This window comes from Galleria mellonella, unplaced genomic scaffold (assembly GCF_026898425.1).
Source record: "Galleria mellonella isolate WM207_F2 unplaced genomic scaffold, CSIRO_AGI_GalMel_v1 utg121, whole genome shotgun sequence".
NCBI lineage: Eukaryota > Metazoa > Arthropoda > Insecta > Lepidoptera > Pyralidae > Galleria > Galleria mellonella.
In genome coordinates, this window is record NW_026441983.1 from 3,000,219 (window position 1) to 3,061,166 (window position 60,948).

Below are 60,948 nucleotides of genomic sequence, written 5' to 3' on the forward strand. Positions count from 1 at the left end.
AAAGCCTCTATAGGGGATCGCGAAAACTATCTCAGTAAAAAAGTACAAAGTAATAAAAATAGATTTTTCCATGAATAATGATAATTAAAACATTTGTGTGTTAATACAAATTAACGGAAATATAAGCCGGAGGTCGCGTAATATTTTTTCCATACCAGGGGATCGTGGCAGTAATAAAGTTGAAAAACAAGAATAGGAGTCTTAGAATCGCTTTTAATGGACTGTTAGAAATAATCTAATAACAAGGAATTACATGAAAGGAGTGATAAAATTGTCAATTCATAGCAAGCTAGTGTATAGAAAATGTTATACGGCCATATAACCCTATCGAATTCAGATACAACCTGCTTGCATACTTTCTACATAAACTGTGTCGTATATATAATCTAGTAATGTAAAATTTGTCATTGACAAATAATTGATATATCAAACATTTTCTATACACCAGCCTGCTATGAATTGAGAAAAATAGCAACTGATGGTGTATCTTTCTTTCTCTTTTTACTAATTATATTTGCATAAGAAGAAAGGAGGCAACCATATGATTCACAGTTTTTATTTTATCATTCCTTCTATGTAGTTCCTTGTTCTTAGGAAATAATAGACAGAAAGTAATGGATTAAAAAATAAAAATAATTCTTTTTTCGAATTAATTTTTCTACGTTGTATCAGATAGATTCCGATAGAACATTAGGGTCGAAAAAAGAAATCCACGTTGTGGATACACGTATTGTGCCAGATAGACTGCGATCAAACATTAGGGTTGATAGAAAAAAGTAATAGATTTAAGAAAAAAAAAAATTTAACTATTATAAAGAAATATAAAAAAGTCCCCCTTTTAAATACTGGATGTGACAAATAGTGCTTCACATGGTCCTGAAAATTATACAATAAATACTATTGTAACAGCCGGTATCTGTCCACTGCCGAACATAGCCTCCCCCATAAGGGGGGTTGTTAGTAGTTGCTACGTTTGGCAAGCGATTTGGCAACCGCAGTTTGGATGTTTTAAGAGGGACACTGCTACCTATCCTTCCACCATAAGTTTCCTTAATTATACAATAATAAATATTGAGTTAAGCATAATGCCATTTTATCTTTTGCTATTTACCGGCCCCTGTTTGACGTCAACCCTGCATGGGAATGCATTTGATGGTGGTATTTTTTTTTATACAAGTTAGAATGGCAAACAAGCTGACGGTCCACCTGATGGAAAGTGGTAACCGTCGCCTATAGACATGAGCAGTACCGTGGACATAACAGAGTATACTGTTTCGCCCATGATACCCCCCATGCGTTGCCATTCCTGAGGACTCGGGTATTATTCCTCTGTACCCTGTAACTATCTAGTAGTATCTAGCACCTATGGTATGGAAGAAAGGATCGAGTGAGACTTTGGAAGTGAAATGAAGTAAATGAAAGTAAATGGTGCGGTTTAATTCTCGGTGAATTCGTCACGATGGGCCAACATTCATGGGACCTGCTTTCATCCTCACCTATCGCTGACTGGGGTCCTGCTTACCAACATATCGTCACAGTCGTAGAATACTGACGGATCTGACGAATATTACATATAAAGATCCGTCAGTATTCTACCACTATGACGATATTTCTGTTACCGTTATTCTTCCTTTAAAGAAGATTTACTTACTGCTTATTGGTAAACGTTAGGGGAAAGGGATTGTTAGTAATGGGGATCTAAAAGTTCCATAGCTAGCAATATACCCTATCAGGCCGACCTCCATGTAAGTCCCTTTCGAAAACATTTTGATTAATTCTTGTAGAATTCGTCACGATGGGCTACTAACTGGTCTGCTTTCATCCTCACTTATCATCCTTCACTGGTGCCTTGTCAGTGTAGACTGACAGCGCAGGCGGGGTTACCATTCCATTATCATCCATAAAAATCCCTGTTAATGATTAATTGATGATTTCTGTTAACAGACAGTCCGAGATCGGACTTGAGGCCGCAGGTGGGGCAACTGAAGCCTTCCAGGAGTCACTCGATGTCGTGTAGCAATAGGTAAGCGTTAGATGAAGCATGCGGCAGAGGGAGACTTTGTAGAATAGTTTGCTTGGCCACCTCTGTCCCATTCGTGTTTCTACCGTTAAGCAGTTGTGTTTGCATGGCTGTGTTTCGGTTTGAAGGGTGGGATATGGCAGTGAATTTACAGGGTATTGAGGAATAACACCAGAGTCCTCAGGAATGGCGACGCATGGGGGGTGTCATGGACGAAACAGTATACTCTGTTACGTCCATGGTACTGCTCATGTCTATAGGCGACGGTTACCACTTTCCATCAGGTGGGCCGTCAGCTTGTTTGCCATTCTAAGTTCTTTCTTGAAGGCTTCCTTCTTCGCTGTTGATTATGTTTTTTTTTTTTTTTATAATCTTAATAGTATACAACCTAAAGAACTCCTAAACTAGAGGGCGCCACTCTTACACAAGCGTTATTAAATTGAAATATCGTATTCCATATTGCTTCCAGTTCAGGTAGAAGTAAAAGAATACGTACCATCTTCACACCAGAACAGCTGGAGAGACTTGAGGCGGAGTTTGAAAGGCAGCAGTATATGGTGGGACCCGAGAGACTATACTTGGCGCATGCGTTGCAGCTAACGGAAGCACAAGTAAGTATACCATCATGTCAGTCTGTAATATCTCTATTGGGAGGTTTTGGAGTAGTAGCCCAGCGTTGGCAGTTTGGCAAGCGGGTTGGCAACCACTTAGGCTTTACTAATGTTTAAAGAGGGAGACTTTGTATAAAAGTCGATTGCTTGGGTACCTCTGTCCTATTCGTGTTTCAACCGTGAAGCAGTTGTGTTTGCATGGCTGTGTTTCGGTTTGAAGGGTGGGATATGGCGTGAATTTACTGGGTACAGAGGAATAACACCTGAGTCCTCAGGAATGGCAACGAATGGGGGGTATCATGGGCGAAACAGTATACTCTGTTATGTCCATGGTACTGCTCATGTGTATAGGCGACGGTTACCACTTTCCATCAGGTGGGCCGTCAGCTTGTTTGCCATTCTAAGTTGTATAAAAAAAAGACATTCTAATAGGACGCCATTTTATGCCGAGACAACATGACGTCATAATTCTTATACATTATTATATAAAATACTCTGTTATATAAAATATAGCAGACAATGGGATCGATTCTGTTGTACCATTCCTCAAAATTTATCACTTAACATTTTAATTTGATAATTTTGCGACATTACTGTTTTATCGTCGTCATAAATTAATAATATAACAATTTTTATTCAAATTTATTGGAAAATTAGTTGCTATTGGTTCATAAAACAAAAATGAGGCTGTTATTTCAACTTGAAATATTTAGAGGAAAATTTTAAAGTAGCGCTTCAGAATCGACCCTTATGATAATGGAATGGTAACCCTGCCCGCGCTATCGGTATACTCTGGCGGAGCACCAGTGAGGGGTGATAGATGAAGATGGAAGCAGGTCAGTTGGTCTATCGTGATGAATTCACCAGGAATTTGTAAGTTATATGGGGGTGTCTTATTAAAACCGCTATTCCCATATATTTTTCTTAAATATCTCCTATGTACAGACATTATTCAGTTACATTTTTATTAATTACACTAGCTGACATGATAACTTGGAGGGTAAGATATTGTTAGTAATGGGGTTTAATTGACCCATTGCTAGCAATACACTCTATCAGGTCGAACTTCACGCGGTTTCCCCTGGAAACCGTCGTGGTTAATTCCATTATCACCCATTAAAAAATACCATTCCATTATCACCTATTAAAAATACCATTCCATTATCATCCATCAAAAAAAGACATGGTAACTTTGTATTACTTATAACGCCATCTATTGATAGTCATACTAAGTAGCGATTTCCATACAAAATTTTTTTTTATTCAGCTGAACTTAAGGGTTTTTCTGATTTTCTTTTTTCTTAAAAATTATTCATCTAAACAGAGGTCATGCCGTTTTTGAGTTTTAGCGAGACTAAGATTTTATTTGTTTCCAGGTAAAAGTGTGGTTTCAGAACCGCCGAATCAAATGGCGTAAACACCACCTCGAGGTGACGCAGCAGAGGCTCGCGGTCCTCCAGCGGCACAGGCCAGAGCGGGACGACGACATGTGAACGTAGCTTTGTACTGTGACGACTCTAATGAGAACTCTTGTATTTATTTATCGGTGAAGTGTACGAGTGATGGGTACGATTTACAAAACAAGAATTGGTGTAATTGTTAAACGCATTGAAACGCAGAAATCAGGGCGTGTATTTTAAATTTTCAATAACTAGGACTTTATTGCTCGAATTTCAAAAAAAATATTTCAAATCACGCGTCAATTTCAAATAATATTTTTTTTTTATTATTATTTATTTATTTATTCATAGGAAAACCAGGGCTAGACTAGAGCAAAAAATACAGTTTAGGATCACAAAATAAGTCAGTAATAGGCTTTCACAAGTAGCAACAATATAGATACAAGGCGTTAAGTACACAATGAAACAAAAATAGAGGTTAACAAAAAAAAAATGAAGTTAAATAAAAGCTTGTAAAAAAAAATTAACAAACAAGAACGAAACCATTTAGATGACTTTTCTGAGATCATATTGCATACAGTTTGTTACTCTCGGTCACAATGTGCGGAAGATCGGTGATTATGTAGATTTAACGTCGTGAGACGATATAGATACAAGGCGCTGTATACAAAGCAACGAAAATAGGAGTTAACAAAAAATAAAATACGAACAAACAAGAACGAAAACAAAAAAAAAAATTATAAAATACAAAGTAAAAGTTAATTACAAGTATTTGATTAAAATATGGCCTTCTTGTTCTGTTAATAATTGAATGTATTTTTATAATTGCTTAAATTATCATAGTGTAGTTTTGACTGCGTGAATTTTACGAGAAGGTAATAGCGGAATTTTAGTATATCTAATATATAAAATTCTCGTGTCGCGGTGTTTGTTACCAAACTCCTCCGAAACCGCTTTACTGATTTTCATGAAATTTTGTGTGCACATCGGGTAGGTCTGAGAATCGGCGAACATCTACTTTTCATACCCCTCAATGATAAGGGTGACCCACCCCTAAAAATTTTTTTTATATTTTTTTGACAAAATTTTTAATTGTGTTTTAAATATGATTTAGTATTGAAAAATACATACAACTTTAAATTTTCATCGTTTTACGATCAACTCCCGTATTTTAATCGCGATTTTTATATTTCGCAATAAGTGGTAAAACAACGTTTACGGGGTCAGCTAGTTTTTTTATAACATAGAATGGTAAAAAATCCTTTGAGCATATGTTACTGCTCACCTGATAGTGTTTACCGCCGCCCATAGACACCCGCAATATCAAAGATATTGCAAGCGTTTTGCCGGCATTTTAGGAAAGATAATGAACTTTTCTTCATGATTTCAAAGTCTCTTTTCGGAAATACTGCTGCTGGTAATTGGTTCCGTACTTTAATTTGTATAGACAATGTTATACGATAAAAATATATACACCAGCCTGCTATGAATTGAGAAAAATAACAACTGACGGTGTATCTTTCGTCCTCTTTTTACTAATTATATTTGCATAAGAAAAAAGGAGGCAACCATATGATTTACAGTTTTTATTTTATCATTCTCTTTATATAATTCCTTGTTCTTAGAATGAAATTCAGCGGCTGATATCAATTAGCCGTGAAGCAGTTGTGTTTGCATGGCTGTGTTTCGGTTTGAAGGGTGGGATATGGCGTGAATTTACAGGGTACAGAGGAATAACACCCGAGTCCTCAGGAATGGCAATGCATGGGGGGTATCATGGACGAAACAGTATACTCTGTTATGTCCATGGTACTGCTCATGTCTATAGGCGACGGTTACCACTTTCCATCAGGTGGGCCGTCAGTTTGTTTGCCATTCTAAGTTGTATAAAAAAAAATCTGTTAATAAAACCGGCACTATATTTTATTTTATTTTGTTTTTTTTTTTTATAACACGAGCATGCGGCTCACCTGATGGTAAGTGACTACCGCCACCCTGAGCATCCGCAACACTAGAGATGTTTCTAATTAAGATGAAACTGTAAGATCCAATTTATATCATGTTTATTTTTGTATGTGACCCATTCATTTCTGCGTTCCACTGCAGCTGCTATGGATACCACAGTGACATGTGAACTGTTATATTACTTGTATGTACTGAGTAAAATAAAGTGTACGGAAAAACACGTTTTTAATATTCTTAATATATTAGTAAATTAGTTTTTTTTATATCCCCTCTCACCGTTCTGGTTACGCTTCAAACTCTTTTCTCCTACATTCATCACGACTCTGGAACGCGCTTCCTGATGCCATTAAGAGACTACCGACTAAACCGTCTTTCAAAAAAAACGTTCACGCTCACTTTTTATCTTTATCCGAGCAATAAGTGCTTTATATTATTCCTAAATTCGTGTATAATATAGTATATATCATATATGTGTAAGTATATTTGTTATTCATATATATTTATTCGTTTATATATGTAATTTTAGTATGTATGTATATCAATAATTACTAGTACCGCATTCGAGTATTCTGACACTTCCCTATGGTTGACTGGGAGAGAATGCTTTTAGCATTAAGTCCGCCATGTACACATATTTGTACTAATGAATAAATAAATAAAATAAATTATATTAGTAAGATGTATAGAAATCTGACATATGGTCCTGGCATAGAAAGGACCACCTTCCTGTCACGTGGGTGTCGTAAGAGGCGACTGAGGGAACTTAACGGTCAAGCAATGGACAGCAGCGTCCCCCTTAGAACGTCACCAAAAGCCAAACTGCGGTTCCTGTCGCAGTCGCAACTGTCGCCATCCAAGTATGGCGAATGTTTTCAGAATCCTCCAATGGTAAACTGACGTAAGGAATGGTCTCGTTCTTTATTGTTAAAACTATGGAGGAGGCCCAGCAGTGGCTGATAAAATGATGTTGGAAATCTGAGTTTCCAAATCTATCAGCTAGATGCGTTGTTGTGTTTTCCTTCAAAAAACCGAGTAGACTTGTACACAATGTAAATATTTTTTTAATTAGATCGAGGAAGTAATTAAATACGTTTAAACACTGGAATGTTTTTAATTAGTTTCATAAAGATATATTAGTAGTTACAAAGTTAAAATTTGACAAATATATATATATATATATATATATATATATATATATATATATATATATATATATATATATATATATATATATATCGGTGTTATTCCTCTGTACCCAGTAAATTCACACCATATCCCACCTTTCATATATTAGTAGTTACAAAGTTAAAATTTGACAAATATGTCTGTCTCATTCGTGTTTCTACCATGAAGCAGTTGCGTTTGCATGTCTGTGTTTCGGTTTGAAGGGTGGGATTTGGCAATGTGTTTATAGGGTACAGAGGAATAACACCGATATATATATATATATATATATATATATATATATATATATATATATATATATATATATATATATATATATTTATTTATTTATTTTCTAACGAAATATACCTAAGATGTGCTTTTACAATGGCTGTATAAGAAAATTTCATCGATGTACTAAGAGCGTACATGTACCTATTCTATAGGTTATAACATGATAGAGAATATACTAAAACTAAATTAAATTACTAAAACGTAACTTATGGACTCATCAATACATTTGATAGTGAGAAAAAACCCATCGAAAATATTAGATTGGCTTAAATTTAAAAAAAAAAAACCCATTTAATACAGTTTTTATTAAAAAAAAAAGAGCTGCTATAATATCTTTTGTTATATTACAAGCTATAATGTATAGCAGAGTATAGATAAAAAAAAAACAAAATAATGAGAAACAAATTAATTTATGTTCCCCTTTTAACAGATACCTAAGTCTAATACATAACAGCCATGATCACATTAATTTAGCTAATTCAATTATCTATTTAATTTAGTTACTTTAAATTAATTAAGTTAATTTATCTTAGTAATTACTAATTTTATTTTAATTAAACTATTTCATTTAATAAATAAAACTTTATACAGGCAGCAATGAGCACATTAATTTATTTATCAACTAAATTTAGTTGTTTTAATTTAAATTAATTAATTTTATTTAGTATAATTAAGTATTAATTTTAATTATATTAATTAAAATTAAATAATGTAGATAGATAAATAGATAGAATCTTTATTGATTCAATATAAAGGCCCACGGATCCAGAATCTCAACTCCAAATGCTGCAAAGTTTTCCATTTCCAAGGGATGAATATTTACGGTGCTTAATAGTCTTATGGTGTGTTGCGGCGACACCAGCCCTCTTCCTACATCCAGTACTTGCAAGATGAGACGGCGCCACCGTGTCTACGTAGCTGAAGTCCCATACAAGCGGACGCCCCATCCTCCAAGGTACCAAGGACATCCCGTCAGGTCTCTTGTCGACGAACCACGACGTTATACAATGGCAGGCATGCCCGCAGTGACAAGAGCCCGACGTAGACTGTCATTAATAGGTGAGTGGCGTAGCAAGTGCCCAGCTTTCTTAAGTCAAGAGAGGACATGGTGTCCCAAGGCACTAATGTTGCCCCACACCTGTAGCGGTAGAAGCATTCGTTTTGGCTCCCAATCTGAGAGAAATTGAGAGTCTAAACGTTGCGTTATCCAATAAATTTAATTTAATTTTTTAGTTAAATTAATTATTTGCTTAGTTTAATTAATTACTTATATAATTTAATTCTTTTTTTAAACTACAAACATTTTCACTATTTAATAGGAAATGTATTATGTGTGGGGCGATTCTCTCTGGGTAGTTCACGTGGACGTCGTGGTTTCCTAACACCCTCTTAACGTAATACTGTCTCTCACAGTCGTCTACAAACACGAAGTCAGCCATTTTGTAAGCGCCATTTTGTACAGAATCCTCAGCCAGTATGGACAGGGTGGGAGTGGCTATGGATGTGTACAATGCTTTGAGATATGCTGGGGGGAGTGGTGGTAGGGTGATCAGCTTCGCCCTTTGATCAAATGTGAATCTGAAATAAAAAGAAAAACAAAACAAACTTTTTTTTCTTCTTTACTAATATTTTAATATATAGGAATTTTTAGTGCTATGTTGTTTTTCCGCGACGAACTGTTAAAATACTGAACCGATTTTAATGTAATTTTGCACGCTGTGTGCAGTCTAGTTCAACTTGAGAGCGGAAATAAAAAAAATAATTATAATCAAGTAACCAGTAATATGGATTACCACAAAATAACATCCAGTACAATAAAGAGATAAATATATAGTTTACTTAGATTATATAAAAGATGGGTCTATCTTCGGACACACTGTGCAGACTGTGCGGGGAGAAATCGGAATCCATGGAACACTTGATGTGCAACTGCGATTCGTTGGCAAGTATGCGTATGAGTGTACTGGGAACGGCTTATCCGGAGCCAGGGGACTACAGATATCTTAAACCGCGGGATATCGTCAAGGTAACATAAAGGATCTATGAAATGATGGTATAAGGCAGGGGGAAGCACAAAAGATCCGTATGGGTCGACGTGCATTAGCTGACCCCATATGCGAAAAAAAAAAGATAAGATAGATTATATATAGAGCATCGAGCTTGAAAAACAGTTCAACTTTTTGTCAGCTAATTGTCAAATGAGCTGACTCGGTTTATTATCAGTATTCTATGTACTTACTTACGCATACAATATATCTTTAATATTTAATAAATAAAATGAGTGTTTGCGTATTAAAAAGACGCGGAAATTATAAGACAAAATAAATTTAGAAGTTATAAAGGAATCACTCATAACTATTTACCAGAGGGAGACTTTGTCCAAAAGTCGTTTTGCTTTTGCACCTCTGTCCCATTCGTGTTTCAACCGTGAAGCAGTTGTGTTTGCATGGCTGTGTTTCGGTTTGAAGGGTGGGATATGGCGTGAATTTACAGGGTACAGAGAAATAACACCTAAGTCCTCAGGAATGGCAACGCGTGGGGGGTATCATGTGCGAAACAGTATACTCTGTTATGTGCATGGTACTGTTTATGTCTATAGGCAACGGTTACCACTTTCCATCAGGTGGGCCGTCAGCTTGTTTGCCATTCTAAATTGTATAAAAAAATATTATCACGCAAAATTGTATGAAAAAATTGACCCGTTTTTCTAGAAGCATTTGTATGTAGACACTCTATGTATATAATTTAAGATAGTTTAATACCTCACTAGTCCCTTCCCAGCGGGCTCCAATATTCTCTCGAGAGCTGTTCTGGTTGCGTCGTCAGTTAGACCTCGGTTCTTCTTCATCATTTCAAACGCCTGTTGGATCAAACCAAGTCAAATATTTTTTTTATTTTTGTTCCATAGAATGATAAACAAGCTGATCGATTGATGGGTTAACTGACCTGCCTTTTTTATTCTCACCTATCATTCTTAACTGGTGCTCCGCCAACGTAAACAGTTAGTACAGGCGGGGTTACCATTATCATCATCAAAAACTGTGGTTGCCAACCCGCCTGCCAAGCGTGGCAATTTTTTTTTATAACACAGGGGGCAAACGAACATGCGGCTCACCTGATGGTAAGTGACTACCGCCACCCATGATCACCTACAACACCTACGGCATTGCAGGTGTGCTGCCGGCCTTTTAAAAAGGAATATACTCTTTTCTTGAAGGTTATGTTGTCGTATCGGTTCGGAAATACTGCTGCTGGAAGTTGATTCTAAAGAATGGTTGTGCGTGGAAGAAAGTGCCTTGAAAAACGCACGGTGGAGGACCGCCACTCGTCCAGATGGTTGGGATGAAATTTTAGTTTATGGTGGGTTGTACGGTGGTGAAAATCAGCAGCAGGTATCCGAACAATTCCTCAGAACACTCCCCATGGTAAATTCGATAGAAGATGCACAGAGATGCAACATCTCTGCGCAGTTTAATTGCTGGCAAACCCCCATTTATGGGGGAGTCCTGTATTCAGCAGTGGACAGTTGACAGCCGATATGGTGATAAGGAATAAAAAATATAATAATAATAATAACTTTCCAGCAGGTCGATCATCAGTTAGTTTGTCGTTTCATTTAAAATTTAAGCGATTTTTAAAAGAGAAAGAGATTTTGATCTTTTTAACACACAAAATAATCCAATAAAAGACCCAAATTTCTCCACCGTTCTTTCACTTTCCTCCAAAAGCGTCATCCTCCAAAATTTTATGAAATCTAAAATGGTGTTTTGAGTTGCAGGCGTCTATAGATTAAGTTTTTTTTTTTTTAAATCAGTGAAAATAGAATGGTAATCCCGCCTGCGCTATCGGTATACGCTGATGGGGCACCAGCGAGAGATGACAGACCTTTGTAAATTACATTTTTTATCTTTTTCATCCTCCTCTTATCCCAATTATTACTGGGGGTCGGCGTAATATGCTTTTTGTCCATATTACAAAAAGATTTGGCTTATAATTAGAATTCCGTAAGAGATTTATCGAGCAAGAATGAATGGAGATGTCGGTAGGGGCCGCCCTAGACGGACGTATGTCGACCAAATAGGCGACGTGCTGAAGAACGGGCCAAATTAAAAGTACCCGTAACCGGCGAGCGTGTATGAAAAGATTGATGAATGTGGAGAAAGCGAAAGAGGTTTGTTTGAATCGAAGCATTTGGCGTTCCATTGTTTCTGCCTACCCTAATGGGAGACAGGCGTGACAGATATGTATGTATGTATGTATGTATTTGGCTTATAGTTTTACGACCGGCCGTCTGCCTGACGTCAACCCTTTTTGTGAATTCTTTTTAGATAAATACCTTTTCGTATGTGTATTTAGGTGCATTCTCCTTCGGCGAGACGAATTTCTTGTATTTCTCGAAGTAGGAGACGAAGAACTGTCTGTACCAGGCGGGCAGCTGTTCCGGGGAGACGGTGTGGTAGGCGGCCGTCGGGTCCAAGTCGATGATGTGCGAGATACGACCGGGGAACGAGAGGCTGTACAGCTTACCTGTGAATTGACGGACATATGTTTTACTAGCGACCGACCCCGGATTTGCACATTCTTTTTTTATAAAATAAAGTTCTAACTGTCCACTGCTGAATATAAGCCTCCTCCTTGGGAGGTTTTGCCAGTAGTTGCCACGCTTGGCAAGCGAATTAGCAACCGCAGTTAAGCTTTGGCGATGTTATAAGAGGGACGCTGTTGTCTATCCCTTGCCTTCCCATATATATATATATATATATATATATATATATATATATATGTAATTGTTTATATTTATAATAAGTTTACTATTGTAATGTTTTGAAGGAAACAATAAAGTAGAAAAGAGTATCTATCCATCTATCTATATATAATATACACCTGTATCCTCAGGAATGGCTACGCATGGGGGTATCATGGGCGAAACAGTACACTTTATGTCCATAGTACTGCTCATGTCTATAGGCGACGGTTACCACTCTCCATCAGGTGAGCCGTCAGCTTGTTTACCATTCTAAGTAGCATGAAATATCAAAGTTTACCTAGTAAGGTTCCTAGGGAGTGCGCGATATAAATGAACGAGTCCCATCTGAAGTGGTCGACGACGGTCTTTATAGCGTACAGGATTTCATAGGCGGACATCATGAGCCCGGGCGGCACTGGGTCAGACTTGCCGTTCCCTGGTAGCTCCATTGCTGTAACAATTATATTTAATTAATTGTTGTTCGCGATATTCTAGTTTTATGTTATTAATATTTTATTATTTATTGTGTTTGTTAATTAAATTTTATAGTTGTTTGTACATTGTATGTTTTACCTATAGTTTATAAGTGAAATAAAACATTTGCTATGTGCGAGACTTTAGTTCCCATAATAGAAATAAGGAAAATTGTAAAGTAATAGTTATATTATAAGAAATTATGTTTATATCGAGAATAAATAGATGCCGAAAAGTACTGCTCACTATAGTCGCGCATCTCTCTCACACTCGCCCCGTCCCTCTCGCACCAACTCATCAACGTGAGTTAGTAATAGGTAGTTAACGTGCGACCGGGCGGGGTATACAGGCCGCCTACCGGAGTGCGGCATTTGAACCTCAATCCGATCAGAGGAACTCTCAGAACTAGGAGAAACTCTTCTGAGCAGGTACTAGGAGCTTCAAAAGAGAATATTGGTTGTTTAAATCTCTCCAGCCAGAAACACACACAATCAAGAACCCACGGCCTGCAAGCGGGTCAGTCGAAGGCGGCTCGCACAATTGTCTTTGCATATAAAAAAAAATTAATGCTAATTAAAGCCATAGTATTCACCATCACCGTCACCACCACCGCCATCATCATCATCGTATCAGTATAACGTAGTCCCCCCTGGAAACATCATGCTGAATTCCAGGTGTATTTATCACGATGGGCTAACTGCCCTATTTTTTTATTTTCACTTATCATCTCTCACTGGTGTTCCGCTGCGTATACCGACAGCGCAGGTGGGCTTATCATTCAATATCATCAATTAAAAAAAAAGTACCTCGTTTACCATCAGACCGGCCGTAAGCTCGTTTGCAACTATAGTTGTATAAAAAAAGTCTATGTAATCTAGTTCTGAATAAAGACACATACCGATATAATAGTAGTTTCGCGGCAACAACTTGACCAGCGGTCGGAAGCACGCCGCGGAGTCCACCTGGCCGTGGCACATCAGCACCGGTGGGTCGAAGCAGTCGCCCCACGCTATCACTGTACAATACATTCATTGGGGGGGGGGGGGGGGGGGGGGGGGGGGTAAGGGATTGTTAGTAATGGAGACTGAAAATCCTATTGCTAGCAATATACCCAACCAGGTCGACCTCCTCGCGGTACCCCTGGAAACTATCATAATTAATTCCTGATGAATTCATCGTGATGGGCTAACTGGCCTGTTTTCATTCTCATCTATCGCCCTTCATTGGTTCTCCGCCAGCGTATACCGTTAGCGCAGGCGGGGTTACCATACCATTTTCACCCATAAAAAATACATTCATTAATACTGTGACGTATTGAATAAAGCCGGTCACTGCCAACCGCCCGCACCCCCGACACTCGACTGGGTAGCGTGCGGGCGAGAGGTCGTGCAAGTTACTGTGACACTAGTGTTTTATTTACGATACTTCTCTGTCGAGGAAGACAGCACAATTTTGGCGACGAGGAGAAAACGTGAGTACAAAGATATTTCATTACCCCTTGTGACTACAAAATTCCCTGTTCTTATCAGTCAAAATGTAAATACTTAAAAAAAAAAAAAAAAAAAAAAAAATAAGTAAATAAATAAAGGAAAGATATTTCTATAATTTAAAGTAAAGAAAATAATTAAGAAATTTCATTATTTTATTATAGTTATGATAAAATGTTATATAGAAATTTCTATAGTATTATTTATTATGAGAGGAGACAAAAGCATTGCTGCGTAATATGGCGTAAAAATGTAAAATGCATACATATGTATATATAAACAGTTGTTGCGGCGCAGTGTGGATTGTGATTTTTGCCCCGTTTTGGCCGATATCAATGTGTTCGAGTCGGGCGAGCGTGGGTCTTGATTTTTGTCCCGTTTTGACTGATATTAATGGGTTCAAGTACCATAGTCGCAAAAAACAATCTTGCTAAATGTGCCTAAACAAAGTTTCAGTGTTGTAGTTGTGGTTAGAGTTTGTTGATATCCACGCATACCGTAACGCAAGCTCTTTGTTTATATTTACATTATGGTATAATAAATCAAAATAGTAGGACTATGGCGATACGAGTTGGGTATTATTAGCGGACGCTAACTATATATACAACAAAATGTACCTGCATATTTAGCCAAGTCAGAATGATTATTATGACAGATGAAGTACACCGTACGATACGAATGAGCAAGACTCATCAAACCACAATTTCACATAAACTAATATCTAGGTAGATACAAGTTTATGAAATTAATCGTTTTAATACTAGAGGTTGCTTCCATAATGAATAGAAAGTATAAATCTATGAATCTATGTCAATGTACTATAGGATAGTTAGACGTATTATTAGGATAATATTCATTAATTTTAAACTTACAATAATATTGATAGCAAAAAAAAAAAAAAAAAAAAAAAAAAAAAAAAAAAAAAAAAAAAAAAAAAAAAAAAAAAAAAAAAAAAAAAAAAAAAAAAAACTGTAAGTTTTTGTCCTTTCTTGCAGATCAAACATGACGTCTCAATTGTCATCTATAGAAAATTTTGATTGCGAAGGCGATCCTAGTTCACTAGGCCTTAGATGGGAACGGTGGAAACGGGCTCTAGATATTTATTTGTTAGCTACGGGAACTGAAGACTCGTTGAAAAAGAGGGCAATACTTCTACATACGGGTGGATTTGCTTTACAAGATGTATATTATAACTTACCGGGAGCACACGTAGATATTACCGATTCAAGTGATGTTTTTAAAATAGCTATAGAAAAATTAGATGAGTATTTCTCACCTAAACAGAGTTATGTTTATGAAAGGCATCTATTCAGACTAATGAAACAAGAATCTGAAGAAAAATTCGATAAATTCCTGATTAGGCTACGGAATCAAAGCTCGAAATGCAATTTTGCTCGTAAGGAAGATGATCTCATCGATCAAATTGTAGAAAAATGTAGTTCGTCAGAGCTCAGGAAAAAGATTCTGCTGCAAGGCGATTCGACTACAATAGAAAAAATCATTGTGGAAGCAAACTCGATAGAGACTGTCGAAAGGCAGTTAAAAGAATACCAAGGAAAACCCAACCTTGTAAACAAAATTAGAACAAAACCAACTGATAAAAGTATACGGTGTACTAGATGCGGGAGTACATATCATGATAGTGACGATATACAATGTGTTGCTAGAAATAGCTCCTGCCAAAAATGTGGATTTATAGGCCATTTTAAGAACCAATGTCGCACTAGGCGAAATAAGCGCTTAGGTGTGCAAATGCCAGTTAAACGGCAAAACATAAAAAAATATAAATCGATTAATCTATCAAATAAACAAATATTAAATGGAGAATCTAAGCAATCATCCAAATCTCCTGAAACTACAGTATCACCAAATATAAACTATATATTCCATATAGATGATGATGCAGAAATAACTTGTCAAATCGGTGGTGTTAGTGTAAACATGCTTATTGATTCAGGTAGCAAAAGTAACATAATAGACGACAAAACCTGGGCATACTTGAAATTAAATGCAGTTGAAATATTCAATCAAGAAAAAGGTTCAGACCAAACTTTTATGGCGTACGGCTCTAAAGATCCACTTGATGTATTAGGATCATTTGAAGCGTCAGTTACAGTTGGACCTGAGAAGGGAACAGCAAAATTTTATGTTATAAATAATGGTACTCGTAACTTGTTAGGCAAAGAGACGGCTATGAGTCTTAATATATTAAAATTAGGGATAAGTATTAATTTATTAAATTCAGATACTTTTCCAAAATTTAAAGACGTTCAATTAGATATCGCTATAGATAAATCAATAACCCCTATTTGTCAACCTTATAGAAGGGTACCTATTCCACTGGAAAATAAAATTAATAAGAAAATTGACGAATTGGTAAAAAAAGATATAATTGAACCTGTATACAAAGCCGCAAATTGGGTCTCTCCTCTCGTACCTATTCTGAAGAGCGATGGAGACGTACGGCTTTGTATTGACATGAGATGTGCAAATAAAGCCATCATGAGAGAGAACCATCCTTTACCTACTATGACACAGCTTTTGCCTAAATTAGGAAAAGCTCGCATCTTCTCTAAACTTGATATCAAGGACGCTTTTCATCAAGTTGAGATCAGTGGAAAATGTCGGGACATAACTACATTTATAACGAGTAAGGGGTTATTTCGTTATAAACGTTTAATGTTTGGGATTTCGTGCGCACCTGAACATTTTCAGAAAATCATGGAAAGAATGCTTCTTTCTTGTGCAGGCGTTATAAATTTTATTGACGATATCATCGTGTTTGGAAGCAACGAAAAAGAACACAATGCCAGACTAAAACATGTCTTACACATTTTGGAACACAATAATGTGTTACTCAATAAAGAGAAATGTATTTTTAAACAATCAAAGATAGAATTTCTAGGGCATGAGCTAACCCCAGGGGGTATTAAGCCTCTAGATAAATACGTTAAAACTATAGAATCATTTAGAGAGCCAAAATCTGTTGAAGAAGTTCAAAGTTTTTTAGGACTTGTAAACTATATCGGAAAATGGATTCCAAATTTAGCCACAATCACTGAACCAATACGCGAGATTTTAAGGTATAAGCTTTCTAAACATGCTGATATTACTGAGTTCTGGAAAGAAAAGCAAATTTATGCATTTGCAACTTTAAAACAAATATTAACTAATTTACACACATTAGGTTTTTATGATCCCCATGATAAAACACAAGTAATTGCAGATGCTAGTCCAGTAGGATTGGGAGCAGTTTTGATTCAGTATGATATACGTGGGCCACGCATAATCGCTTACGGCCATAAAAGTTTAACTAGTGTCGAGAAGCGATATTGCCAAACCGAAAAGGAGGCTTTAGCTTTGGTCTGGGCTATTGAGCATTTTTGCATGTACCTATATGGATTAAAAGAATTCGAATTAGTTACAGACCATAAGCCTCTTGAAATCATATTTGGACCACGATCTAAACCCTGCGCACGAATTGAGCGTTGGGTATTACGATTACAAGCGTACAATTTCAAAGTGGTCTATCGTTCTGGTAAGAATAATATCGCAGATTCCCTTTCTAGACTTTGTCGCACCCAGAATTTAAATCCTTTTGATGACGAATATCATGTCAACCAAATCGTACATCTAGCAAGACCACTAGCTATATCTATGGAAGACATAATAAAGGCATCGCAAAAAGACAATGATATACAATTAGTAAAGATGGGTCTCGCTGGGAAAAACTGGGACCCGGAAGTTAATCATTATAAACTGTTTGAGCATGAACTTTGGGTACATGACGACATTCTACTGCGAGGCAACAAAATTGTAATTCCATTTGAGTTACGTAAACCAGTGCTCGCATCAGCTCATGAGGGTCATCCTGGTATAGTCGCTATGAAAAATAGATTACGTACTAAGGTATGGTGGCCAAAGATTGACAAAGATGCTGAAAATACGGTTAAAAGTTGCAAGAGCTGCATCTTAGTCTCAGGACCTAGTTTTCCTGTGCCAATGAAAAGACGAGAATTACCATCACATCCTTGGACAGATATAGCTGTCGACTTTCTGGGTCCGCTACCAAGTGGGCATTACTTGTTCGTAGTGGTAGATTATTACAGCCGTTATAAGGAAATCAAAATCATGAAATCTGTGACGTCCCTAGAAACAATCGGCATCTTAAAAGAAATATTTTCAAGGCTTGGTATTCCAGTTAGTATAACATCAGACAATGGAAGACAGTTTACCAGCGAGGAGTTCAAGTCCTTTTGCTTAGAATTTGGTATTACTCTACATAATTCGATACCATATTGGCCGCAGCAGAATGGAGAAGTAGAAAGACAAAACCGTGACATCCTAAAACGGTTAAAGATAAGTCAGTCGCAGAAGTCTGATTGGAGAGACGAACTCCTACGCTACCTCATGATGTACAATAGTACACCACATAGCACAACTGGTAAAACGCCGTCAGAATTATTTCTTTGCAGATCGTTTAGAGACAAAATTCCTTCAGTTATAGATGTGGAAAATAGACATATCAATCTAGACGTATACGATAAAGACAAATCTATGAAAGAAATGGGGAAGATTATAGAAGATAGGAAAAGGAAAGCGAAACATAATGATATTACTGTAGGTGAAAAGGTGTACATGAAAAATATGATTAAAGAAAATAAATTAACACCAAATTTTAATCCCACTCCACACACTGTCATTGGCGTTAAAGCAGGAGATATCAGTATAAAAAATGATGAGACTGGTCAAGAATTAAGGCGTAATATAGTACATTTAAAAAAGGTGGAAGGACAGTGGGAAATTTACAATGAGAATGAAAAGGGAGGAAAAGAGGATAACCAAATAGAAATAGCCAAATAGTTATTTTTATTTTAAACTATTAATTGCAGTAGCAAGTCTCCTTTTAAGGTTATATATTCTTAAGGACTATAATTAAGTTTATTTTAAGGCTATACCTATATTTTTATATCGACATTTTGTAAGGCCATACCTAATAGTGAAACTTTACTTGCACTAATTAAGATTGTTGTGTTAATTTTAAAACTTGTATTGGAAAATGTTGAAATTTTACTTGCACTAACTATGATTGTTGTGTTAATTTTAAAAAACTTGTATTGGAAAATGTTGAAATTTTACTTGCACTAACTATGATTGTTGTGTTAATTTTAAAACTTGTATTGGAAAATGTTAAATTTTTTACTTGCACTAACTATGATTGTTGTGTTAATTTTAAAAACTTGTATTGGAAAATGTTGAAATTTTACTTGCACTAATTATGATTGTTGTGTTAATTTTAAAAAAACTTGTATTGGAAAATGTTGAAATTTTACTTGCACTAATTATGATTGTTGTGTTAATTTTAAAACTTGTATTGGAAAATGTTGAAATTTTACTTGCACTAATTATGATTGTTGTGTTAATTTTAAAAAAAACTTGTATTGAAAAAAAGGTTGAAATTTTACTTGCACTAATTATGATTGTTGTGTTAATAAAAAAAAAAAAAAAAAAAAAAAAAAAAAAAAAAAAAAAAACTTGTATTGGAAAAAGGTTGAAATTTTACTTGCACTAATTATGATTATTGTGTTAATTTTAAAACTTGTATTGGAAAATGTTGAAATTTTACTTGCACTAATTATGATTGTTGTGTTAATTTTAAAACTTGTATTGGAAAATGTTGAAATTTTATTTGCACTAATTATGATTGTTGTGTTAATTTTAAAACTTGTATTGGAAAATGTTGAAATTTTACTTGCACTAATTATGATTGTTGTGTTAATTTTAAAACTTGTATTGAAAAAAGGTTGAAATTTTACTTGCACTAATTATGACTGTTAAGTGTTAAATTAAAAAAAAAAATTGTTTTGGAAAAGGAGAGATGTGACGTATTGAATAAAGCCGGTCACTGCCAACCGCCCGCACCCCCGACACTCGACTGGGTAGCGTGCGGGCGAGAGGTCGTGCAAGTTACTGTGACACTAGTGTTTTATTTACGATACTTCTCTGTCGAGGAAGACAGCACAAATACTATCAAATTAAATCATTTATTTCACTACTCATTGACAAGACATCATCATCATCATCATCATCATACCAGATTTTAAATATTCACTGCTGAACATAAACCTCCCCCCCCCCTAGAGGGACGTTGCAGTCCATCTATAGATCATTAAGTTCCCTTAGTCACCTCTAGGTTATACGTTTGGCTGAATCAATTCAAAGTGAATGAATTAAAAATTGTTGCAGGTACTTTGAATTTAGAACGCGGGATCGTGTATTTTTTTACTTTTTACTGCCAGTAGGTATATAATATTTTTAATTCAAAATATAAAAAAAAGAATGTCGATTTCTTTTTTTTTTCTTTTTCAATCGCGTAGAAATATAAAGCCAGGATACTTAATCTATGTTCAGTTCTCCCTAAATTAATATACGTGTACCCTGTAGCTTAGATTATGAATTGCGTATGTATTATACTAAGTCTGTGCCTAGAAGTAACACAAGCTATACATATCGACGTAGTACATTATACTATGTTTAAAGGTTGCACGAATCAATTGCAAAAAAAATCTAATAATATAGACGAGAAAATTCCCGTGGGTGTCGTAAGAGGCGACTAAGGGAGGGCGAGGGATGGGCTGTAGCGTCCCTCTTAAAAAGCCTACCTGCGGTTGCCAATCCACTTGTCAAGCGTGGCAATTACTGGCAAAACTCCCCTTATGGGATGGCTTATGTCCAATAGTGGCCATAGGCGAGTGGAAGTAATAATAAATAGACGGGGAAAAACAGATGAAAGGAAAAATTTAAAATAATTTCTATGAGCTAGCGATGTATCTATTTATGCAGCCCATAACAACCCACAGCTGGGCATACACATGAGCTATCACATGCAAAAATAGTCTTTCAAATCCAATTAAAAATAATAACTCTACATTGCGATTTCCATGTATTATATTATCTTTCTTGTATTCTATACTGTTTTTTTTTTTTACACGACTTAGAATGGCAAACAAGCTGACGGCCCACCTGATGGAAAGTGGTAACCGTCGCCTATAGACATGAACAGTATCGTGGACTTAACAGAGTATACTGTTTCGCCCATGATACCCCCTATGCGTTGCCATTCCTGAGGACTCAGGTGTTATTCCTCTGTACTTAATTTACTCTTAATGCTCCTTTCCACTCAGGGTCTGATAGAAGAGAACTCTTACAGAGTTAAGCTCGCCTGTTGTACATCTTTATTCAAAACTAGCGACCCGTCTCGGCGTCGCACGGGTGGACATTTTAACATTTTAAAAAGTGGCCATTAAGGCTGCACACACGACGGAGCCTTAAAAATCGAGTAACTTCTCCCGTTTTCCCAACATTTCCCTTCACTGCTCTGCTCCTATTGATCGTAGCGTGATGAAAAGTATACTATAACCTGGCTAGGAGTATGAAGAATAATTGTACCAAGTTTGGTTAAAATCCGTCGAGTAGTTTTTGTTTCTATAACGAACACACAGACAGACAGATAAAAATTTTACTGATTGCATTTTTGGCATCAGTATCGATCACTAATCACCCGCTGATAGTGATTTTGGAAATATATTTCATGTACAGAATTGACCTCTCTACAGATTTATTATAAGTATAGATAAATTATAACAACGTAATTTTTGTGTACAATAAAGCATAAATAAATAAATAAATTCTCGAGACTTTAGGAAGTCGTGCAATAAAAATTGCTTATCGCACGGCCTTTGACCCCGCGTGATATTTTAGCGATCAGATGTTTTAGCGTCACGTGTACTGACCGATGGAGGACTTTGAGATTTTGAGAGAGAGAGAGAAAAGAAGGTTCATACTAAATTCTTAGGTCATAACACGTCTAGACAGAGTGTCATACTTTATAGTTTTTCCAGAAACAGTAATTTTTATATGTCGACTGACAATTCTTTTTGCAATCGGCATCACTCATATTAAAATCCTTACCGTTTCTCTAATATCTTGTCTAGATTCCTGGTTGTTAGTGACATAACGGGCAACACTAGTCCTTTGCCAAGATTTTTAAATAAAAAAAAAGATAAGAGGGTTTAGACCATATATTAATGATAAGTTTTCTTTTTATATATATTTTGACAAGGGGCTAGTACACCTTTTTTTTTTCTAGATTGAATTTCGAAGGAAGGCGTTTTTCTTTGTACGGCAATTTTTTTTTACTTTTTTTCCTCAAGTGCAATCGGGTTGTTGCTTGACACTTAATTCCGCGTTCTAAATTCAATTGTTTTCAACGTTGTGTGTTCCCTATTGAAATTGCTGTTTTTTTGCGAAGAAAAATGTAACTATTTGTTGATTTCGAATAAACAAATAAAAAATATTTTATATCTACTTTATTTACTTTATAATTGTAATATAATGTAGAGACTAAATACAGATTGACATTTGCATGCCTCTGCGGGATGCTGCATGTTATGTACCTACTTGTATATGTAACATCTTATTGTACCATGTAGCAAGCGAATAAATATGATTTGATCTACTATCTGTTGTCAATAGAGAAAAAAATAATATTTTTAACGAATTGTCATTTTCAGCTGTTTATTTTATTATTTACTTTAGACGTAACAAATAATATTTTGGGTGTCACAGTATATTCTGTGACTTGGCCGAAAGTTTGTCTGCCACGTTATGTTGTACAAAAACATATTAATTTTAACTACTTATTCAATTTATCAACATTTTTAAACATATATATATAATTAAAAGTTTGCAATAGTATTTTATTTGTTCTGTTTATTTATCCCCTTGTGAAAGAAAAGAGACGAAGTCCATAAAGTCGTTGTCTTGCTTTGTTATAGATTATGGATTTAACTTCTGAATAAACAAATATATTTTTTTTTTATTTTATCAGCCGTTAATTGTCCATTGCTGAACATAGGTTTCCCCATAAGGGGGATATTGCCAGTAGTTGCTATGCTTAGCGGACAGGTTGGCAACAGCAATTAGGCTTTGGTAATGTTTAAAAAAAGACGCTGCTGCCCATCCCTCGCCCATTAAATTCCTTTAGTCGTCTCTTATGACATCGACAGAAAAGAAAGGAGTGGCCTATTCTATGCCGGGACAACACGGAAAGAAAATGTTATATATTTATTATTCTACAAAAAAAAAAGTAACTACTTCTCGTCTATTGTTGTTGAAAAAAAAATAGTATCCCAGGTACTGTCCTTAATCTATGGTCAACATAATAAAAGAATATATATAAATAAATATGTACTTACATGCAATTCTGCCCCACGGTGATTCTATGTACCATTCCTTCTCCAATAAATCCGTTTGTTTCACATTAGTACTAGTTGCAACCGGCATTTTAAATTATTTTAGATTCTAGGCAATTAGTTTGTATTTTTATTTAAATAGCAAAATTTAGGAGTATTATATAATTCGATGCAATAAACACTGTTTAATAACACTACTTAAATAATAGTAATACTTTTTTTTTATTAGATATGTTTTATATTTTTTTTTAATAATTATTTTATAACGGACTAAGGTGTTATTTCGCTCGTATCAAATAGTACACTGGACTAACACTTCAGTCGCGGTCTGCACAATCTATCTAGATATTGGATAACTATGTTGACACAACCAAACGCTTATGCATAATGCTAATAATACATTATTTAATGATAATTTACACAAGATTATCCATAAGTCTAAAACGATAGGTAATTTAATTCTTGATAAACATTTGGATTTTAGATAATTTATCATACAATATTGTATATAAATAAATTGACAGAGTACACAACGATATAGATACATTTTTATAGATCACAGCTGTTTCCCGCTCTTTTCCTTCATTTGAAATTAAAAAATGAAAGCGTTGGGCATCTTGCTCTGTGCCCTAATAGTATTTTGGATATTAAGCAGTTTGGGTTGCAGGGCTTTGTTTTCATTCTGAAGAGTAACATGCTAATGAAGTTGCAGGGTATGAAGTCATAACATCTTATTCCTCAGGAATGGCTATGAAGTGTACGACGGTGGTTACCATGTAGGTACTCTGTGATGTCCGTAGTTTTACGTATGACTATAGCACAGTACTGTGGAGACTGAGAATCCCATTGCTAGCAATATACCCAACCAGGGCGACCTCCTCGCGGTTCCCCCTGGAAACTATCATGGTTAATTCCTGATGAATTCATCATGATGGGCCAACTGGCCTGTTTTCATTTTCATCTATCACCCTTCACTGGTGTTCCGCCAGCGTATCCCGTTAGCGCAGGCGGGGTTACCATTCCATTTTCACTCATAAAAAAAAAAGTACAGCACTGTAGATTACCATTGTTCCATCAGGTGGGTCATACATCTTCATGCTATATCTCATGATTCGTTAAACCGATTTGGATAAAATACGAATACACCAGTGTTTAATATGATTCTTAGTTTCGAATTTTCTTATTTTATTGGACTTTTCTCTCAAAGATAAAGAACGAAAATATTGTGCTTAGTTTTTCCCGCCAATTAGACGAGCACTATCTGAAACTCGTTTCGTCTGTAAAAAAAAATCAAACAGTTTAAAAAATGTATTTGTTAAATTATTAATCTATGCGTTATTTAATTCCGGCTCGCTTTAAGCAATAATAATTACATATCGACTGTGTTTATTTTGATAAACAATTGTTATCTATTCGAAAATTAAGCGCCTTACGTAGGTATATTGATTTATTATTCGATATTGGACACGGGTGGGCAATTTTTTTTCCTTACGAACTAGACAATGGAATGAAGTTGTACTGGGGGTCAAAGTTCTACATCTTATCATCCACTGTTGAACATAGGCCTTTTCCATAGACTTCCATAAGGAACGGTACCATTGCTTATGACGGTTTACCATTGGTGAAATTTTATCAGTAGTTACCTCACTTGGCAGGTGGATCGGCAACTTTCCCTTATGGGGAAGGCTTATGTCCAGCAGTGGAGTTAACAGTTAAAATAATATAACATAACAGATATCTTAAACCGCGGGATATCGTTAAAGTAACACATAGTATCTATGAAATGATGGTATAAGGCAGGGGGAAGCATAAAAGATCCCGATGGGTCGACATGCAACGGCTTTCGTCCATTGCTTACTCCATATGCGAAAATATGATAATATGTATGCTATTATTTTGTTTTTTTATTTATTCTTTATTGCACAATAAAACTTTGTACAAGTGGCGAGCTTAATGCCATATGGCATTCTCTACCAGCTGACACCATTAGGTAAAAACAGAAAGCGTATGAAGGGCAGATGTGGTGAAAAATATGTATTTCTACCGTGAAGCAGTTGTGTTTGTATGGCTGTGTTTCGGTTTGAAGGGTGGGATGTGGCAGTGAATTTACAGGGTACAGAGGAATAACACCTGAGTCGTCAGGAATGGCAACGCATGGGGCTATCATGGGCGAAACAGTATACTCTGTTTAGTCCATGGTACTGCTCATGTGTATAGGCGACGGTTACCACTTTCCATCAGGTGGGCCGTCAGCTTGTTTGCCATTCTAAGTTGTATAAAAAAAAAACAAAATGACTATCACATAGTCATTTTGTCCATTCATATTTTAATCTATTATAAATGTAATTTTTATTTGAAATAAAGCAACAGCTGTGTTTCTTGCCCGTTCTTCTCAGCTGAAATTGCATTCCGAACTGGGCAGTAGAGTTATAAAAAAATGGCGATACATAAATGCTTATTATTAAGTTTATTTGAATAAAAATTACAATTACTATAAAAAAAAAATTACTGACGCCAAAAAGTTTGTATGTATATCAATTTAGGTACTAATTATATTAATCAATATATACATATAATAAAATCGTAACTGGTCGCTGTCTGTACACGGAAGATATATAAGGAAAATTATTAATAGCGGGCTCTATGAACGTAGTAGAATCCAATGATTTTTAGAACTGGTCTGTTTGTCTGTACGTTTGTGCGCGGTAATCTTAGAAACGGCTTAATCGATTTGAATGCGATTTCACTGATGCCGTTTGCTCTGCTTAACATTTAGTGTTTGTTTCATTTCAATCGATTCATAAATAAAAAAGTTATATCAATCTAAAGAATCACATATAAAATGCTATAAAATAACCGATCAATTGAATTGGCAGATTTTTTTTTTGTATTATATGTATTGATTTTCGAATATTCTGTGCCAAGCCGGGTCGAATCGCTCGTATTTATTATTAGTGGAAATAAAAACAAATGTTTATTTTATAGTTTTTTATTTAAAACCAACCTTTAACAAATTAAAAATTAGACTCTGCCACCATTACAACATTGGGATATAAAATAAAAATAATAAATACAATATTTTGATAAATAAAAACATTATTAATAAATCACAATTTTCGTGTCCATTTTTATTATTATAAAATCTTAATTGAGGTAAAAATATTTATTTAAATAATAACAAATTTATTTAAGTCTCTTTACAGTACAATTACATTAGCGTTTACATCAAATAGTTTGTATTGGAAACTCAGCAACGCCTCTAGTGGACGATTTCAGAAACTCAGATTTCCATAGTAACTTATCCGTAGATATCATAAACGTAAACGCAATCGTATCGAATGCACTAGCATAATTGACATTAACATTTAGTGTTTGTTTCATTTCAATCGATTCATAAATAAAAAAGTTATATCAATCTAAAGAATCACATATAAAATGCTATAAAATAACCGATCAATTGAATTGGCAGATTTTTTTTTTGTATTATATGTATTGATTTTCGAATATTCTGTGCCAAGCCGGGTCGAATCGCTCGTATTTATTATTAGTGGAAATAAAAACAAATGTTTATTTTATAGTTTTTTATTTAAAACCAACCTTTAACAAATTAAAAATTAGACTCTGCCACCATTACAACATTGGGATATAAAATAAAAATAATAAATACAATATTTTGATAAATAAAAACATTATTAATAAATCACAATTTTCGTGTCCATTTTTATTATTATAAAATCTTAATTGAGGTAAAAATATTTATTTAAATAATAACAAATTTATTTAAGTCTCTTTACAGTACAATTACATTAGCGTTTACATCAAATAGTTTGTATTGGAAACTCAGCAACGCCTCTAGTGGACGATTTCAGAAACTCAGATTTCCATAGTAACTTATCCGTAGATATCATAAACGTAAACGCAATCGTATCGAATGCACTAGCATAATTGACATTAACATTTAGTGTTTGTTTCATTTCAATCGATTCATAAATAAAAAAGTTATATCAATCTAAAGAATCACATATAAAATGCTATAAAATAACCGATCAATTGAATTGGCAGATTTTTTTTTTTGTATTATATGTATTGATTTTCGAATATTCTGTGCCAAGCCGGGTCGAATCGCTCGTATTTATTATTAGTGGAAATAAAAACAAATGTTTATTTTATAGTTTTTTATTTAAAACCAACCTTTAACAAATTAAAAATTAGACTCTGCCACCATTACAACATTGGGATATAAAATAAAAATAATAAATACAATATTTTGATAAATAAAAACATTATTAATAAATCACAATTTTCGTGTCCATTTTTATTATTATAAAATCTTAATTGAGGTAAAAATATTTATTTAAATAATAACAAATTTATTTAAGTCTCTTTACAGTACAATTACATTAGCGTTTACATCAAATAGTTTGTATTGGAAACTCAGCAACGCCTCTAGTGGACGATTTCAGAAACTCAGATTTCCATAGTAACTTATCCGTAGATATCATAAACGTAAACGCAATCGTATCGAATGCACTAGCATAATTGACACTGGTATGTATGATACCATATATAGTTTGTCCAATAATGGACAATAGTCCAACTGGACTTACAAAATTATTACATTACATTTAAAAAATATATACAATTTTCTCGTTTGCAAACCTCAATCGATGGCCGATAGAAAGAGTTGACAACAAACCCATAGCGGTTTCAAAATGTTTCATAAATGTGCGGAGTCCTGGCCCTGTCAATGTACACTATTTTATAAAAAAAAAAGGTATTTTTAAACATATTCGAATTTTAAATGTCTTTTCTTATTTTTTTTTTTTTGTTTTTTGGCACAAAACTAACATTCACATGATATATTCAATCTCATTTTTCAACTGTCATGACAAACCACTAGCTGTAACAAATGTAAGTAAAACATTTTTGTACCAATAAAGTATTTTCAACGAATTTTATTCTATTTTTCTGTTAATCGTTATAGTTCCCCCCAATTTTTGGAATACTATACAATGATTGGGCCCAGTATAAATTATATCCTTTGATGGGAGAAATCCAAATCGACAAATTGCCATATTTAAAATAAAAATAAAAAAATTAAAATTGAGAGGAACGAAAGCAGGGATTGTTAGTTGTGGCGATATGTAACCCCATTGCTAGCAATATACCCTATCATGTCAACCTTCAAGCGGTTTGTACTGGAAACCATTGTGGTTAATTCTCGTCAAGTTCGCCACGATGGGCCAACTGACCTGCTTTCATTTACTTCATCATCCCTTACTGCCCCTGCTAGCGTATAACCTATAGCGCAGACAACCGATCCACTTTCATTAAAAAAAATATTGGCCTCAATTCTGTGTTCACATTGCAACATCCATTTGGTTTTGCTTGGTTTTCCAGTACAGCTGGCAACATCGAATCACTTGTCAAAGATTTTTTTTTTTAATTTTTAAATATTAAGTTGCATAATTAATAATAAAAGCAATAATCTTGTCTGTATCTATTATAAATTGTATTATTTTGATTTCCATTTATAATTACATATTGATAAAAATTTTAGCATCTTGATAAGGTTTTAAAATAGGCATTCGTGTAATCTCTAAATAGTGTAAAAAATTCAGTTTTTTTTCTGATTTTCACACCGTATCTTCTAATCTAATATTATTATTTATTTCCTTGTTTCCATGTACTTACTTACCAATTATATATGTATATATATATATATATATATATATATATATATATATATATATATATATATATATATATATATATATAAAAGGAAAATATATAAATTATATATTCCAAAAAGCCTGACTGCGGTTGCCAATCCGCCTGCTTAGCTTGACAACTACTGGCAACCCCCTTCCCCCTCAAGGTTTATATTCAGCAGTGGACAGTTTTTTTTTTTTATACAACTTAGAATGGCAAACAGGCTGACGGCCCACCTGATGGAAAGTGGTAACCGTCGCCTATAGACGTGAGCAGTGCCGTGGACATAACAGAGTATACTGTTTCGCCCATGATACCCCCCATGCGTTGCCATTGCTGAGGACTCAGGTGTTATTCCTCTGTACCCAGTAAATTCACGCCATAACCCACCCTTCAAACCGAAACACAGCCATGCGAACACAACTGCTTCACGGTTGAAACACGAATGGGACAGAGGTACCCAAGCAATCGACTTTTGTACAAAGTCTTCCTCTGGTTAAAGGCTGATATGAAACTACCAAGACGAAGAAAAACATCCGCAACAGTGTAAAGCCATGTTTCGGATCTATAAGTTATTACTGGCAACACGCATTGATTACAGACAGCGATTGCATGTTACAAAAATGTGCTCTTTCATTTAATGGGAGGGTCTTATCCATCTATATACGGGGAGGATCCTATCCCATGAATTTGCCACGAGCCCCAGACCACAGCTACGCCACTAGATGTATTTTATTAACAAAAAAAAAAAAACATACGAAAACTGGACGACTCGCTTGTTTATAATGAAAAATAAAGTTTAACATAATATGGCATTGTTGTTTTTTTTTTATCTGTCGATTTCATATTTTATTGAGTTAGTGACAAGTTTATAACGACCTTTGCTCTGTGGTAATTCGATAATAACGTTCTTGTATCTTGGACAAAATTCATCTACTGATAACGCTTATCAGGACGCCTCCCCGCTGCTTCATTTCCCCTATAATGTATTATATATGTGTACATAAAATATGTAATTATTGTATATATTATACCACTGAGTTGGCAAACAAGCATACGGCCCACCTGATGGAGAGTAGTTACCACAGCCTGCAATACCATGGCGCATTGCGCGCACGTTGCCGACCCTGAAGGAACCTCTTTATCCCCTTTTTTGAAGAACTTTTACATATAATAATATTAACAGGATTATTTTGTTAATACTTCAATTGAAAATTGTTCGTTTTTGCAAAATGACAGATAATTCGAATGTTGCCACATTCAACTCTCTTATTCATAAAAACGTTTAACCTTTCACAAACCTATTTTAGCAAGTGAACTGCTTTTGTCTCTTTTTTTTTTAATCAAATTACCATACTGAGAGAAAGTGACAAAAGAGTGTAATATTTAAAATTGATTTGTAGTCGATTTTAGTTTTTATGAATAGGGGCGTTGGGTTTTATTTACAAACATTACATACGGTAGAATCTCGATTATCCGGATATCGTTTATCCGAATATTCGATTATCCGGACAGGACAGAACTAATCGGATCCCATACAGTTGTTACAACAGAAGCGCATCAGGGACTCGACTGCAATGAGGAAATGTAATTCGATACGTCAAAGAATTATTACTACGTAATTATATTTAACCAAAATTTTAAACTACATAGCTGTAATACCTATAATCCATTGTCATTATAGATCGTAATTTTTTTTTAATATCATATTGTCTAAATGGCGTACGTAAAACCTGTTATATGGGGGGAAAGGGATTGTTAGCAATGGAGACTGAGAATCCCATTGCTAGCAATATACCCAACCAGGTCGATCTTCTCGCGGTTCTCCCCGGAAACTATCATGGTTAATTCCTGATGAATTCATCATGATGGGCTAACTGGCCTGTTTTCATTCTCATCGATCATCCTTCACTGGTGCTCCGCCAGCGTATACCGTTAGCGCAGGCGGGGTTACCATACCATTTATACCCATAAAAAAACCTGTTATATATATATATATATATATATATATATATTAAAATTTAATTATTGTTCGATTTGACTTTAAAATCGATTATACGGATTTTCGATTATACGGAATACCACTGATTTTATTTGATCCGGATAATCGAGATTATACTGTATAATAATGTATTTTGAAGGTCAAATTTATTGGCTTTTCAATATACAGTTAACATAACAATTTATGTTATCTATATTTTTTTTTTCTATAAGTACCCGCATATAGTACAAATAAAATAAGAATGGAACTCACATGTTACAATGTTCATAACTTTTGTTATGTGGCAACATCGCAACTATTTATTTATTTAAATAACTTTATTGAACAAAATAAAATATGGCATAAAGGCGGACTTAATGCTAGTAGCATTCTCTACCAGTCAGAAACAGCTATGCAAACACAACTTGTTCATGGTAGAAACACGAATGGGACAGAGGTGGCCAAGCAAGACTTTTTTTTTATACAACTTAGAATGGCAAACAGGCTGACGGCCCACCTGATGGAAAGTGGTAACCGTCGCCTGTAGACACGAGCAGTACCACGGACATAACAGAGTATACTGTTTCGCCCATGATACATCCCCCATGCCTTGCCATTCCTGAGGACTCAGGTGTTATTCCTCTGTACCCAGTAAATTCACCCCATATCTCACCCTTCAAACCGAAACACAGCAATACAAACACAACTGCTTCACGGTTGAAACACGAATGGGACAGAGGTGTCCAAGCAAACGATTTTTGTACAGTCTCTCTCTCGTAAATGTAGTTGAAAAACAAAGCAAAATATGAAGTAGGTGCAATTTTTTTTTTGGTAGATTCAAATGCAATATATTTTACAATAAATATTTTAATATGCAAGCAAAATATTTTTTTATAATCAATCAAAAACATTGAAAATTGTTGAATTGCTTTTGAAAATTGACAGATAATTGCGATGTTGCCAGGGATGAATAATATATAGTAGTACCTATATACTTTAGTTATACAATATCTATATATTGGTACAATAACGAATATGTTAAAAGTCTGTTATCCACAAAAATAATATTGGATAACAGACTTAAAAAATAGATATCCGACCGATATGGGCGATATCGGAATGGGCGATGACCTCTTTTCTATCATAAATAGATCCATAGGAACCCAATATATAGATATCGGATCGGTATCAACATTACCCATGTCTAGATGTTGCCACACTTCGGTGAACCAAATTTATGAACGCTATTAAAGGCAAAGATGGAACAGCTATATCTTGTATATAGCAACATATCCATGCTTGGCTCAACCCACTTGATCGTTTACGGACGTCTTATGACGATTCATGAATTCATTTGGACATTCAATGTGGACGTAAATAAAAGCGACTCTTTTTTTTTATTTATACAAACTATTATACACATATAAGTATGAATGTGCCGCCCTCTAGTGATAAGAGTTTCTAGGCCGCTTACATTGTACCCCGTTTTCTTTTTATTAATATATCACGTATAAAAACAGCATATTTTTAAAAATAACCATTTAAATTGTCACTGTGTATACTTCAATAAAATATTAATCACACAATTATCGCATTTCCGGCAAAATTTATTTTAGTATGTGGCAATACCAAATCTGAGGACTGAGTATTGCCATCATGTCAAGTATTACCACTTCACAATTAAATTTATCCCATCGTAAGTTCTATTCTTATTACTATTTCAACAATTGTAGACTAATCCGTAATATACGTTTTAATAGCTATATACAAAAAAAAAAAGTTATCACAGTTTGGCGTCCCTGTCGACACCTTCTAAACCATAGACTAAAAACTGACTCACGTACGGCGCGACGCGTTTCGGCTCATTGAAATGAGTGTCATGCCCGCCCTCTACTGTCCGTGCCCGGTAATTTTTCTCCGGGAAACTGCCCTCGTCGAATATAAACTCGCTGTACTCATAACCTTTGTGCTCGACTGAACCTTTGCAAAGCACAGCCAGGATTGGAATGCTTACTTTCGTAAGGGCAGCTTTAAACTCTTCAGGCGAGAACGGTCTGAGTGTTATCAGTTTGAATCTTTGATCGTAGGTGAAGCTGAAATAAATAATAATAATCAATTATTAAGTTTTTTTTTTTTTAATGGATGATAATAGAATGGTAACCCCGTTTGCGCTATGCTCTAACGGGGCGCCAGTTAGGGATGATAGGTGAAGATGGAAGTGGGTCAGTTAGCCCATCGTGACGAATTTAAAATGCAAGGGGAACCAAAGGGCCTACCATGACATGTTTTATCGAAATTTCGGAGGCAAACGAAACACAAATTTAATGTTAAAATTACATAATACATGCCGTTTGGAAATATTAAAAATGTTAAAATATCGTCCCTTTGGACTTTTATGATAGGATGTATGACGAACGAAATGTTAAACTCCATTTATTGGTCCGATTTTGGTATAAACAAAAAAACACGAAATTGAGTCCGAAAATTCGGAATTTCATTTCATGGTAGACCCATAAGGAATGTGGTAAGATGTTTATTATTTTACCTACGTTTATTATTAATATTAACTTTTATAATATAATTAAACTAAAAAAAAAAAAACAATATATATATACAAAAGGCGGTCTTATCGCTAGGGCGATCTCTTACAGACAATTTTTGGTTAAAGGAGAACAGATAGAGGTGGGCACGTGGCGCTAGAGTGAATTAATAATTTTTTCGTGTATAAAATACAAAAACCTACAACAACAATTTTTTTTTTATACAACTTAGAATGACAAACAATCTGACGGCCCACCTGATGGAAAGTGGTAACCGTCGCCTATAGACATGAGCAGTACCATGGACATAACAGAGTATACTGTTTCGCCCATGATACCCCCCATGCGTTGCCATTCCTGAGGACTCAGGTGTTATTCCTCTGTACGCTGTAAATTCACGTCATATCCCACCCTTCAAACCGAAACACAGCCATGCAAACACAGCTGCTTCACAATTTATTAAACTACTTATTATAACAACACTATAAGAATTAAAAATATATTATATATATATATATATATATAAAATGCATGTATACATCGTAATAAATACTAACCGCACACGGCCATCGGCCAGCCGTTCCGTGAGTCGCTCGAGGGTGGCGGCCGCCGCGGACTGCGTCAGCCCCCGGGTTTCCTTCAGCGCTCTCAACGCCTGTAAAGATCACATCTCTGTAAGTGTTATTTCCTCAAATTTCTCTACGTCTTTAAAAGATAATATCTTGGCGGGAAAACTGGTCTTTGCTCTTTTTGATATCGCCCATATTTTTTTTAATGTATGAGTAGTCCTGGTTTTCCTATGAATAAATAAATAAATAAATAAATAAACCTAATTATGTATTTATAATTGCTTAATTTTCTTATTTCTTGCCATGTTGCCTTGCTATTTACAATTGAGCGGGTAGTTTCTCCCTTCTGACCTTTGCCCATATCTACTTGGGGTCAGTGTAATACGTTTCCATATTCCATTCACCGGCTCGTGTGGTCCCGGCATAGAATAGGCCACCCCTTCCTTTCTTATGGGTGTCGCGAGAGGCGACTCAGGGAACTTATGGTTAACTACTAACTAAACCTTAACTGCAGTTGCTAATCCGCCTGCCAAGCGTGGCAACTATTGCCAAAACTTCTCAAAATAGGGAAGACTTCAGCAGTGGCCAATTAACGGCTAAAATGATCATTAAGGGTAATAAAAATTGATTATTTCCCAAAAAAAAAATAAATGTATTGGCATTCCGTCGCGGATGATGCTCGAGCATACAAGTTGTGAGAGGCTTACCTCGTCGACAGTATAGGTGGGCGCGGTCTCCTTGGGTGCATTGTATTTTTCGTAATTCTCGTAATACGATGTGAACATTTTTCTGTACCTGTGACAAAAGAATTTATTACATTTAATACAAATTTTATAATTATGTAGTTTGTAAAGTAGTTAATAAGCCTTGTTAACACCAGAGGGAGACTTTGTACAAAAGTCGTTTGCTTGGACACCTCTGTCCCATTCGTGTTTCAACCGTGACGCAGTTGTGTTCGCATGGCTGTGTTTCGGTTTGAAATGTTTTTTTTTTAATGGATGATAATGGAACGGTAGCCCCACCCGCGCTATCGGTATACACCGGCGGGGCACCAGTGAAGGATGATAGGTGAGGATGAAGCAGGCCAGTTAGCCCATCGTGACGAATTCAACAAGAATTATTCTCGATGGTTTCCAGGGGGAGCCACGTGGAGGTCGACCTAATAAGGCATATTGCTAGCAATGGGGCTGTCAAACTTCATTGCTAACAATCCCTTTCCCCCGGTTTGAAGGATTGGATATGGCAGTGAATTTACAGGGTACAAAGGAATAACACCCGAGTCCTCAGGAATGGCAACGCATGGGGGATATCATGGGCGAAACGGTGTACTCTGTTATGTCCATGGTACTGCTCATGTGTTTAGGCGACGGTTACCACTTTCCATCAGGTGAGCCGTCAGCTTGTTTGCCATTCTAAATTGCATAAAAAGAAAAGAAAACTAAAATTTACCAATGATATAATCAATCACTTACCATCGAGAGAATTCCGACGGCAGTACAATAGCGACTCGATACATTGGGTCCAATTCAATTAACTTTGAAATAACACCAGGGCGACACGCGTTGAATATCATACCTGAAAAATTGTAACATAATTTTTTTAACCTCCTATTCAGTAGCGTTACAGTAGAATGGTGGGTGAAAGGGATCGTTGGTAACGGGGATCTAACATGTCCATTGTGGAGGGAAAGGGATTGTTAGTAATGGAGATTGAGAATCCCAGTGCTAGCAATATACCCAACCAGGTCGACCACCTCGCGGTTCCCCCTGGAAACTATCATGGTTAATTCCTGATGAATTCATCATGATGGGCTAACTGGCCTGTTTTCATTCTCATCAATCACCCACCACTGGTCCCCTGCCAGCGTTTACCGTTAGCGCGGGCGGGGCTGCCATTCCATTTTCATCCATCAAAAAAAAATACTCTATCAGGAGGGAAGGGACTGTTAGAAATGGGGAGTTTAGTCCCCATTGCTATCAATATACCCTACCAGGTCGACCTCCACGCGGTTCCCCCTGGAAACTATCGTAACCAATTTATCATTGAATTCGTCACAATGGGCTAACTGACAAGCCTTTTCATCCTCACCTGTCACCGCTCACTGGCACCCCGCTAGTGTACACCGATAGCGCTGGCGGGGTAACCATTTTCACGCAAAAAAAAAGTATATATACTCTATCAGGTCGACCTCCATGCGGTTCCTACTGGAAACCATCTTGGTTAATTCTCATGGAATTCGTCACGGTGGGCTAACTGGCCTGCTTTCATCCTCACCTATCATCCCTCACTGGTGTCTCGTTAGTGAATACCGATAGCGCAGGCGGGGTTACCATACCATTATCATCCATTGAACAAAAGCCGGTCAAGTCGGACAAGTCGGTCAAGTCGGTCAAGTCGGTCGGTCGAGTCGGATTCACGCAATGCACGAGAACGTACAAAATCAAGTTTGATTTTTTTTTCTGAAATACCTATAAATTTACGGTTTCCGGATTTTTTCCTTTACTTGTGTGAAATATTTAAAATGTTAAAATATCGTTCCTTTGGACTTTTATGATAGGATGTATGACGAGCGAAATGTTAAACTCCATTTATTGGTCCGATTTTGGTATGAACAAAAACACGAAATTGAGTCCGAAATTTCGGAATTTCATTCCATGCCAGACCCGCTGATTCTAGTGGCCATAAACACAGAAACAATCCACAATTTATTGCACAAGTTTGCAAGAAAAATTGTATTTAATTAAATTAAGATTTGAAGTATTAAACTCAAGGTCATACATGAATTATACAAATAAATTATCATGATTACAACAAGGCATTTCCAAGTGAAACCAAATATAGACACATTAATTGCAAGTGTCGTTAAGTATGTGTGTTTACTCAGTGATATATCTACGCCAATATTATAAAGAGGAAAGATATGTATTTTTATGTGTATGTATGTTTGTAATGAATAAACTCAAAAACTGCTTTGCCGATTTCAAAAATTCTTTCACCATTAGAGAGCTACTTTCACCCTGAGTGACATAGGCTGTATTTATTGCTAGAAAACATTAGGGATCCTTACTAAAACTTTAGTAACGTAACTCGAGGTGTAAAAAAAATGCTATAAAATATCTTTGGTCGCGTGCGCTGCGGAAACTATTGGTGATAGAACAAAAGTGTGTTCTACAATATTGAAGAAAATATCAATGACTACAAAAAACATCGCGACACTATATGTCCAACTATTATCGTTATGTCACAATAACCACATTTTATAATGTTGTAAAACAGTCCACACGTGCGAAGCCGGGACGGGCCGCTAGTCTATATTATAAAGAGGGAAAATTTGTGAGTTCTGATGTTCGGGGTAATCTCCGGTACTACTTATCCGATTTTAAAAATTCTTTCACTGTTACAAAGGCATATTATCCCCTAGTATTATGGGCTACTTTTTGTTTTAGCAAATATATATTTTCAATAATTAATAACAATAAATGTAATTGAAGTCGACAAGAATTCTATAATATGGCGTACGTAGCCTGAACGGTTGGATGCAAAATATGAATTATGGTTTTTACGATAAGAGCAAACAAATATACACTTTAACACGGTGTAACAAAGTCTATCTTGCTTGCTCTAAACGAACCCGTATTTTTTTTAATGGATGATAATGAAACGGTAACCCCGCCTGCGCTATCGGTATACACAAGCGGGGCACCAGTGAGGAATGATTGGCGAGGATGAAAAGGTATGTCAGTTAGCTCAATTTAACGATAAATTAGTGGGGGGAAGGGATTGTTAACAATGGGGAGGTTAGTCCCCATTGCTCTCAATATACCCTATCAGATCGACCTCCACACGGTTCCCTCTGGAAACCATTGTGACTTATTTATCGTTAAATTAGTCACGATGGGCTAACTAACCTGCTTTTTCATCCTCGCCAATCATCCCTATCTGGTGCCCCGCCAACGTATACCGATAGCTCAGGCGGGGTTACCATACCATTATCACCCATTAAAAATACAATATAAGAACTTACCAATATGACATCCTAGGGAGTGTCCAATGTAAGTGACCTGCTCCCACCTGAAGTGTCTGATCACCAGCGCCACGCAGTAAACAAGATCGTACACGTTGATCATCATGCCGGGTGGTAAGCGGTCCGACTTACCGTTACCGGGCAGCTCGATTGCTGAAATAGAGAAAATAGTCTATTTAAAAATATGTATGTATGTATATGTATGCATATGTACTATACTGATTGCTGTATGGGTGATAATGGAATGGTAACCCCACCCGCGCTATCGGTTTACACCGGCGGGGCACCAGTGAAGGATGATAGGTGAGGATGAAGCAGGTCAGTTAGCCCATCGTGACGAATTCAACAAGAATTGTTCACGATGGTCTCCAGGAGGAACCACGTGGAGGTCGACTCAATAGGGCATATTGCTAGCAATGGGGCTGTCAAAATCCATTGCTAACAATTCCTTTCCCCCTTGATTTGCCGTATGGTCCCGGTATAGAATGGGCCACTCCTTCCTCTCCCGCGGGTGTCGTAAGAAGCGACTAATGGAATAGTCGAGGGAGGGGCAGCAGCGTCCCTCTTAAAACATCACTAAAAGCCTATCTGCTGTTGCTAAGGGGGGAGGGGGGATTGTTAATAATGGGGAATACCAGTCCCATTGTTAAAAATATACCTTGTCACGTCGACCTCTACATGCCCCCCTCCCCCTGGAAGTCATCGTGCTGAATCCCAGGTGTATTCATCACGATGGGCTAACTGACCTGCCTTTTCATTCCCACCTATCATCCTTCACTGGTGCTCCGCCAGCGTATTCGTTATATCGTTAAGACACAAGCTTGCGCGTTCACCGCTAAGAAAACCCCATTTGCTGTGGCCCCACAGTTCCAAGGCACGTCTCTTAACATCTCTAAAAGCATTGGGATACTTGGTGTCAACATCTCTAGTGACGTACAGCTCCGTAGCCATCTCGAAGATAAGGTGAAGCTGGCATCCAAAAAACTTGGTGTGCTTAATAGAGCGAAGCATTACTTCACGCCGGATCAGCGATTAATGCTTTACAAATCGCAAATCCGGCCCCATATGGAGTATTGCTGTCATTTATGGGTGGGAGCACCTAGATACCAGCTTGAACCCTTCGACTCAGTGCAACGACGAGCTATGAGAATTATCGATGATCCCAGGCTTGCAAGCGGTATCGTACCCTTAAGTCTTAGGAGAGATTTTGCCTCACTCTGCGTGTTCTACCGCTTATACAAAGGGTTGTGCTCAGAGGAATTATTCAATATGATGCCTACGGCCACTTTCTATCATTGTACGGCTCGCCATCGACAGGGAGTTCACCCTCATACCCTACAGCCTAAATGGTCGCGTACAACGCGGTTTCAGAGATGCTTTCTTCCACGAACACTCAGGTTATGGAATGAGCTCCCTGCCGAGGTTTTCCCAAAAGACTACAGCATGGGGTTCTTCAAAAGGGGTTTAAAGAGGTTTCTTCAGGGTCGGCAACGCGCGCGTAATACCTCTGGTATTGCAGGCGTTCATAGGCTATGGTAACCGCATACCATCAGGTGGGCCGTATGCTTGTTTGCAACCTCAGTGGTATAAAAAAAAAATCGTTAGCGCAGGCGGGGTTACCATTCCATTATCATCCATAAATAAATAATCTATATGAATTTTCAAATCAGTTTACAACTGACGGAGTTATGAGGTGACAAACATAAAAAAAAACTCGAATTGTGAACCTCTCTTCTGAAGTCGATTAAAAAAATTTGGTGTAGTCACATGTCAAGCTACAATAAAAAAAAATCCAAATACTAACCTACATAGTAAAATTTATCAGGTAGTAAGGACACAAGAGGTCGGAATGTTGCAGCCGAGTCCAACATACCGTGCACCAACAGCACCGGTGGCTGGGTGCAGTCTCCCCATGCGACCACTGAAAACAAAAATTGACAATTCATAACTTATTTTTACCATATACTTAAATATTTTTAGGTAAATACTTAACTTCATATCTATATATTGGGTTCTTCTGGTACTTAATAGTTTTAAGGGAAAGGATAAAAAGTTAATTTAATCATTTATTTTGTATGTTAGCATTTCATACAAAAATAAATACCAATTAGACAATGTCTGTACATACGACATATTTAAGAAAAAATTATGTGGAAAGTTTTGATAAGGGTAATAGGAGCAAAAACAATTTTATCCTCTATCTATTTATATGTTTGTTCTGGCAACACATAAGAACTACCTTACCTATAACCTTTCAACTGTGTCATGCAAAATGGTGGAAAATCCACATCTGTGGCGTCCCGTGAGCGGACTTTACACAGACTAGGTATTTTTAGCATATAGGTTTAAAAAAACCTGATTTTTCCGAATTCTAATTAGAATTATACAAAATTCAGATTAGATTTATATTCCAACTAGATTCGACTTGAATTGCATTGCAACTGTTCTAAGAGAAATAAAATGGGGTCACCTATAAATTACCTTTTATTTTTCAATTATTAAAAAACTAAGACCTTGCTGGATGTAAAATTATATATTTTTTGTACAATATTATACACTTGATAAAATAAAAATAAAATTACTTTATTATAATTTATTGGAACATATTCCAATAAATTTTATTTATACAGCAATTGTTTATAAACATGGATCAAAAAATTCCCTCTTTAATTGACACTTAAGTGGGTCTCCTATTTCATTCTTTTACATACATTCTTGGCATCAGGGACAAGAGGTGGTTTGTTTACAATAATTTAAGCTTATCGCCAAGCTAGTTTGGACAAACAATATATATGACATTATTATTTATATGTCCGCTACGCGGACGTGACACAGATGCAAATTTTTTCTCAACTGTGTCACATCCACTGAGCGGACGCTGAGTTGAGAGGATAACTGTTCGCGACATTATTTGTATATATGTAATCGTAATTTATAGTTGTTAAGTCCCTAGTTAATCGTTTCTGTATTCTGTTATTTTATATAGATTTTACATAGATTTAAGATAGTGTAAGTTAAATAAAGTATTTCTTTGTGTGTTGTCATTATTACCTACGAATAGAAATAGAAATTGTAACAATAAATAGAATTAAGAAATTGTAAATTGCAATAAATAAACGCTATAGAGTACCGATCTGAAGAGACACGCGTCTCGTTCTTTCTCGCCCCGTCCCGCTCGCGCAGATTCGCTAACGCGAGTTGGAAACGTTATCATGCGAGCGGGCGGGTATAAAGATAGGCCGCCTCTCGTCGAGCGGCATTCGCTTCCGGGCAGCGACACACTACACTCGAGAAGAAATAGGACAAGAAGAAAAAATACTCTCTTCAGACGGTACCGGAGGCTTCAGAATAGTAATCCCTGTGTTTCACTCCAGCCTGAACCAACGCCCCTACAGTCCACGCTCACCGTACGGCAGTCCACACCGTTCATCGTGGTCCTTCGAGCCGGATTGCTGGAGGAACACCGTTGGTACATCAAGAAGCCGGATCGCTGGAGGAAGACCATTCTGAAGCCGGATCGCTGAAATGCCGACTACGAGAAACATGAAGTCGTCGCAACAAAAAATCGCCGTCACCGAAGCCACAACGTCCGCCGCCACTACGTCGACTACGACCGCCGGAACGCTGTCCGTCGCTGCCACGCCGTCCGTTGCTGCCACCACGTCGTCTGCGGCTGTCAGAATGCCTTCTGTCGCTGCCACGTCGTCTACCGCCGCCACCACATCGACTACGAACACGTCCGGCGATACGACGACCACAGGAGCCACGGAGACTACCGAAGCCACAGGAACGACAGAGGAGACAGCAAGGAAGAAGGAACCGAAGCACGGCACGGCACGCACGGTTCGCACCACGGCCTCGCAGAAGAAGAAGGCTCTGGCCAAGGCACGGGAGGAGCTACTTCGAAAGGAGGTGGAATTGGCTGCTGCACGTGTCGCCGCCCTGGAAGCCGAATCAGAGGACGACGAGGAAATAGAAGACGACGACGCTACCGTCAGAAGAGAACGAACGTCGGATTGGGTTCTTCGAAGCACGCTAGCACTCACGATGGAGCCGCATGTACCAGAGATAGAAGAAGTCACCGGCAAGCGTCAGGGGTTCGTCCCATCGAGACCCGTTGAAGAGGATTCGAGAGCGCCGCCGCCACAGCCGAGCAGCGACGCACTTCACCGGGACCACGCACGCCACGTTGACCCACATGCCGCCATGCCTACGATAGCAGCAGCGATGCAGTCGATGAAGAAAGAAGAACCGGTGCTGAAGGTGGGCATCGATTGCAATGAGTTTGCGATCGCCATGCAGATGGCCGCTCGCAACATACTGCCCTCCACAGCGTCAAGAGTCACCGAGTTGCCAGTCTTCAATGGATCGTCGAGCGAGTGGTTACCATGGAAGATGGCCTATGAAGAGAGCGCAAGTCAACTCACAGAACAAGAGAACCTAGCAAGACTGCGCAGAAGTTTGAAGGGGGCCGCAAAGGACGCGGCACGCTCCCTATTCGTCGGGTCTACGACCGCAGAAGAAGTAATGAAGATGTTAGCCGCGAGGTTCGGCCGCCCTGGAGCACTCGTCACAGCCGAACTGAACAAACTCCGCGCGCTACCACGACTCTCGGACAACGCAAGAGACGTCTGCCTCTTTGCAAGCAAGGTGCAGAACGTCGTCGCCACGATACGAGCGCTGAACAAGAGTCACTACCTCTACAACGAAGAAATAGTGAGAAACGTCACAGAGAAGATGCCGTCGGTACTACGCTTCAAGTACTACGATTTCGCCAACGACCAACCGGAGGGACAACCGGACCTCATAACACTCTCTCAGTTCCTGCAAAGGACCGCCGCACGATGTGGAAACTTCGCCCCCGCCGAGGAGATACCGTCCGAAGACCGGCGGGAGTCCGCTCCTAGGAAGACGGCGAAGACATACACGACGCAGGAGAAACCCGCTACACCACCGTGCCCGATGTGTCGACGAGAGGGACACGCTCCATCGGACTGCAAGACGATGAAGGAAGCAGACACATCGGCGAGATGGGAGTTAGCGAAGACTCATAGGCTGTGTTTCCGTTGCCTCAAAGTGAGAAGATTTCGCCACGCCTGCAAGAGCAAGAGATGTGGAGTAGATGAGTGCACGCAGACTCATCACCCTCTGCTGCACACCACGCGACAACAGCCGGAGAATGAAGTAACGACACACGTCGTCGAGGACAAGTCCGCCGCAGTCACCGCATCGGCAAGGGAAAACGACAAGATCGCGTTCCTGAAGATCCTGCCGATACGAGTCACCGGTCCCACGGGAACGTGCGACACCTACGCGCTACTGGACGACGGGTCGACTTGCACCATCATCGAGACGACGGTGGCGGAGCGAATCGGTACTACGGGCCCCCCCGCACCATTCTACATGGAAGGTGTGGCCGGGGCACGGATCAACGCAGCTCAATCGACGCGTGTTCACTTCAAGATCCGCGGGCGGAATTCACAAGAATACACAGTGGGGGCACGGACGATGGACAGACTGCAGTTATCACCGCAGTCGGTACCGCGCAGCGTCATCAAGGGCTGTCCACATCTACGAGACATAGAGAGGGAATTGGTCTACGAAGAGGGCAAACCGACGGTACTGTTGGGGCAAGACAACTGGCACCTACTGCTGGCCCACGAAGTCAGAAGAGGATCCGACACGCAGCCGGTCGCATCGCTCACCGACCTGGGATGGGTACTGCACGGTACGAGTCGCGGCAGGACAAGACAGCAGGTGCACAGAGTCAGCCACATAGTGACGACACATGAAGAGGAACAATCGATGGAAGAAATGATGAAGCAACATTTCGCGCTCGAATCGCTGGGGATCGCACCGAAGAGGTCCTACAACGAAGAGGAACGTCGCGCCCTACGCATTTTAGAAGAGAAAACTCGTCCGTTACCGGCGGGAGGATAAGAGACGGGGTTATTATGGAAGAAGGACGACCCTGTGCCGCCGGACAACTACGAATCAGCGATGCGACGTCTCCGACCGGTCGAAAGGAATTTCGACAAAAATGAAGAACAGTGGCCGCGTGAAGATAGTACGAGCGACGATAGTCAAGCGGAAACGGGAGAAGAACGCGTACACAAGCTACAGAACGCGACGCAGTTGTCTATAGCATTACCCGATCCGTCACGTTTTTCTAATTGGTTGAAACTTGTTCGCAGTTCAGCACGGGTGTTGCAGTTCATCGACCTCCTGCGACCGACCAGTCAACGCTGTACCGCCATCCGAAAGAGGAACAAGAAGAAAGAGAGCACCGACCCCACTTGGACCCGCACGAAGAAAGTCGATAGAGAGAAGACGAAGATGAAAATCAAGAACAACAATAGTCCATCTGTGTGTTTCATCCCCATAGACACACACTACCTAGATCGCGCGCGACGGCTATGGATTCGCGCGATACAACAAGAGGCGTTCGGCGACGAAATCGCAGTATTGAAACAAGGGAAACAGCTGCCGTCATCCAGTCGACTCATACAGCTGTCGGTCATTCTGCGACTTCGATCGAGAATAGCAGCCGCCGCCGATCTGTCAGCCGAGCAACGAGAGCCCCCCATCGTCGACGGAAACCACGCCTGGGTGCGCCTATACATCGCATGGGTGCATCGGAAACTTCACCACGGCGGCTTCGAGATCACCACGAACGAGGTGCGACAACACTTGTGGGTGTTGCGCCTACGACACGCCGTCCGCAGTGAACTGAAGAGGTGTCAGCTGTGCCGCCTACGAAGAGCAAGACCGGCGTAGCCGTCAACGGGCAACCATCCACAGAGCAGGCTGGCGCATCATCAACGACCGTTCACGTTCACCGGCCTAGACTACTTCGGGCCTATGACCGTGACAGTGGGCCGCACTCACCAGAAACGGTACGGAGTGCTCTTCACCTGCCTAACGACGCGCGCAGTCCACCTAGAAATCGCCGGCAGCCTCAGCACGGACTCCGCCATAATGGCCCTGCGGCGCTTCATAAGCCGCAGAGGGTGTCCCACTGAGCTATGGTCCGACCAAGGCACCAACCTCAAAGGTGCTGACGTCGAACTGAAGAAAGCAGCCGAGGAAGCCATCCAAGAAGAGTCATCAGTCCATTTCATCCGGTGGCGCTACATTCCCCCGAGCGCACCCTTCATGGGAGGTGCGTGGGAACGGTTGGTGCGTAGCGTGAAGACCGCACTAGCCGCTACGTTGAACGAACGGGCGCCCAAGGAAGAGGTCCTCCACACTCTGCTGGTCGAGGTCGAGCACACCCTCAATAGTCGACAGCTAACCCACGTGTCAACATCGGCAGACGACGACAGCGCCCTAACCCCCAATCACTTCATATTGGGCGGTCCGTCGCGCGTCCCACTGCCAGGCAGCTTCACCGAGAGCGACGCGGCGGGACACAAGGAGTGGCGTGCCAGCCAGAGGCTAGCTGACTGCTTCTGGAACCGGTGGGTGAAGGAGTACCTACCCGAGTTGCAACACCGGCGGGAGCCCCGAGCTACACACGGAGCCATCAAAATGGACGACCTGGTCCTGATAGCTGATGGGACCTTGCCTCGCAACACGTGGCCGCGAGGCGTGGTGGTGGCGACCTACCCTGGACCAGACGGCGAGATCCGAGCAGTCGACGTGCGGACGAACAAGGGCATCCTACGGCGACCCACTAAGAAGCTGATCATACTGTCCACATCGACATCGAGCGACGCGAACACGAGTTAACTCCAGCTACGAGAGCTGCGGCGGGAGATTATGTTCGCGACATTATTTGTATATATGTAATCGTAATTTATAGTTGTTAAGTCCCTAGTTAATCGTTTCTGTATTCTGTTATTTTATATAGATTTTACATAGATTTAAGATAGTGTAAGTTAAATAAAGTATTTCTTTGTGTGTTGTCATTATTACCTACGAATAGAAATAGAAATTGTAACAATAAATAGAATTAAGAAATTGTAAATTGCAATAAATAAACGCTATAGAGTACCGATCTGAAGAGACACGCGTCTCGTTCTTTCTCGCCCCGTCCCGCTCGCGCAGATTCGCTAACGCGAGTTGGAAACGTTATCATGCGAGCGGGCGGGTATAAAGATAGGCCGCCTCTCGTCGAGCGGCATTCGCTTCCGGGCAGCGACACACTACACTCGAGAAGAAATAGGACAAGAAGAAAAAATACTCTCTTCAGACGGTACCGGAGGCTTCAGAATAGTAATCCCTGTGTTTCACTCCAGCCTGAACCAACGCCCCTACAGTCCACGCTCACCGTACGGCAGTCCACACCGTTCAATAACAAACTAATATAAAAACTAGATACTGCACTGAAATACTTGTACTCCTAATGGTCAATATTGAAATATTGTATGTTTTATCTTGATAACTATGCCATTTACCTATAAATGGTTGCCTACTTTTAAAATTTGCAATTAATTAAAAATTTAAAAAAGTCAGTAATAAAATTGTAACAATCATAACCTAAATTGAAAATAAGACTCCTTTACAAGTTTATGAATGTAGGGTTCAGAAAGTTGTTATCTGCTGAGAAGAGCCCGCAAGAAACTCAATAGTTACTCTTTTAAATCTCTGTTAACATTGTGTGTATTTATTTAAACGTACTATGTATAAAATTACATGAATAAAGTTGAATGTATTATATTAGAATTGATAAATGAGGGCAAACATAAATAAATTTAAATTTTTGCTAATGTATTTTTAGATTTTAGAGTGTAAGTTTAGTCTCCAAAAACAGTAACATCTATTGACTCTGCATGACCTCTAGACAGCTGTAGTACAGAATTTTAGAACCTTTACTATAACCTGCCGTTTGTAATTCATAGATTGACCCGTACTTGGTCAATAAGAGCAAAGTACATTTAAAAAAATATATCTTCATAAAAAATGTATGGAATTAATTTTATATATTTTATAGAATACTCACCACATAATTTACCCCACGGGGCTTCAATATACCACTCGTTTTCGACTAGACTCATTTTTAAATACAATTTAGAAAAAAATAAAATAAACTGGTGATATAAATGCGACACTCGAAACTTTGATAAACTTAATCAAATACAATTTTTTTTCTTTAGCTCATAGAATTGTAGATAATTTGCAAGTAAACATTAAATTAAAATTCGTAATAGTGTACACTTGACACTATCGTTATCAGTTCCTCATATTATTTCAAAGTTCATTGTAAAAGAATAGTAATCGCCTAATTACCGTAATCACGGCCGAATTCAGTCGAATTCGGTCAATCAAAATAATAAATTAGTATAGAGCAAATCACTTTATTTAAGAGTCAACATTTATGTCATATTATCGAAACTGAAATTTTTTTTTATGTAACCATCTAGAAGTATCAACATAACAAAATAGATGAATAATTATAATTTTTATAGTATAGCTTAGAAACCTTCCATTAGATAGAGTTAAATCAAAGAAAAATCGAAAAAAAAGTATTATATGTATTTAATACCAGAAATGGCATTTGTATACAAAAAAAGACAAAAGAAAATATCAAATTAAATTAATAAAATAAATTAAGCTATTTGTATGTATGTATGTTCAAAATATCTATATGGATAGATATTACAAAATATTTAAACATTTTATAGAATTTCAATGAACTGGTTACATAGGTAGTTAAAAATAATATTTTTTGTACAAAGTGATACAAACATGCATTTGACAGTTGACAGACTTTGTCAACATTGACAGTCATTTGATAGTCTGAGAGTTGCCTATTTAAAAATACCCAGCGTCATATATTTAATTTTTTCTATTATTACTTTTTTATTTAAAACAAACGACAAAAACTCTAATAAAATTAATACGTAAATGTTCAAAAAGTATTTTTTTTAAAAAAAAGACAATACTTAGCGACCCAAAGAACATAAAATTAAAAACAAAACAACTCGAGAAAGTCGGAGGTTCTTAGTCGATTGTATTATTTATGATTATTACTTCAGAACTCCGATACTAATAATCGATTAGAGAATTTTTTTTATCTGTAGTTCTTTTGTTTTGAATCCATTAAAAATAACAAATAATTTTACAAAAAAGCAAGCAAGCAAGCATGTATGATCCTTTATACATCGCCATTCTAGAGGACTAAAATTTTATCCCACCCTTCAAACCGAAACATCGCCATGCAAACATAACCGCTTTACAACTGAAACATGAATAGGACAGAGGCACCCTAGCAAATGTTTTTGTATAGTCTCCTTCTGGACAAATGCTCACGTACAGTACGGTTTCAGCGGAGTATTCTCCCACGAACGTTCAGGCTGTAAAATGAGCACCTTGTCGAGGATTTGCCTAGAGACTACAGTATAGGATTCTTCAAAAAGTTAGTTTTAAAGTTTTTTCAGCATCGGTAACGCGCACGTGACTTCCCTATAGAATTGCAGGCGTTCATAGTCTACATTAACTTTTATTATACAACTTAGAATGGCAAACAAGCTGACGGCCCACCTGATGGAAAGTGGTAACCGTCGCCTATATACATGAGCAGTACCATAGACATAACAGAGTATACTGTTTAGCACATGATACCATCCTTGCGTTGCCATTCCTGAGGACTCAGGTGTTATTCCTCTGTGCCCTGTAAATTCACTGTCATATCCCACCTTTCAAACCGAAACACATGCAAACACAATTGCTTCACGGTAGAAACACGAATGGGAATTTGCCATAAACATAGTTACATAATATGATGTTACAATTTAAAGACGATGTAGTGACAAAAATCGAAAATGGAATGTTGCGTTGGTTTAGCCATTTGGAGAGGATGGATGAAAGAAGAATTATGAAAGAAATTTATCGAGTAAGAATGAATGGTGATGTCGGTAGGGGTCGTCCTAGACGGACGTATGTCGACCGAATAGGCGACGTGCTGAAGAACGGGCCAAATTAAAAGTGCCCGTAACCGGTGAGCGTGTATGAAAAGACTGGTGAATGTGGAGGAAGCGAAAGAGGTTTGTTTGAATCGAAGCATTTGGCGTTCCATTGTTTTTGCCTACCCTAATGGGAGATAGGCGTGACAGATATGTATGTATGTATGTATGTTGCAATTTATTTTTTTAATATGGTATGTTTCTTTGCTACATTCGTGGTATAATAAAAAAATACTGCCGTTAAGCAAAATTTTGGTAAGGAATACATTTTAAAACCCGAACATTAACAGAAGGAAACTCATACGTAACTGCATAAATAAAGTGAATTCATTATGATTGGTCGATTCATCTAATTTCTTCCTCACTTATTCTTTATTGATGCCTTGCTAGCGTATACCAATAGCGCAGGCGGGGTTGCCATTATATTGTAAAAGTTCTTAATTTGCCTGTAGGTATCTTTGTGTATAGTTCATTGTTTTTTAATGCAATTTTAATGCACGACAAGCCAAATCCTGTCAGAAACCTTTGGCGACAAAGCTGAATGAGGCCCATGTATTATTAGATAGATAGATAGAGTCTTTATTAAGATAGGAAATTGGTAGTAGCACTCACCAGTATTTAGCAACGCCGGGATCAGGATCAGTGTTAAGGAAGACCAGGACTAGGAGTCTGGCTACCTACACTAATTAATATTAGTCAGTTAGCGAGTTCAGGCAATGTTCATAGTATTTTAAGACAAAAGGGTAATCTGTCATTTTTTATTCTATTATTATTTTTTTATTTTACATTGACAAGCGCTGCTGGAATGCATATCGCCTGCCATTGTACCAAGGAGGTTCTTAACATTTATTAGCCCCAATAATAGTTAAAAAAAACAACATTAAATAAACAATACATTTTGTTGGTACTAGGAGCCGCCTCAGTTGCTATATATGCACACCTCTAGTGAGATGTACCTATACAGCGATGATTTTCAGGCGGTCCCTTAACTCATTTAATCAATTCCTTGATTTCGAAATCTCTAGTGACGTACAGTTCCGTGACCAGTTCGAAGATAAGGTGAAGCTGGAATCCAAAAAACTCGGTGTGCTTAATAGAGCGAAGCATTACTTTACGCCGGATCAGCGATTAATACTCTACAAATCGCAAATCCGGCCCCAGATGGAATATAGCTGTCATTTATGGGCGGGAGCATCTAGATACTAGCTTGAACCCTTCGATTCAGTGCAACGACGAGCTATGAGAATTGTCGATGATCCCAGGCTTGCAAGCGGTATCGAACCCTTAAGTCTTAGGAGAGATTTGGCCTCACTCTGCGTGTTCTATCGCTTGTTCTCAGAGAGATTGTGCTCAGAGGAATTATTCAATTTGAACAATTGAATTCAATTGATTAAATATAAAATGTTTGTAAAGCAGACAAATAGAACAATAAAAACAGACAGACAAGGTTGGCAAATTAGCCCTGAAATGCTATGCATTACAAATGAAAGTAAATAATAAGCAATTTAGGTGTCAGAGATGCAAATTAAATTGTATTTGAACAGCTTTAGTGGAATTGTTTGGCATTTCACGTCGCAAATAAATGACACAATAGAATGGAGTGAAAACAGTCTTTCATTATTTCCACTTGCTAGGTTCTATTGCGTCATCAATGTTCTTTAGATTTTAAAATTAAACAATTGAATCAACTTTAACAACTATCGAACTCTGTCAAAATCTGTAAGTCTTTCAGACGAAAGAAAAATGGGTTTTTCAAATCGGTTTAGAATTCACGCAATTATGAGGTTATAAAACAAGCATGAAGAAAATATAATTCAATTGAGAATATTTTCTTGGAAGTTGGTTAAAAATGAAACAAGTTTCATTTAATAAATAATTTATTGACACAGAAATATGTTTTTTTAAGATTGTCATAATTTCACGTGCTGTATAAATGTAGAAATATAAATATATGTAAATCTATATATCTCTCTATCTCTCTAATATATAATATTCTCGTGTCGCGGTGTTTGTTACCAAACTCCTCCGAAACCGCTTTACAGATTTTTATGAAATTTTGTGTGCATATCGGGTAGGACTGAGAATCGGCCAACATCTATTTTTCGTACCCCTCAATGATAAGGTTGACCTACCACTAAATATTTTATTTTTTTATTTTTTCGACAAAATTTTTTATTTTTATTTTATTATGATTCAGCATTGAAAAATACATACGACTTCAAATTTTCACGCTTTTACGATCAACCCCTGTATTTTTAATCGCGATTTTTATATTCCGCAATATGGTTGCAAGATGACAATCGAATATAATAATTGTAGTACGATAAATTTTCATGTATAGTTCTCGAAATAATGTACCTATATGGTAAAACAACGTTTGCCGAGTCAGCTAGTATGTATATAAAAGAGTATGCTGATTGACGGACTAACTAACTTATATATCAACCTTAGATTATATACAATAGATAGAATGTCTCCATACAAATGCTTCGAGAGAAACGGATCAACTTTTTCATACAATTTTGCATGATAAATAGTTACGAGTGTTTCCTTTATAACTTCTATTTTTTATTTTGTCTTATAATTTCTGCACTTTTTTAGTAAATTACGTTCTGACGGTCGGTGATAGGTTTTTTAAAAAAAAACGAATACTGTTTAAGTTCACAATGTCGTTTAATATAATTTAACACAGAGTCTTTATTTAAAATAAGTAATTATATAATATTAGTTATATATATGAATCGTGAATGATTCCTAAAATATACACCGTACGTCCGCGACTTAAAACATACTGGCCTCTCACCGCCCTGTGGTATTCCCTTTTATCAATTTCCTTTGTAAAGTGTGTCTTCATTCTTTCTGGGAATTTGTGTGTGGGAACAGCTATTGTGCAATATGTATTGGTATGTTGTAATATGGTTTGGAAGGGGTTCACACCCGTAACAAGTACGTAAATATTCATTTTATTTACTAGACAATACGTCAAGATACGTTGTATGCGTAAGTATAATAAATACTAATAAAAAATTAAAGAATAAATGTTAACCCGTTTTGAGACTCGATATGTCTATATTTATTTTATAATTTCTACGCCTTTTTAATGCGTAAAAACTCATTTTATTTATTAAATTTATAAAAACAAATATAGATACGTCAAGATACATTATATCCGTAAAGATATAGAATCAGATCAAAAAACGAGTCAGCTAATTTGACAATTAGCTGACAAAAGTTGACCCGTTTTTGAGACTCGATGCTCTATCTATATAATCTTAGATATCAACATATAGTCGAAACCTTTGAATGTAGAATTTAGAAAATTTTCAAATAGATTCTCTATATAACAATAAACGAGTAATAAAAAAGGAATTTTGAAAATTCGACCCCTGGGAAGTTAAAACAGACGTTAAAACCTTGTATGTAATTTAGCCAGTTTAGATTTTTTTTTTTTGATGGGTGAAAATGGAATGGTAACCAATGGAAGAGTGATAGTTTCCAGAGAACCGCGAGGAGGTCACTAACAATCCTTTCCTCCCCGCCAGTTTAGAAGTTAGATACATAAAGTTTAGTGTTTAGTGTCATGATTCAAAATCATCATCATTTTCCTACTCTTAACCCAAGGGGGGGGGAGGGATTGTTAGTAATGGAGATTGAAAATCCCATTGCTAGCAATATACCCAACTAGGTCGACCTCCTCGTGGTTCCCCCTGGAAACTATCATGGTTAATTCCTGATGAATTCATCGTGATGGGCTAACTGGCCTGTTTTCATTCTCATCTGTCACCCTGCACTGGTGCTCCGTCATCGTATCCCGTTAGCGCAGGCGGGGTTACGATTCCATTTTCATCCACCAAAAAAAAACCCCAAGGGGGGGGAGGATTATTAATAATGGAGAATAAGGTCCCCATTGCTAGCAATACACACAACCAGGTCGACTTCCACGTGGTCCCCCTGAAACCATCGTGCTAAATCCCAAGTGATGGATGAAAATGGCATGCTAACTCCGCCTGCCCTATCGGTATACGTTGGCCGGGCACCAGTGAGGGACGATAGATGTGAATGAAAGATGGTTTCCAGAGGAACCGCGTGGAGGTCGACCTGATAAGGTATATTGATAGCGATGGGGACTAACCTCCCCATTAATAACAATCCCTTCCCCCCTACCAGAGTATACTGTTAACGCGGGCGGGGTTTTTTTTTTGATGGGTGAAAATGGTATGGTAACCCCGCCTGCGCTAACGGGATACGCTGGCGGAGCACCAGTGGAGGGTGATAGATGAGAATGAAAACAGGCCAGTTAGCCCATCATGATGAATTCATCAGGAATTAACCATGATAGTTTCCAGGGGGAACCGCGAGGAGGTCGACCTGGTTGGGTATATTGCTAGCAATGGGATTCTAAGTCTCCATTACTAATAATCCCTTTCCCCCCACGCGGGCGGGGTTGCCATTCCATTATCATTCACTAAAAATACTTCCTTAAAGTGATCTTATTAGGCGGCGTGGGGGGCTTAACGTCTGCCGGGTCAATGTTATATAATAAAAGTAGTGATACGACGGCGTTTAAACATTTACTACTAGTCACACCGCGACATGGAACGCACCAGTTTTATCTTTACTCCATTAATCTTATAAGACGTCGGTAGAAATAATGATAGCAAGTCCACGGCCTTGACCGTTCAGTATTTGCGTACCCATTCACACATATTTTGTAATCAAACATTCGAAATATTATTTTTTAACTCTAAGTTTTTTAATAGAAGCGAATTAAAATACAATAATTGGCAATAAACTGGAATGAAAAATGAAAACGTCCGCTGTATTTTTAGCTAAAAGGTGAGTTGTAATTATTATTTTATTTATTAAATAATTTAAATAAAGATTTCAATATTAATTTGTTTGTTATATGAATATCAAACGTGTATCGGTTTTATTACGTCCATTAATAACAATAATACTAACTTGAATATGTGTTAATTGATTAATCAATTTACCTATTACGGTTTAACTTATCAATCCAACGCTTAATTTATGTAGATAAGAGCTAAAATTGTTAATTAATTAATGACTATTTTTATTAGTTTATGAGTAAATCATTGACAAATAACATGATTCACTTATCGCAACCTACCAAAAAAATTTTACACATGTCACCATATGAATGACATTTGTAACTTTTTTTTACCACACCAGTGTTGCCAATATTTCACTTATTTATCTTAAAATATGTATTTTAAAATGCCCATAAAATACAATCTAGTATTGTTTCTTATAGAACGATAAATGCATAAAAATATTTTAGTAAAATTTACTTTTATTTCAATATATAATATTTCACTCAAATAATTTTGCTTTTTTTTTTCATGTATAAAAATGATTAAAGAATATTCCAATTTCTCAAAAATTTTAACTAACTTCAAAAAGATGGAGGTCCTATGTTCCACTTTACATGTTTTTTTTAAATAGTTTATTTTTTTTTACAACCTTGATTACTAGTAAAAATGAAGGGTAACCAAGATGAGTGTCAAATGTGATAACTAAAGAACATGTTTTCAAGATAAAATCTTAATAAATAATTCGAATAGAAATATTTATAAAAATGTTTCAACCCAGTTTATACCCGCGACCTCATTTTCACGAAATAACACGTCTACCTCTGCTCAGGTCGTGAAGTTATATTACATTTGCTAATACCACCCATATGACGGTGTATGTTATCCTCTGGAATTAAGTTTTTTTAGACCACCTTTGTTATATTATCACGATGCGCGCTAACTGACCTGCCTGTTCATTCTCACCTGATTCCTCACTGGTTCCCCGCCATTGTATACCGTTAGCAAGGCTGGGTTACCATTCCATTATCATACATAAAAAATTGCATTTGTATGGAGATAGTCTATCTATATAATCAAGGCCAAAAACATGTGGCTTACCGGTTTTACATGTCCTTCAACGCATAGAGCAAGCGGCAAACAAAATTTGAAAATTTATATACCTTTATTTGCAGTCTCATGAAAAGCATCATACGACAAACAGAAAAGGAGGTCACAATTAAAGCTCCATGGGGTAATATAAAAGGTAACCACATACACACACACACACACACACACACACACACACACACACACGCAAACACACACGCGCGCACGCACGCACGCTCGCACGCACGCTAGCACGCACGCTCGCACGCACGCTAGCACGCACGCTCGCACGCACGCACGCACGCACGCACGCACGTATGTGACTATATAGTCACATATAATGCGATTGCACATCAGACGGTATGCTTGTTTGCCAATATTGTGGTATAAAAAAAAATACATGAGAAGTTTGATTTGCTATCATACTACAAATTCATATTTTATTACTATTAATCAGGTAAGTTGACACGTGAACCGGATACATGCGGCCGAACTTAATGACTGATGGATGGCAAAACAATAATTTGATATTGAAATATAATACTTTACTGAACTAGATGTTGTCTTACGGAAGTCCATATCACTGGTTATTAGTACAAAAATATTTTATTTAGTTCCACTACCATTAGATATATGTGTGACTGCCAAAATTGGAAGATTGACTTGCACTGTTACCACCAAATGTTCCATAACCTCTAAATTTTAAATTTTTTTGAATTTTTGTATGTCTGTCTATATATCTATTTATTCGGGCATTATGCAAAAACTACTGCACCCATTTCGTTGCGATTCTCACAGTTATATTTCTAAAAGGTCTAACTTAAAATGTGATGCATGTTTTATCTTGATATGCCATTTATTAATAGTACAGTAGAATCTCGATTTTCCGAATCGAATAAAACCAGGGGTATTCCGCATAATCGAAAATCCGGATAATCGATTACAAAGTCCAAATTAAACAATATGTATTTAAAGTTTTAATTTTTTATTGTGTTAATGGTTTTGCATACGTCATTTAGACATTACGATATAAAAAAAAAATACGAGAACAACATTTCTAAATCGGTAATTAGGGTCGTGGAGAAGTAAGTCCGGATAATCGAATATTCGGATATGCTAGATTCTACTAAATTCTAACTCTAACTTCATTGGTTTTTATACTTTTAAAACCACGTGTACGAAGTAGCGGGCATAAAGATAGTTTGTAATACATATTAGTAAGGATTTGTGACTCAAACAAAGCAATACGAACCAAAGCATCCCTATTAATATTATAAATGCAAAAGCAACTGTCTGTCTGTCTCTTACGCTTTTACCCCCAAACCAGTGAACCAATTCTGATGAAATTTGGTACAGAGATAACTTAGAGCTTGTAAAAGGGCATAGCGCTCACGACTATTAAACCCGCGAATGTGTTGTCCCTCTGTACCCTGTAAATTAATTTTCAGCTTTAACTTGGGGCAACCCGTCCAACCCTCCGGTGTTGCTGTGCCACGGAAGACTGGACGCCTGCACCTCGTTCCGTCCCCTGGCCGCGCTGCTACCGGACACTTTTTTCTATGTGACTGTAGATTTGCCAGGGAACGGACGTTCCGACCACCTGCCAAAAGGCGCGAGATACACGATATTGGATTTTGTGCCTACAATTCAAAAGATTAAGGATTATTTTAAATGGAACAACTTCGCGTATATTGGACATTCATTGGGAGTTATCATAAGTTAGTTTTTTATTCTATTAATATTATACATGTAATATTTTTCCATGCCGTGTGGTCCTGGCATAGAATAGGCCATTATTTCCTTTCCCGTGGGTGTCGTAAGGGTCGACTAAAGGAGGGTGAGGGATGGGCAGCAGCGTTCCTCTTAAAACATCTATGCGATTGCCAATTCACCTGCCAAGCGTGGTAACTACTGGCAAATCTCCTTTATGGGAAACCATAAATACCATTTTCCATTAGCTGTTTTTTACCACAACTGAAGCCTGTTTTTGTGAAAAAAAATAATTATTTCAATCATTAACAGCAAAAGATATATATATATATATATATATATATATATATATATATATATATATATATATATATATATACTAATTTCTATATAACTTAGAATGGCAAACGAGCTATAGGTGTCCACCTGATGAAAAATAATAACCGTCGCCTATCAATATGAGCAGTACCATGGACATAACAGAGTACACTCTTTCGCCCATGATACCCCCCATGCGTTGCCATTCCTGAGGACTCAGGTGTTATTCCTCTGTACCTTGTAAATTCACTGCCATATCCCATCCTTCAAACCGAAACACACACTATTATAATATGTATGTTTATTTTATGAATGTTTGTGTGTGTGTGTCATCTAAAATCTACTTTTTTTAAACCGCCATCAATATCTCTGTACATCCTACCTGTCAACCTTTAGGATGAGAAGTAGAGAAGGCCTACAGCAAGTCCGTCTTTTGTATCACATTTTATTGGGGAAAGAAGTTTAGACTAAAAAAAAAAAACAAAAAAAAGCTACAGAAGGCATTATTCCTTTTAGGCAAGTATTACGACATAGCGTATCCAGGAGATATCTTGCGCAGCGTCGAATTGGACCCTATGCCAGCATACTTCACCTTCAGCCCTGATGAATTAAGCAATTGGTATAAATTCAGCTATGAATTATTCTACAGTGAAGAGCGCTATCCGAAACTCAATGGGAGCTTGGAGACAGCTCCGAAGTACACCTATGAACAGGTTGGGCTTTAACTAGCTCTATCTCGTGGCTGTGCCCGCGTGAGTTAGTATATAAAGTAGTTATAAATTTTTTTTATACAACTTAGAATGGCAACGAAGCTAACGGTCCACCTGATGGAAAGTGGTAACCGTCGCCTATAGACATGAGCAGTACCATGGACATAACAGAGTATACTGTTTCGCTCATGATACCCCCCATACGTTGTCATTCCTGAGGACTCAGGTGTTATTCGTACCCTGTAAATTCACGCCATATCCCACCCTTCAAACCGAAACATAGCCATGCAAACACAACTGCTTCACGGAAGGAACACGAATGGAACAGAGGTACCCAAGCAATCGACTTTTGTGCAGTCTCCCTCTGGTAATATCAGTACCGCCCCGATATATACGTATTGGATTCCTCCGGAAATAGATGAGGGAAAAAGGCTATCACCCATTTCAATATCGCCTATAATATATCAGCTTTTAATTGTCCACTGTTAAACACAGATCTCTCTCTATTGGGGAGGTTTTGCTAGTAGTTGCCTCATTTGGCAGGCGGGTTAGGCCTTGGAGGTGTTTTAAGAGGGACGCTGCTGATCCGTCGCCCTCCTTTAGTTAGCTCATACAACACCCATGTGACAGGAAGGTGTGGCCCTTTTCTATGTCTGTTATATTAGATACTACATAGTGTTATTTTGTTTAATTCCGCTACCATTAGTATATTTGCAACTGAAAAACTAAAACGTCATCTGTTAAATTGAGGGACGATGTTAAGAAAAAAATGTGTGGTTTCCGAACTACATCGTCTGTATTGTCTATTCACCTGTATTCTATTCTCTATGATTGCTCTCTCTCTCAAAATAAAATGGCTGAATCATTCCTACAGGTTTTTCTTGTCTCTGCAATTTTAATAACATCTAAATCTCTATCTATACATATCTCTATCTAGACATCTATTTCATTGGGTTTTCCTTGGTATGACAATAAGCTAATGGCTTACCTGATGGAAAGTGGTAACATATACAGAGCAGTGCGTTGGGACATCTAATGTAGTCTTAAAATTTCTCTTCTTTTAATAGATTCTTGAGCTAACAATGAAGAGTAGAGGTCTGTCCAGGGAACCGGCGGAGCAAATTCTAGAAAGGTCTCTGGTGCCTGCTGGCGACGGGTTGTATTGGTAAATACCCAGTTTTAAGACTAGATAATGACGTCATTTTGAAGTAATTTTAGGGTTGCCGTCATGCAAATTTTATTGGAGGTTAAAATGGAATGGTAACCTCACCTGTGCTATCTGTATACATTGGCGGAGCACTAATGAAGGACGATAGGTGAGGATGTGGTCAGATCTGGCCCATCGTGGCAAATTAACCACAATGGTTTTTGGAAGGATTATGCGGTGTTCAGTCTGACAGTTCAGGGTATATTGATAACAATACGGCTTCATTATTAACATTTTTTTTACACCACGAAAGTAGCATATATGTATACAGCCTGTCTAAAGGTAAACGGGGTTACCGTGGCCTGTAACCTACAGTAGACTATTTCACCTAAAAAAAAGAATATACAAATCGGTTTAGAACTAACGAAATTATGGGGTAACAAACATAAAAAAAAAACAACCGAATTAAGCATCTCTCTCTTTCTGTAATCGATTTGGAAAAATCAACTCTATACACCAAACTGAGAGTAGTGGATTGTAATAATAAAAAATTCATGAACGATGTAAATTGTTTGTTGATTTGTATTTATTATTATTAATTTTATTTAAGTTAAATCCGTGTGAATCCGTGGAAGCAGATTACACCGAGGATGCCGACCCTTCAGAAACCTTAATATACCCTTTTCGAAGAACCCCATGTTGTAGTTTCTAGAGAAAGCCTAGGGAAGAAAATCATTCCACAACCTGAAAATCTGAAATCACACTGTGCGTGACCATTAACTAATAACGCTAAATATTACCAGAGGCAGATTCTGCATAAAAGTCGTTTGCTTAAGCACCTCTGTCCCATTCGTGTTTCTATCGTGAAGCAGTCGTGTTTGCATGGTTGTGTTTCGGTTTGAAGGGTGGTATATGGCAGTGAATTTACAGGGTACGCAGGAATGACACCTGAGTTCTCAGGAATAGCAACGCATGGGGGGTATCTTGGGCGAAACAGTATGCTCTGTTATGTCCATGGCTCATGCCTATAGGCGACGGTTATGCACTGTTATATTTAAATAAAACTTATTCAATTACAAAGATATATTTATTAACTTCAAAGAGCGCGAACCAAGGTGGGAAACCAACCGGAAAATCCGCAAGTACATACATGTCAACTAATGTCATCTGTCAATTAAGACGCGTTCCTTTTATACATATTTAAACTAGGTACGTTCATCCTTTAATCACTTTCCATTAGGTGGGTCGTTAGCTTGTTTGCCATTCTAAGTTGAATAAAACAAAAAATATTTTTCTTTCAGGTTGGTATACGATCAACGAATGAAAGTATTAGCAATGCTCCCACACTCGCCCGAACAGTTACAAAAAATCTATACCTCGCTGACAACACCCACATTTTGTATTTTAGCAACAGAGACCCTAAAAACGGGTCACTACGACAAAGTGCCGTTCGTTAAAGACGTAACACTTTGGCCAAATAAGAACTACAGGGTTAAAATAGTGGATGGCGGTCATGACGTGCACGTGGAGAGACCAGAGTGCATTGCGAAGGACATTTCTGAGTTTTTATTGGAAAAAATTTGATATTAATACTGGTGTTGTGTGCCAGGCAATGGATAATTATTTATTTCCTTTTAAGTGATAATTTATTATGATTTCATTACACTCGTTATAAGTGATTTTTATTGAAAATTTCATCTCCCTAGGGGGGTTTTGCCGGTAGTTACCACGCTTGGCAGGCAGATTGGCAACCGTAGTTAGGCTTTGGAGATCTTTTAAAAGGCTCGCTGCTGCCCATTCCTCACACTCCTTAGTCGCCTCTTACAACACCCACGGGAAAAGAAGGGGTGACCTATTCTATGCCGGGACTACACAACAAATGGAATGGAACAATGTTTTATTTAAGGATGAGGGAGGTATTTTTTTAATGGATGGTATTGGAATGGTAGCCCCGTCTGCGCTATCGATTTACATTGGTGGAGCACCAGTAAGG

The 60,948-nt window shown here is 37.5% G+C and overlaps 5 protein-coding genes across 5 annotated transcripts in view; 3 read left to right on the forward strand and 2 right to left on the reverse strand.

Annotated features, from left to right (window-relative positions):
• LOC113509205 (homeobox protein XHOX-3) overlaps positions 1 to 6,279 on the forward strand; it is a 10,740-nt gene extending 4,461 nt beyond the window's left edge. Inside the window, exons 2-4 of the mRNA XM_026892522.3 lie at positions 1,945 to 2,023; positions 2,490 to 2,631; positions 4,008 to 6,279. Coding sequence (XP_026748323.1) covers positions 1,945 to 2,023; positions 2,490 to 2,631; positions 4,008 to 4,124 — 338 coding nt within the window. The 3' untranslated portion in view covers positions 4,125 to 6,279. The remainder of the gene's footprint in view (positions 1 to 1,944; positions 2,024 to 2,489; positions 2,632 to 4,007) is intronic.
• A 1,948-nt stretch (positions 6,280 to 8,227) lies between these two features.
• LOC113515303 (serine hydrolase-like protein 2) lies at positions 8,228 to 13,703 on the reverse strand. The gene is made up of 6 exons (XM_052898059.1): positions 13,574 to 13,703; positions 12,500 to 12,652; positions 11,791 to 11,981; positions 10,217 to 10,314; positions 8,756 to 9,032; positions 8,228 to 8,500 (listed from the first exon to the last, which is right to left on the reverse strand). The coding sequence occupies exons 1-6, from the start codon at positions 13,701 to 13,703 to the stop codon at positions 8,228 to 8,230; spliced, it is 1,122 nt and encodes a 373-aa protein (XP_052754019.1).
• Positions 13,704 to 14,051: 348 nt separating this feature from the next.
• Positions 14,052 to 19,212, forward strand: LOC113522340 (uncharacterized protein K02A2.6-like). Its single transcript, XM_052898936.1, has 2 exons — positions 14,052 to 14,146; positions 15,158 to 19,212. Exon 2 carries the CDS (start codon positions 15,165 to 15,167, stop codon positions 19,023 to 19,025), a length of 3,861 nt encoding a protein of 1,286 aa, XP_052754896.1. The 5' UTR covers positions 14,052 to 14,146; positions 15,158 to 15,164; the 3' UTR covers positions 19,026 to 19,212.
• Positions 19,213 to 29,871: 10,659 nt separating this feature from the next.
• Positions 29,872 to 47,524, reverse strand: LOC113519561 (serine hydrolase-like protein). Its single transcript, XM_052898943.1, has 7 exons — positions 47,187 to 47,524; positions 40,047 to 40,163; positions 38,243 to 38,395; positions 35,691 to 35,793; positions 34,926 to 35,013; positions 34,207 to 34,304; positions 29,872 to 33,202 (listed from the first exon to the last, which is right to left on the reverse strand). Exons 1-7 carry the CDS (start codon positions 47,239 to 47,241, stop codon positions 32,893 to 32,895), a joined length of 924 nt encoding a protein of 307 aa, XP_052754903.1. The 5' UTR covers positions 47,242 to 47,524; the 3' UTR covers positions 29,872 to 32,892.
• A 6,140-nt stretch (positions 47,525 to 53,664) lies between these two features.
• On the forward strand, positions 53,665 to 60,634 carry LOC113517884 (serine hydrolase-like protein). The gene is made up of 6 exons (XM_026902627.3): positions 53,665 to 53,985; positions 55,157 to 55,227; positions 56,519 to 56,788; positions 57,615 to 57,811; positions 58,876 to 58,973; positions 60,257 to 60,634. Exons 1-6 carry the CDS (start codon positions 53,954 to 53,956, stop codon positions 60,537 to 60,539), a joined length of 951 nt encoding a protein of 316 aa, XP_026758428.1. The 5' UTR covers positions 53,665 to 53,953; the 3' UTR covers positions 60,540 to 60,634.
• The last annotated feature ends 314 nt before the right edge of the window (positions 60,635 to 60,948 follow it).

Coding starts and splice junctions, on each gene's coding strand:
- LOC113515303 (XM_052898059.1), bottom strand. CDS start 13,703: ATGTATTGTACAGTGATAGCGTGGGGCGACTGCTTCGACCCACCGGTG. Junction 12,653..13,573: donor GCGAAACTACTATTATATCG/GTATGTGTCTTT, acceptor TAATTGTTACAG/CAATGGAGCTACCAGGGAAC. Junction 10,315..11,790: donor CTAAATACACATACGAAAAG/GTATTTATCTAA, acceptor TTGATCCAACAG/GCGTTTGAAATGATGAAGAA.
- LOC113522340 (XM_052898936.1), top strand. CDS start 15,165: ATGACGTCTCAATTGTCATCTATAGAAAATTTTGATTGCGAAGGCGAT.
- LOC113519561 (XM_052898943.1), bottom strand. CDS start 47,241: ATGAGTCTAGTCGAAAACGAGTGGTATATTGAAGCCCCGTGGGGTAAA. Junction 35,014..35,690: donor CCGTCGGAATTCTCTCGATG/GTAAGTGATTGA, acceptor CTTTTGTCACAG/GTACAGAAAAATGTTCACAT. Junction 34,305..34,925: donor CCACCTATACTGTCGACGAG/GTAAGCCTCTCA, acceptor TGATCTTTACAG/GCGTTGAGAGCGCTGAAGGA.
- LOC113517884 (XM_026902627.3), top strand. CDS start 53,954: ATGAAAACGTCCGCTGTATTTTTAGCTAAAAG. Junction 53,986..55,156: donor GCTGTATTTTTAGCTAAAAG/GTGAGTTGTAAT, acceptor CTTTATTTGCAG/TCTCATGAAAAGCATCATAC. Junction 57,812..58,875: donor CGAAGTACACCTATGAACAG/GTTGGGCTTTAA, acceptor TTCTTTTAATAG/ATTCTTGAGCTAACAATGAA.